Source organism: Triturus cristatus, chromosome 3_2, assembly GCF_964204655.1.
Source record: "Triturus cristatus chromosome 3_2, aTriCri1.1, whole genome shotgun sequence".
Classification (NCBI taxonomy): Eukaryota; Metazoa; Chordata; class Amphibia; order Caudata; family Salamandridae; genus Triturus; species Triturus cristatus.
The window spans coordinates 65,458,043-65,530,131 of record NC_140584.1 but is presented as its reverse complement, the minus strand read 5'-3'; positions in this window follow the sequence as shown (position 1 = coordinate 65,530,131).

Here is a 72,089-nt window from a genome sequence, read left to right as displayed (position 1 = left end):
TGAAGTTTGAAACTGCAGAAGTAACATCCTGAAACTTCCTGCCAAGCTGAATATTGTAACTTCATGAAACGACTGATTTCCTGACTGCTGGGGATCGACCAGGTGCTGGCGCTGTGTTTCCTGCGCTGCCAGACCTGACCTGTGACCCCCTGTGCAGATCTGCTGTCGAGCGCGGAGCTGGCCGAGCTCCCGCTTAATTTGTGACCCCCCCCCGGGTGCCAGGACCCGCAACGCGATCACCGCCGCGGCCCGTAGGCCTCAGGGAAGTGTCAGTGCCAAGTCGGAGCTTGCGGAGAAGCCCGGGGCCCCGCCGCTGCCGTCGCAGCGTCAGAAGGAAGAGCGAGTGTCCGGGAGTGTCCCGCGCCGTTTCGCGCATCGGAAGGAGGACCCGGAGTGGAACCGAGCGACGAGACCAAGGTAACCCCCCGGGGGCTGGGAGGTAGCGCGGCCGTGTGGTGGCCTGGGACTGGCCCCCCCCCCCCTGCTCCCCGGGAGTCGTGGGAAGGCCCGGTGTGCCCCCTGCCAAGCGGGAACGACACCGCATGCAGTGACTGTGACTTTCCCCCCTCCGTGGGATTTCCCGCCGTAATTGTGAGTCTCCCCTTCGTGGGATCACCCTCTCCTGGGGACTGCCGTTCGCAGGACTCAACAGTGCTCAATGCGCTCTATGTCCCAGTAGCGCTGATCATTCCATTGTATTTAACAGTGCTCACTGCGTTCTACGTTGGAGTAGCGCTGACCGTTCAATTGTATTCAACAGTGCTCAGTGCGTTCTATGTTAGAGTAGCGCTGATAGTTCAAGTGCATTTACCAGTGCTCAATGCGTTCTATGTTAGAGTAGCGCTGATCGTTCAATTGTATTCAACAGTGCTCAATGCGTTCTATGTCTCCGTAGCGCTAATCATTCCTGTGTATTCAACAGTCCTCAATGCGTTCTAAGTCTAAGGAGCGCTGACCCCATGTGTTACATCCACAAGCGCTCCATTCGCCAGTGAAGGTCCCAAGTGCAAGGCGCTTACTGTACCCACAACGGTTATGCTCAGGGTGCTAGGCAGGCATTATACGACCGCAAGTTATGCTCATGTGCCTTTGTTTCTTCGTAGACACCAGTAGCGCCACGTGTGCAGGCCCCGGCCCGCAGCACTAGGGAAGTTCATACTGCAGGGATTGCGGAGGTAACAGTACTGAGAGAACTGTAATGCACATGTTAAAATGTACAGGTAATGAGAAACTGTAATGCAAATGTGAATGTGTATAAGCTAAGATACATTGCCCTCCAAGATCACCGTGTGTGCTCCTTTGATTAGATAAAACCTGATTAATTTGCATTCACCTTATTGTGTGGCGTCCATTATTGTGTGCGTTTACTGCTTCAGAGGATGCGTGTGTTGTATGGTCGCTTAACACACAGGCCTTTGGGTGCCCAGCCGCTCGTGTCACGTTACCCCCTTAGGGCCTGGAGATCCCAGGTCTTACAATTTCCCTCCAGGGTATGGACTTTCGGGTGGAACACCGACCCAGAGTAGACCACGCCAACGGTCTCTCTCTGTTCTTCCGCTTTAGTGATGAGAACTCCCTAGAGGTTGGGTAGCTCTCCCCACTTTCGGCTGGGGGGGACGCGTATTAGACCTGTCAGCCCTAGGGTGGTCTTACCCCGCATTTATTCCCTTTCTGCCTCCATTTTTACCACCATCTTTTTTTGGACATAGGACTCTGGGCGCCTTACCGCTGCTGAACAGTGCTGAGGTGCTCTCTCCTAATAATATGGCTGCCCAAGGCCCCTGCTACTGCGGAGTGGCCACTGTCCTTCTACTTGGTAGTTGTTGGGATCAGGCTGGGACATTAGGATACTGTAACTCTGAGGGTCCCGCCCCTGTCACCAGAGAAGCCACCACAGAGTCCCTAGAGCCTTCTGAAATTTTCCAACCCCCAAGGTTGGCGCCAGCACTTGCCGCCTTTTTGCAGGGTCACCTGACCTAGGGGTATAAAGGTAAGGGAGGGAAAACCTAACAGTTAGTTGGAGCACTACTGGACCTGGGGACCCTCCGCTGAAGTATTTGCTGCTGGGCCTGGGGGAAGCTATACTACTGAGGCCCTGCTGTCCCCAAGATAGCTGACTGAACCTGCCAGCCTGCTGACCTTGCCCAGTGGGAGGGGAGCCCGGGGTGTCAACTCCAGTGTGCCTGCTCAAGACTTCCCTTCTCCCAACCACTGCTGCAAACCCCTGCAACTAATGCTTGCCATCTACTGCCAGCGCTGAGGGAAGAAGCGCTGGCTGCCTACCCCCTGGATCTCCCCAACTAGCACTGAGGAACCTGTAAGTGCTGCTGCTGCTGTGTTCCCCAAGCGCTGGATTGCCAAATTCTGTCACCTCCTGCTAGCTCTGCGTCATCCAAGCGCTGCCCTTCTGGACTCTGTCACCTGCAGCCTGAACTGTCCCCAAGGAACTGCTGCTGCCTGCTAGGGTGCTGCTGTGGGCCCAGGACTGGTTTGTGTCCTAGGAACAGGCGCTGTGTCTGGGAAGCGCTCTAGTGCTGAAGTTGCCACTTTCCTCAAGTGCTGTGCCCAATACGCGCTATATTGCCCGAATCTGTCACTCACCTTGCGTGCTCAGGCTGTGCCCCGCTACTGCGCTGTGCCATCTAAGCGCTACCTGCCCAAACTCGCCGCCGCCCATGGCGCGTAAGAAGAATCATTGCTGTGGGACCAGGATCACCACCGCCGGCCCAGGAGCCGTGGGTGGAGCTGCGTGGGCTTCCCCCGTGACGCTGGGGAGCCGCGCTGTCTTCGCTGTATCGAGGAAGGAAGCGCTGATGAGGAACTCCGCTGCGGCCCCCGAAGCCTAGGGAGGGCCGCGCGGTGTTGGGAAAGGCTGCGCTGGGACTGGGGCACGCGAGTTGCCCGGCAAACGGGGCGCCGGCCGCTTCATCGGCGGCGCCCCCCTTTGAGCCGCGCTGGGATTGGCTCCCGGGCCTCGAGGCCAGAAGAGGCCCAGAGCCGATCCAGAATTTTACTGAGGGGGCTCTGCTGCATGTGGGAGCCCCCAGGGCCGCTCCCCCGCCGAAGAGAGCCCACGGACATCGGGGGGAACTTGCCACCCCCACCTCCAGGTGAGAGAGGGAGACCCGAGGAGAGGACGCGCTACACCAGAAGGAACCTCGCCTCCCCCTCTCTACGCCAGTTAACACCCCAGGGAGGGAGGCTAGTCCACTGCCAGCAACGGGGCTTCCGGGGAGCACATTTAAAGCGGAGTGGCAGCCCCGTGATTACCCAAGGTTAGGAGAGAATTAGGCCAAGCGGTGGAGGCTGTAGTTAACCCCCTGCTGGCCAGAGCTGACTTTGTGTGCCCCGGACTGTCACCTCAAAAGGGGCGTGGTATTTGTATGGAATATAAGTCCATAGGGGATAAGTGGCTCATATTGATACCCCCTGCATAAGAAATGCTAACTGTATTGCCTCCTGTATCAGAAATGTCAATTATATTGATTCCCCACATGCATAAGAAATATTACCGGTCTGGAATCCGTGCACAAGAAAGGTTGCCCTGATTGAATATGTACAGAAGAGAGGTTGCCTTTATTGAATAAGCACATAAGAAATGTTGCTCATGTTGTTCGCTAGCTGCCTTAGAGTTGTGCCTCGTGCTGCATATGGAAGTGAGCTGTATTACATGCCCCTTCACAGGAACTGTTGCCTTTATTGACCATGTGCCAAAGAAATGTTACCTGTAGTGACCTGAGGTTATAGAAACCGTTTTTCCTGCCCCCTGTGAGAGCTTTGCATTTCTAGTCCTGACAAGACATAGATAAAGATACTTGCTTTTGTCAAAGAACTTGAAGTGGTGTCTACTTATTGCGTGTTCTTTATTGGGTCAGTGTGAGTGTGTGCTGCACAACTACTTAACATATAGCCTCGGAGTGCCTTCCCGCCTCGTGTCAAGCTACCGCGTTGGAGCCGGTGGTCCCTGGGACCTTCCGTTTCTAACAGTCCATGTGTTATGTTGGTTGCCATTTAGTACCATTCATTTGGCTCACAGTTTTATTATTTGTGATTTGGCTGATTTAAGGGTATAGTACCCAAATTGTATTTGTGCCTCTGCCAATCTCAATGCAGGTATAGATGTATATGTAATTCCTCATCTCCGGTCAGTCCAGACGGAGTCTTTGTTCTGAACTTGATGATCAAGCACGATTCCAATCTTCTTAGTTTAAGTGTCCGATTTCCTCCTCTCTCGTGAATCGGGACAGTGGCAATTCCAAAGTATCGTATGTTCTCCCAGTTCGATTTATGTTGAGTATGCAGATGTTTCGCTATCGCATAGTTCATGTCTTTGTTGTGAACTGCCCTTAGATGTTCCAATATTTGCTTGCGTAGGGAGCAAATATTGCTTCCAATGTAGCGTAATCCGCAGGTACATTCTATCATGTAGACAACATATGTTGTCTCACAGGTGATTATTTTATTTACTGTGAAAGTTTTCCCTTTGGGGTCTTTGATGTTTGTCACCGACTTCCCAATTTTGCAAGCTTTGCATTTGGTACAGTGAACAAATCCTTTTTGTTTCTCTGTCAGCCATGTTGAGAAACTTTATACTGGGTTTGGATCCGATTATTTTTCCAATAGCAGGATCCTTTTTTTAAACAATCCAATATTTTTGCAAAATTTTCAGAATTTTAAAGCTTTCTTTGCTGTATGTAAGAATTAATCTTGTTTTATCCTCTGTTGTATTTTTAGCTTTAACAATTAGAGTTTCTGCTCTCTGTATTGTTTTTGCTCGTTCCAAGCCTTCCTTTACATCAGTGTTTGTAACCTCTCTACATGAATCGTTTCTCAGTTTCTCAGAATCTTTGAATCTTTTTTCAGCCATTTCATCCACAGAGCAATTTCTCCTCATTCTTATAAATTCTCCATACGGGATGCTTTTGATCAGATTAGCTGGATGTAAGCTCTTCCCGTGGAGTATGCTGTTTGTTCCAGTAGGTTTGCGATAAATTTTGGTGTGAATCTGATTTTGCTCTATATATATTTGAACATCTTGGTATTAAATTGTTTTGGAGCTGATGTTGTAGGTGAATTTCAAGCCTATACTGTTGTTGTTCAAGATGTCAAAGTACTCTTTGAATTCGCTGCCATTCCAAATTAGGAAGAGATCATCGATATATCTCAACCATAATTCAATCTTGTTCATGTATACTTCATTTTCCTCTTTCCATGCAACAAACTTCTCCCACCACCCCATGTTGAGATTAGCATAGCTTGGTGAGAATGAAATTCCCATGGCAGTTCCGCATTTTTTGGAATATACCTTTTGATTGAAAAGAAATATATTGTTCTTTAGGCATAGTTCCACCAATTCAATTAGTATCTTTGTGTGCTTAAGTTCCTGAATGTTTCTTTGGCGTAAAAAGTAGCCTACTGCATTCAATCCGATTTCATGATCAATGGAGGTATACAACGCAACCACATCAAAAGTTACCAGAAAAAATACTTTTTGCCACCCCATGCTGGTCTATGTTCTTAAAACATCTCCAGTATCATTAATATAGGAGCTTAAGTTCATTACTATGAGCGCCAAGTAGTGATCCACATAGATGGAAATGTTCTCGTATAAGGAGTTGCAGCTAGACACAATGGGTCTTCCTGGCGGGTCTATGAGAGTCTTATGAACTTTAGGAAGGAAACATATGGTGGGCAATACTGGGCTGCCATTGAAGAGGAACTGAGCTTTATCATCATTGAGTAGACCTTCACTTTTCCAGCTTCTAATTTTCAATTCAACCTCCCCCGTCAGTGTGTTGATTGGGTTTGAGGACAGTTGGATGTAGCTCTTCTTGTCGCCAAGTTGTCTCATTGCCTCTTTTACGTAGTCAGTTGTGATCAGAATGACCACGTTTCCACCTATATCTGCAGGTTTTATGGTTATATTTTCATTTTTCAGAAGATTCTCTAGTGCCAGCCGTTCTTGTTTGGTTAAGTTTTCATGTTTTTTTGGATGTTGTATTTTCCATCTTTTCCAATTCAGTTGTCACAAGATCATGGAATTGATCTATTCTATTTCCTAGACTCAGAAGGGGACAGAATTTGGATTTCAACAAATCAACAAATCAACCGAATCACAAATAATAAAACTGTGAGCCAAATGAAATATAAACACTTATACCCATTAGCTGGACACAGGCTGTACAAAATTAGGTAGAAAAGTAGTATGGTACTTACACACCACTATGTAAACTATAAAACAACATAACACACTGATTGGATGACGTCATCGGTGATGTTATCAGTAATGTCAACAGTGATGTCATTTGAGGTGTCATCAGTGATGTCATAAATGATGTCATAGAACATGTCATGAGAGCTGTAATATGTGAGGTCATAAGCAGTGCATGGCAGGGGTGAAAGTTAGAGTTAGCTCTGCTAACTATATCAGGTGAATTTCTGTGTTGTTTTTTAGTTCAAAATCTTAAAGTTGTCACTGACATATTCACCTAGCTATACTGTTAGTTTAACCTTTGTTTTTTCAATGAAAATATGTATATGAAATAATACCATTTATTTTACATTATTTCCTTACGGGTGTTAGTGTTATATCTTGCCTCCATTCTTTTCTATTTGAGAGGGTTGCACTACCAGTGGTTGACTCTGTGTGCTGCTTGGCTTGCTTACTCCAAGATTGGGCTGTAAGATATTAAGCCAATTTTGTCACTATTAGGGCAGTAGTAAAATTAGAGGTTTATTTTGTGAATAGCAATGGTTTTATCCTGATGTGTGTTTTATATTACCTTGTCCACCTCTAGACCAGTCCATCACTTTTGCTTAACCCCAACAATTTTGTAATTATTATTTTTCATCATGCCCAAAAGCAAACTCAAAAGCAAAAGCACGTGTGTAACTGTTTCTTTGACAAACTAGTCCAAGAAAATCTGCAAACAAAAAATCTTTTGGCTGGACCATATTGGCAAAAGCAAGCTTCTGCACCCTAATATTTTCCTCTTAAAGGTGAAATGTGCTGTAAGTGAGCAGCTCCTGCTTCGAAACCCAGTGCTTAATTTGAGCTGGTGGTTTCCGGTGCTCAGAACCAGCACTTAATTGACAACACCAGCACTTGTGACAGTCTGCCACAAGGTGGCGCTGTCTGGGATGACATAGCATTTGTATTTGTAAAGTGCATGTTCACCCGGAGGCATCTTGGTGCTGAATAACAGATGTTTCTTGTTACCCAATCATTTTATTGACCTTAGATGGATGAAAAGCTGAGTGGACCCACCTGGATTTGAACCTGTGGCCATGAGGTCGAACACGGGTCCGTGCAGTGTACGCATTAGTCCACTGAGCCACCATACCCAGACAATTATTAATTCAATTTACATTAAAAATGACTATTACCTGCCTCCCATTCTTCTAGCTTCCGGGGTCTGGACTAGTTTGAAGTGTCACACTTGTAAGTGTGATGGTTATTCCTTCTGTTCGTATTGTCATTGGCAGCACTGTCAGGGATGGTGTAAGCTGCTGTAGCCTCCCGACGAGAGCCCTGACGCTTATTTGTTTTACAAATTAAACTCTGTCGAAACCAGAACATACCACGCCACCCAGTGCCCAGGAGACTGCACGGTAAGGCGCTGCGAGAACTCCCACGCTGCTTCCAAATCTGTGTTTTAAACACAATTATGACTCAGATTCTACAATTAATTGGAAGAGGAGGCATCTGAGCCCGGAGCACTCCCCGCTTTCCCCATCTCTCCCATAGATCACTTCTTGTTCGCCTTCCTTGCTAACTTGACTTTCTTTCGCAGACAGACAGCCACGGGCAGAAGACTAAGCTGCACCCTTGCATTCGTGTCAGCGCTGCCATAATTAAGCGAGGGCCTCAGGGCGCGAATGTCTGTTTGCTTCTTGCAAGGCTGCTTGTTTGGATGTAACTGTTAAACAGATTTATGATACCCGGCGAAACTTCGCTGAAGAACAAAGGCTGCGGAGAACGGTTCGCTCTTGGTGATCATTAAACATATCAAAACTAGCCTGCACTGCAGACACTTAAAGCTGTCTACGTCACCGCGAGACACGGTTTGGCTCGGGCCATCGAGGTGTGCTGCAGGCTGTGAAAACGCAGAAGGGGGGAGGTTCTGTAAGTCTGCACTTAAAAGGAACTCAGTTCAATTTAAGAGTCTGGCGATATGTCAATAAACAAGAACAATTAGTGGAACAGATATATTATTAAGGGTTGATAACATGAACTAACCACCAGTTTATGTGACAGAAAATAAGTTATGGGTGGTAAACCTCACAATAACAAACCAGCAGAGGAAGAAAAACTGTTGCTGCAATTCATACAGGGACAGATGTAGTAAGGCATTTTGGTATGTAAAAAACACAAATTGTGATTCGCTAACATGTCACAGATTCTCAATTTGGGTTTGCGACAACATATCAAATAGGTATTTGGAAGTTTTTTTTTTTAGGGTGTCCCTTTCATAGTGATTCGGAATGGCATGTAGTCATGTTTTGCGCCTGAAATCCAGTTGCAAAACAATAATATTCGACCGCCTACCAAAAAGTAAAGGTAAATCTTTTGCAAACGGGAGAGAGTACCCAAGGGACCGGTTCCACCTAATGAATGTTGACAAAAACATGTTTTAGTCCCATAGATGACTCACTGCCTAGCTGTAAAGAATGCTAGTAAAGCATTACATGTTTCAAGTGCATCCCATTTTCCTTTAGGGAGAATGGGATGCCTTTAAAAAAAGATTGCTTCATTTAAAAGCAATCTCAGACATGGTGGTTGATGACACCAGCAGACCACCATCCCTGTAATGGCAGCGACTCATAGTAGGTCACAATGTGTGGCCTACCTCATCAATATTCATGAGGTATGCAGTGCTTAATTTGTAAAATATTAAGTACGGGTGCTCGCAATTTTTAGGAGGCTACACCCATTTCCCTGGCTCCACCCGCTTCCTCCAGTGGCCCCACCTACTTCCTTTATTGGCTATACCCATATCCACAAATCTCAACACATCAGAGCCACCTCCCCACTTCCTGAGTTCCACAAGAAGCTAAAGACCTGGCTCTTCACATAAGTACCTCGGGTATCTCACACCTACACACCTGCCCAAGCACCTGGATACCCTCCTGGGTGATTAGTGCGCTATACAATTCAGAATAACATAATATAACATATGGGAAGCCTATAACAACAACTTAAAAGTGCACTTTATATTAGAGAATGTGTGTAAAGATCAAAATGCATCTTTAGGAAAGGTCATTTGAGGACTTGAGGCAGCTTTGCAAACTAAAGAGAATGTGCTTGTACTGTGCTGCTTAAAAGAAAGAAAGGGATGAAGGGAAAAATACATGAAAGAAGGTAGCAACAAATGCAGACAGGAAGGGCAGTACTGGAGTGAGGAAATAAATGAGCAATGCATAAAAGGAAGAAAAAGAAAAGAATGTGGAAGGAAGAAATGAAGGGATAGAGGGAGAAAGGAAGCAAATGATGTGTGATGAATGACTAGAAAGAATAAAGGAAGGAGGAAGAAAAGGAAGGGTTGAGGATAAGAAAGAAAGAAATTACAGAAGGGTTGAAAGGAGCAGGAAAACAAATAAGGTCGAAAGGAGGAAAAAGATAGAAGTGCCCCAAGGGAGAAAGGATTGAGAGTGAAGGAGGGTGTAAGGAAGCAAGAATGGAAAGAGGAAATGAGGCATGCCTGGAGGTGCTAAGGAAGAGGAAAAAGGAAAGGTAAAAGATGAGACGAAGGAAAGAAAGGAGGTCAGGTGAATGAATACAATTATGAAAGGTACTGGGTCAATGAGGGACAGAGGGAAAAATGACAGTTTAATATTAGAAAGAAATTGTAAAATAAAGGATTAAAAATACATTTCTGTACCCTTAACACACCATGAATGTTTGTAAAGCACTTACTGACCAGAGGGGACCTTGACACTGAATTAAAAATGTTGTTATCCAGCTCAATGGTACTAATTTTATTGACCTCAGAAAGATGAAAGACTGAGTGGCCACACCAAGATTTAAATTTATAACCCTGAGATCAAACACAGATTTCTGGAGTGGATATAACGATATGCGCAAGAAGGAAAAACATAAAAGGGAGAGTGAGGAAGGTGGAGAGGTCTGAAGGCAATGATATATACGGCAGACAAATAATGTGAAGATAAGTGGGGAAAGCAGAGATTGGGAGTGCAAGATTGGAGTGGAACATGATGAGAATGAAAAATGGAAAGAGGAGAAAGGCAAGGGAAGAAGAGCAGACAGCAGGGAGTGCGTGAAAAGCGAGTGGAAGGGAAAGATGAGAAGGTGAAAAATGCAAAGCAGTTAAGGAGGGAAGGCGACAATTAGGAGAAAATGCAGAAGTAGGGTAGAAAGTGAAGGAAGAATAAAGAGAAGGGAAGGAGAGAGGAGTGAACGAGAGGAAGAAAAGCAACTTCTGAGGAAGGGCAAGACAACAGTACACCTCTGCCTTTTTAAATATATAGTAATTAATTATGATAAGTTGAGGGGTGACAGAGCTGTACCATTCTTGGCCTGGGCCATTAATGCACAGCTGTGCAAGAAACACAGCAGCGATTCTTTCACTGTGTTAAAGTTTTATGCCATCAAAATATGTTTTGTGGCATCACAATAGGTATTCCTAATAAAAGATAATAAGGTGTCAGTTATACCATTGGGATTAAGCTTTTATTGTGAATCAGGCTCTCATGCTTCAAACAAATACTTTTATAACATGATCATGCTATAAGTCCCAAAATCCCACTGCCCCCTTTTTCAAAATAAAGTCAGGCATTCAACTCCATTCAGAGAGGCTTCCACATGCCTTTTTGAACTAATATAGCACACAATTGTACTGAGTCTGCCCTCTGTACTCTATTATGATTTATTAACAGATTAACAAAAGGATCTCTTTGAAGTCAGAAACCCACTGATGAGTAAACTTTATCTAATTATATGGCGGTTTCTTGGCGCGAGACGGAGCAAGAGAATTGGCTGATGGTGAATCTGAATATTCAATGACAAGAAACCTCGGGGAAAGAAACCCTAACAACCATAGTGACAATGGTGAGAGATGAAACTTGAGAAAAAAAAAGAATACAAAGATTTTTTAAGGCGCCAGAAATGTTTATATTTCCCAAAATGTTAAAATACAAACAGTCACTCAGTGTTAAAGTAATTTTATCAGAAATGTGACTGATTAACGCCAGATGAGCATTAATCTCTTGTGTAGTGATTGAATAGAAGAGATCTCAGTTCCCCTACAGTTAAGTTGTACTATCAACCTTAATATTATGCTTTGTGTACCCACACACCCTGGGCAGTGAGCCTGCCTTGCTTAAACAGGTCCCTCTGACATGGACATGCTAAAAGCGAGAATACTCGCACAGTGCAAGCCTGCTGATCCTGTACAAGACACCGGTATGTTGCTATATTGCATTACTAATATCCCCGCGAATAACATTCCCATGACAGGAATGCCTTTCCATTCCTTTGGAGTGCCCTACGAACTTCCATCCACAACACCAGCCTCTTCCTCCCAAGTCAAACGGAATCGTTTCTTTCATTAAACATGCTTTTTCAAGCACAGTCATCTCCTCTCCCTATTTTTTGAATAAATTGTATTCCAAGCAGATTCTCATATAATAGTGCCGTGACAATGCAAGCTACCACCGGGCTGACTCATTGTATAAGAACACCAACAGGGAAATGCTACTATCAGAAATAATTAGGATGCTCACACATCTACACTGTCTCAAATTTCAAGCTAGAACGCCAGTAATATAGCTCAGGGGGCTAGTGCCGGATAGCAAAGGTTTGAATACAACATGAGATTCTTTCATTCTATGCCTTAATTTTGAAGTCAATAAAATGAGCACCACTGAGTTAGCGTTTTTAAGTGCTATGAAGTCCCATGACTTGTCGATAAGTACTATCTTAAAAAAATAGGCTATTTCTTATGAGTTACAGAAAGAGTTACTGCCCCCAGAACGCATCTTACTGCCATGGCTTCCGCTTGACTGCAGCAGGGACCGGGCTGTCCCATATTAGTAGACTGAACCAACCGAACATAGTGAAACGAAACACAAGAACCACAGACTACCCATTACTGAGACTGCCTTTCAGTTTTTATTTACCTGAAGCCTGCTGAACAACACCCTGCTTGCTTCTTCTGTATTCGGCGGCTGATTGGTGCTGAGGCTGCACAGTATGCTGGGGCAGGCCACGGTTAAAAACAGTGATCATTGGTCCAAGTCGGGACACACACTTGAGTATTTGCCATGGAGGGACGGGGCCGGACTGATAAAATATTTTCCAAGCGGTCATTGGTAGCACTACTGTGATTGATTGGAGTGACCGGTAAGCTGTGGCAGAGACCCAAGCAGTTTCTGGCGGTGTGTGTGTCTCATAATAGGGCGGGCGTCCAATTTGAAAAGTTTTAAGCACAGCCACGTGCGATCTGAGCTCTTCACTGGGGAGACCAGTGTGAACTCAGTGAGCAGGCAGCAGCTGATATCGCGTGTAGACTCGGCCCTGACAATTAAGTGCTGGTGCTAAGCACCGGAAACCACCGGCACAAATTAAGCACTGGAGGTACCTCAATTTGCAGCCCCTTACAATTCAGTATTTTTTGACCCGACCTACTAGTACATAGGTCGGTTCGCAAAATACCACACTGGATCCAAAAATACAGATCGGGCATCAGCGAACTAAGTGGGAGTTGAAGTGATACCAACAGTCAATTATAGTGAGAGAGACAGACCCTTTTTGCCTGTCGCCTTTAGAGGGACACGTCCCTACTGGCCTCTCTTGGTAAAATGTCTGTCAGGCCTAAACAACAAATTTCTACGAGCCATTCATGTGAGATTTGGCTGTAGATTACATTTTTACTCTGCATAGGAAGTAGTATGAGTGTGGTGTGTGTGTCTGTGTGTTTGTTGTATTTCCTGCATTGAAAGAGGAATCCATTTTGGTACTCTTCTGTGTGCATGGATGACAAAATGGAGATTGGTGGTGATCCAGTTCATGTTCTTTGTTTACTGAGGGAAGGTCCTGGAACACTCCACATACTCCTCTTTGAAATGAGCCACATGCCATTACCTGGTGAGTGGGGAGTGATTCCATCTTCAAAAGTGCAAAGGCTGTCATGGCATCTTCCTGCTTCCCCCTCCCAAGAGTTACTGCTGCAAATACTTATGTAGTGGCTAGTGAGACTGCCTCGCCCTCTTTGGTGCCTTTGTTTCACATCTTCTATGACTTCACAGGTGTATGAAATTAGGTTATTCGTTGCGGGTCCTTCACCAGTACTAAGTCCGCAATTGTCTTTTTACTTGGAACCAGACACCCCTTTCATCACTTGACTCTTGCAGGATAGAGAAGCATAGCAATCCAAGGCCTACTCAGAGGAGATGGAGTGGACTAGTTACCCCAATTTGCTGTGATGCAATACTAACACTTAAAACATTATTTTGCATTCAGTGCCTTTTCTTATAAAAAGGAAAAGTATTTCTATTACACGCACACACTAAAAAATGTTATGCATTAAATTACAAATATGTACATCCGGTAGATATAACATCCTCTGGTGACAACCTCGTATCACATTACATCCCCTGTGGGTCCTAAAACCTGTAATCTCTATACCCCCATACTAGATGCAACATCACAAAATAAGGAGGTGTCATTTTAAATAATGACGTCCTACTGGCTTTGTCCGGGTGTCCATATGAAACAGCGAGCATGTTTGTTAACATGAAGAATAAAGATAAAACCTCCAGTGTAAAATCAAACACATCAAAAACCTGTTAGTTATTTGTTGCAAACGGATATTAGAAACAGTTCAATACAAGTCTTAAAAAAAAAAGCTCCACTAGCTTTCTCTAACTACCTGAGGAGTGCAAAAAATAAATAAGTTCTCTTAGAGCTGTTAGAGCAGCAGAAAGAAAATACATTTTCGTTTTGGGAGCTTTAAACAGCTGCTTCAATTATGCTCCATGACCTGTCCTGCCTTTCACTTCGGGTGCTGGCTCTGTCAGCAGGCATTGTGACGTCAGTGCTCGAATATAATAACTTATATTAGTCGAGTTCTACGTCTTTTCTTTACAATCGGCTACTGGATAGGTCACAAGTCATTCATTGTAAAAAAAAATTGAGACTGCCGTTATATTATAAATACAGCAATTTTCATATAATTCGAAGTCCAAGGCCCATGGAAAGTAAGTGGAGTGGAAGGTCCATTTCTTAAAGCCTTAAAGGGAACAGATAGCTGCTGTAGCAGCTACTCGTAGTACGAAGTGGCGGGGCAGAGGGAGAAAAACACAAAAAAGTATAAATTTAAAAAAGAAAAATTACCTGCCCCGACGTCCACCGCCTTGCTCCCGGTCCTTGCGTCCTTGCCAGGAACCTGCTGGACACTGCACAGCCTCCCAGCTCCCAATCCCAGTGCTGCTCACATGTTGGGAATAATGTGAGCAGCACTGGGATTGGTCTGAGCGCTGACATAGAGTGGGAGCCTGTGTTGGTTTCTCCACCCAGCTGTACAACGCAGCTAGGTGGAGAAAGGCTAATTGCAAATGACGGTTTGGGTGGATCCAGAGGGCCGGCCAAACCGTCATAAGCACTTGGCAGTGCCCACCACTCCCCCCTCCTCACTGGTGCTGCAGCGTCAGGATGGGAGGACATGGCTCTACCTCGCAGCCTGCAGGGCTAAAAATTAAATAATAATAAAAATGTTTTATTATCATTTTAGTTTTGTCCTTTGCCTCTGCTGGCTTTCAGCCGTGGGCGAAGCTCCTTCCCCATAATGGAGGAGCTGCCCCTGGATAGCTGGAAGCCTTTCTAATAAGCCCAATTGGAGGAAGGAGTGATTCAGGCTTCATTTTTTCATTCGAAGCCCTGAGTAGGCCGATTGCTGGAACAGCACCCAGATTTTCCCAAGTCCATGCATGAGTAACTCATTCCATCCATCTTTATTTTCTCTGCATTCAAACTTAATTAGTTCTGTTTATAACATGGCAAGTCAGGACTAGATGTCCCAGAATGCAAAGAAAAATACATATACTGGAAAAACTGCCTGGGACACTTAAGAGCTCTGTTGTAGGCTTTAGATCCATAGCCCAGGGGAGAGAATCAAGGTTTGGGGCCCCCCTTTTTTTTAACTTAAAGTCCCAGAAGGGTCAGTTTTCTGGGAACAGCTGTTCTATGGATGGGAAAGTGGATGAGGTGCATGGTTATGTCTATCTAATTAAATCCCTGCAAGGGAAATATTTCTGGGGATTCACCCATTTATAAGGTCCCTGTGTCTATAGATTATCCAGTCCTGATTTTTACTTTTTCTTTGTGGCGCTTAAAGTCTTGTTAATTGAATCATTAAATTAGGATTATGAGTCACATAATGCAGAAGAAGCACACCTGGATTTGATGTATGTACCTGAGAATCTGGATGCATGTACCTAAGAAAGTTGAAAAATCTTAAGGTGTCCAAGCAGCTGTCATAGCCCAGGGGAGGAAATCCAGGTGTGAGGTTCATTTATTTTTATTTTTAAACCCACTTGGGGCAGTACACTTTCAAGTTTCCTAAATTCCTGAGAAAGTCCAATTTTTCTTTGTATTCTATAATTTGTGGTTCTGCTTTACACTATCAAATCACAACTACAAGTCCCAGAATGCAAAGGAAATAAATCCTGGCGCCTATGATGCATGTACCTGGAAAGCCCGAGAGCTACCACATGGCACACTGCTAATAAGGGAGTTGTGGCTTCACACACTTCGCTACTTGAATCATGCAAGGAGGTCACGTCGGGTGTTACAAATTGCTGAATTGAATATACTTTTCCAACTGTTATACTTTTGGATGTGCAACAATGCTACCCACTGCTGCTGCTGTAATAGTCACCTGTTTTCATTGTTTCATTGTTTAAGGAACCCAGCCCAGTAGAAGCAAACAATGATCCTTTTGACACACTGGTGAAGGGTAAAAAACGGAGTTCATATCTTAAAGACCAAAAAGGCAAAAAGTAAAGACAAAGAAATATTTTGCAATCTTCCATTGTCTCTCCTGATACCAAGTTTAACTGTAACACCAAGAGGTTAGATAATCCACGCATGCCTGCATGATTCAATTCACAGTTAAATCTCACTGGTTTGGCACCACTAAAGACAAAGGAGTCATTAAATATAAAGAACCCAAGACTAGAATGCACATTAAGATGCGTAAACAATCTCCATTTGATTATGATGAATTTCTATTTAGTGTATTAAAGATCTACATGACATGCTGAAAGCTCCACTGACTCATACAGCTCTATGATTTAATGTGTAACTTGTGAATAATAACTCATGCAGCAGTTCAGAGCAGGAATTGGAATTCTAGTGGTAACAAATGACAGCGATGATGTCTTTACAAATTATATTTGTTGGCAATAGAAATGTGTTGTAATTTCATTGGTAAGAATACAGATGTTTTCAGTAATGAGTGGCTTTCTCTCACTTAGCAGGCTAGTGCATGCATCACTTGGTCATTTCACTGTCTTCTCCTGGCACCCAGGGTGTGGCCTGCACTTACTGCACCTTGGACCACAAGGAATGCATGCACAAAACGAAGAGGAGCTCAACTATCTTAAGGTCAGCATTCCTGCAGGAAGGAGACTGCAAATGACCTCTTGCACAACATCTCCAGGAAACCTATATTGGGTGAAAAAGTTGACTTCTAGCTCCCACAAAGTGTTTAGCCTGCATATCTCCTGTTACCTTCTGTTGTGGCAGAAGACCCTCCTGAACTTAATCCTGACACCACTCCTCTGTGTCAGGCATAAAAGGCAACATAACAGTGCTTCAATGAACTTTCGGCGGAGCTCAGGGTTTCATACCTTTCAGTTTCCGGAGTGATTGTGTGCCTCAGTACTGGTATTGCGGTATTCCTTATCCGTAATATATGCTCTTTGTGGTTATCTGCCACCAGTGACGTGTCTCTCCCTTCCATAGGAGTGAATAACAGCATTACGCTGTTACCAGTCTTAATTCCCTTGTGATCTGCTCAGCCCCCTTTCCCTTGCAGTGGAAAGTGTAGTCTGAGTTAAGCTCCCCAGAAGGAAGGGAGAAGGTGTTCCAGAATATAAGGGACTTTGGTTTTATGTCTGTTCTGTTGGGGAAAGGGCCTCTGTTGGGAACAGTACTCTGTTTACTTCCTCATCAATTACAAATCAAAAAGACAATATATGATTCTAAGGAGAGGTCATTGTTTCTGGTGATGCTTCTGAAGCAATATAGCTGAAAGTGTGATTTATGGTCAGTCATCTGTTTTCGGGATTCGTGATTTCATTTTTTGTGATTTAAAAAAAGTAAACTGGACAACAGCTCTAACTCACAGGATTTAACAATTAAATAAATTGTATCTCTCACCATTGGACCATCAACTACATCTAAACCAAACAAAACATTGCCACATTTTACATCATCTTGTGGGTGATCTGAGCTTATACAAGAACAATTCACTGAGGGCCAAAACCAACACAAGCCACATGTTTTAGGTTGCTTAAATAGGGTGCTTACAAGCAAGGTGTAAATAGACCACTTCTGACTAAATACATTAGCTTTAGACCGAGGCTGAGCCAAAGTACATGTCTCTCCCCCATCCTCACTCTCCAATCATTTCCACAGGTAGACATCAATAAACAAATATTAGTCTGCCTTGGGGCAGTTTTATTCTTTTGAATCCAATGGTCCATTAATTTGAAGCTTCATACTAGCACATCAAAGAGAGAGTACTACCAAATTGAGTTAAATATATAGTCAATGCTTTGAAGTATTATGGTGTTACTACAAAGACCCCAATAAAAGCTGGTTTCATATGAGCAGGCTTCAACAGTCAAAATGTACCTATACTGTAAGTTACACGATGCACCGCCCTCATCCAGCACCGCAGCCTTAGCCTATCGACCCTGGCGATATTGACTCCGGTTCGTCAGCTGACTACAGCACTTCCGCAATGATGACGCCACTGCTTGCTCAGTGACCTGCCACCACGGCGACGAGCACAGCATCACTTCGAACTGCAGCCCTGGTTACTCCGACGCCACTGGACGACCGTCACAGAGCAGCTGCCCGTAGCATGAACTGAGGGCACCGCTCGCCGCACCAATACACTTTGCAACACAGCCCCGATGCCTGACAGCGCTCCGGACTTCAACGGCGAGGAGTTCGATCTGCAACGCAACCTATACTAGGGTGAAGCTAGAGCCCTGTAACATGCAACATAGATGGGTGAAAGCTTGACGTGCTTTTACTCAATTAGTCGTGGTTTATACTCTGGCTTTTATGTCTGAAGTAGTACAATCATCAAATTTGATGAGAGGATTGTGTGTTGCTTCATTTCTTCTGCTTCCAGTATTTTACAGTATTCATGTCTTCAGGAGGGGTGCAATGTAGGCAGTACCTCCTCTCCTTCCTCTCTTTTGTTGATAATCTTCTTCAAATATGGGCTTCTAGAATTTGGGGATTTGGCTCTCAGCTTGCCTTTTGGCACTCCTGGCACCAATATGCTATTGCAGGTCTTAGGGATCAAAAAGACAGCAGCAGGAACAGACTAGGGCTAGTACAGCCCTGCTCATCTTCTGTAATGTTCACTCATGGCTCTGCATCTGGCATGTAGCAGCAAAGAAGCTAATGAGGGCTAAATAGAGGACAAGGGAACAATACTGTTGTGATATTCATGCCAAAGAGTGAAGAATCTCCATTCCACTACCCCAGGCATTTTGGTGAATCAGCAGCCATGTATTCCTACCACGTAGGGTAATCTCACTGTGCAGAATAACCTTTCATCTATAAGAGACTCCTCCACAATACATCCTTCTTTACACAATTCTGGGAAACAACATACTTGAAACTCTTAGTAGAGTGGTCCTATCTACACAGGCTCAATACTACTAGACCTGCTAAGTGAGGAGCCACAGGCTAAGGATGGACCAAGGTCTCCAACCAATCACTGGCTCCTTTTGCAGTCTGTTAGACGTGGCATATTTTGGCGTGTTTCCCCTGTCTTTTTGCTTTCCGACCTCCTGGTTTTGACTCTGTGTTTGCTGGTTGAGTGTCGCTGCTCACTTTCTCACTGCTGATCAGTGTTAAAGGGCAAGTGCTCCCATGGTAAATTATGTTTATGGATTGGTGTTTCCATGTTTGGCTTATTTGATGCACTGCTATGTCCCTAGTATAGTGCACTGTATGTGCTTAGGTCCTGTAATTCAAATGCTGCTAGTGGGCCTGCAGCACTGGTTGTGCCACCCACACAAATAGGCCTTCAAAGGGTTCTCAAACCTGCCACTGCAGCGTCTGCACACAGTTGTGACTGCCATTTTGACTCAGCAAGTGCACCCACTTGCCACGCACCAAACCTTCCCCTTTCTTACATGTAAGGCACCCCTAAGGTAGGCCCAAGGTACCCCCATGGCAGGGTACAGTGTAGGTGAAAGGTAGGACCTGTTCTGGTGTGTGTGACTTGTCCTGATAGTGAAATACAGCTTATTTTGTTTTTGAAAGGCTATTTGTCCCATAGGATAGAATGGGAGATACTTTGTAACATCTTACAAGCATAACTTCCCATTGGGACCAGATGGAGAAATGAAGTTTGGGCTTTATGAACTCAGAATTTATTCACACATCTTTTTAGTAAAGATGGTTCTTAAATTGTGTTTGAAAATGCCACTTTTAGAAAGAATGCATTTTTTTGCTTAACCATCTTGTGTTCCTCTGCTGGGTTGTGGATTGACTGTCTGGATTTGGTGACAGGGACTGGGGATGTGCATTTACTGTAGACAGCCATTGGTGGGGTTGAGGAGTTGTGTCATGCCTTCCTGGATGAGTCAGGGTAGGGCTGAATAGAACTGGGCTGCACTTAGAGTAGTGGGAGGAGATTTCCTTGTGCCTGAATAGGCCTGGTCTCGCTTAAACAATGCCGTCTCCACCTCCTGCCAGGAAGCTGGGCAAGAGAGTACAGAACTGGTTTGGACTAAGCACATAGACTCCCTGCCACAAGAGAACAAAGTGAAATGTGGTATAAATATTCGGGCCCTGACCACAGGGCTTTTGAACTCTTTTAGACTCAGAAACATGCCAAGAAGAAGAGCTGAAGAAATTGTGAGTTGTAACTAGCACTTTGCTGTTTGCTTTGCTGTGTTGGCCTGCAGTGGCTGCTTCTGTCTTGGGCAGAGAAAGGACTGGACTGAACCTTCTGCAACTTCTTTGTTTGAGTTTCTCCAAGGGCTTGAGGTAGAGCTTGCTCCCTGTTCAAGAAATCTCAGGAACAGCAGAGACTTCAAGTTCATCTGTTACCAGCACTGGGAACTGTGTGTTTGGTGCTGCAACAGAAGGAAAAGCAGCCCGATGCCATCACTGACACCGCTGCTAGCTCCATGTCCTGAAGGCACAGAAGAGGGCCCGGCCGCACTTCTCACTGTACCCCTAGCCTCACCGATGCCGCCGTTCGACGATGCCACAGAGCCGCTGCTTACACCGTGACCTATGGACATCGCACCTTGTACCACCTCGCTTTGCGCTGCCGCCCTAGTATCCCTGGCAACGCAGGTCTGTGCCAACATTGACGCCACTGCTTGCACCGTGGTTTGAGGGCACCGCTTGTAAATTACACGATGCACCACCCTCATCCAGCACCGCAGCCTTGGCCTACCGATGCTGGTGATATCGACTCCGGTTCGTCAGCCAATAACAGCGCTTCTGCAATGGCGGCGCCACTGCTTGCACCGTGACCTGCCACCACCGCGACAAGTACAGCATCACTTCGCACCACAGCCCTGGTCTCACCGACGCCACTGGACATCTGTCACAGAGCCGCTGCATGCAGCGTGACCAGAGAGCATCGCACACCGCACCACTACACTTTGCACTGGACCCCTGATGCCTGCCAGCGCTCCCAACTTCAACCCGCGAAGAGTTTAATCTGCAACACGTTTGACTTCAATGGCCCGATGGCTCCTGCATCGACCTCCGGAGCCGATGCCTGTGATGCCAGCTCTTCAGAGCTCATCGCGAGATCCTCGACACACTTCATTTCTAAAAGGTACTGTTTTTTGGGTCTTCCTGACACTGTAGCTTGCCTGCGACGCCACGGTCAGGCAGAACTATTTGGGTTTGTTGTTCCCAACGCCATGATAGCCCCGCACGGAGCTATCAACTTCAAGGAACTGTATTTTAAGGCTATTTTTGAGCATTGTTATTTCTGTGAACTGTATGGTGGATTTAATCATTTTTGGCATTTTTCACACAGATAAAATATTGTTTATTTTTCTAAAACTGGTGAGGTGTCCTTTTTGTAGTATTTTTACTGTATTACTGTTGGTTATGCGCAAGTGCTTCACACACTGCCTCTGAGATAAGCCTGACTGCTCGTGCCAAGCTACCAAGGGGGTGAGCAGGTCTTATTTTAGGAGTGTAACTCCCTTATCCAGACTAGGAAGAAGGGTCCCTACTTGGACAGGGTAACAACCTGTGAACTAGAGAATCCCATTTCTAACATTGGTTGTCAGCGGTGAGGATAGGACTTGCATTTGGACTTGACCTATGGTGATTGGTTGGCACTACTACCATATCGCAGCCATTATGTACCACATAGACTTTTTTTTAGGTCTAATTTTGATCTTGCCATTTGTTGGAAACTTTAACTTTCAATTGCATCATGCCTCAGTCAATAGCCTCATCACTTGTATCCCTGGAAGTAGCCTTTGAGGAGGAAAGGTTGAAAACCTACAAAGTAACGGAGATGAAGGCTTTTTGTAACAACCTTAGAATCCAAATCAGAGGCCTCACCAGAAATCAGGAGCTACTAAAGGCGCTAAGGGCCTGGGTAGCAGCCAGAGATGCCAGTAAGCAATCTGAAGATCTTGGTGTGGAGGCGGAGGTGCCTATTCCAAGGGTTGATGTGCTTTTGGGAGGAGTGGCACCCTCCATGTGAGGCAGCAGTGGCTTGTCCCCAGAGGACCTGGAGGGCAGGTGGGAGGCAAGGAGAGATGCAATGGAGGTGGAGAGGATCAGATTGAAAAGGATGATGCTAGCCAACACGCTTAGAGTATCAATATTACTTTATTTCGATTTAAGTTTATAAATCATAAAAAGCATACAATAAAAGACAATCAATAAGATACAATTCTTTAAAAGTTATTAAAAAAGGAGAAGTAAAAAAGAAAAAAAAAAGAAAAAATCTTTCCAGAATAAAAAGGAGTGCTTTAGAGTAATCGAGCATTCAGTGAACATAGCTAAAAAGAGTTTAAAATTTACACAATTATATCATTAGATAAAATCAATGATTCTTTAATCTAAAGTCTTTCGATGGTAAACAATAGACTTCAGGAAGCTGGCTACTGTAAATGTCAGTAAATCTCCTTCCAACATCTGCAGGAACAGAAATGCTGGGCGACATTGCCTGAGTCCCAGACTCCTCAAAATAGGAACAAGTAATTTTTTCCTGCTTTCAGCAAAGAATTTACAGAAAAGAATAGTATGCATAGTTGATTGTGCAGATGTAAGGTCACAGGGGCAAACCGGTAGATTTTTTACCCAATTATTCTGAACTGGAAAGGCTATTATTCGGTGAAAAATATTCATCCTGAGTCTTACCAATAAATAGCGTTCATGATTTGTCATATTTAGGGTCAGATATGGCTGCAGGGTTGGGACCAGTTGTGTGGAAATTTAGCTTGCAAACTGAACATTATCTGCGCCATCTTGCCTCTCCTCAGCGCCACGCACAGCGAGTACACGACCGCCATTTTAGGCACCCCACTCTCTCCCCGCTCATTCTCGATCGCCAGCGCTTTCCCCTGGCGCTGCGAGCATCCCCCGCGCGCCGGCCACCCCCGCTCTCTCATACACGGGCCATAAACCCTCTCCTTCTACGCGACCCTGCCATGGAACCACATCCCACACCTGACCGACATCCCATACATGGTCATGCCTCTCTTTGATAACCCCCTTCCTTTGCGCCCCATTGTCCGAACTGATCACAGGCCATCACCTAGCCCTGCGGATGCAGTTTATTGCCCCTACTGTAAGGAAAACACCCCACATCAAAGGGATTACAGTGGATCAAAGCCCCTACCCCCTGAGACCCGGCCGGTTGCACACATCCCCGGGAATTGGCGGAATGTCCAGCTGCGTGATAGCCATCTCCTACTGTGGGTGGGGTGGGGACTTCTACTGTAGATATGTGTGGGAGCGAGCTTGAAGTGGGGGTTCCAAGGATGTCTTTCCGTACATCAAGGTCTCAATAAGAATGTACCATGTGTAATAAAGCAATAAACCTGTGTATAAGAGGCCAGGCCTCAGAGATGCAGTTAGAGCACCTCGTGACGATACCTTGCTGTCTGATCTGATGTGTTCTGCTCCAACGGAATAAAACTTTGTTTCCTGCCTTCCAGTCTCCGGCGCCTGCCTCTTTCATTGGTAAATTATCGAGTGGTATGAGAGGCGATTACCGCCGGGCAATACTTGAAGGGTTATCGACTGAAATTGCCGCTACCATTTAACAATTGGCGTCCCAAGCGTGGGGCCCATCAGAGACACGTGGATCCAGTGGGAGAGGTCCTGACGACAGAGTGAACGACTGCAACGATCGGGAGAGCTCCTGCCCAATAGACCCTCGTCTGGCAGCCGATCATCCGAACTTCACTGGTTCCGAGCAGACCTCTCTCGAGTGATCTACGGTCCTGACTGGGAACCATCAGGAGTGCCGCAGCAATAACGGAGAGTAGAGGACGATCGGGCGCTGGAGGCGGAAGACGAGAAACTGTCCACGCGGTCCGGGTAAGGTCGTGATACACGACAAATTGCGAAATAATTGATAGATTGTTTGAAGTTTTGAAATACTAGTATTGCTCATTGATTGTTCTCTTTGAGATATTCGCTGTCTACAAACGGGGAGGAGTAGAAATACTCTCTCTCTCTCCCTTTGCAGATAGTGAAGGGTAGGTAACGCAGACTTTTGTCCCCGTTGTAACCCGTCGTGCCTATCTTTATCTCCCCACTGATTGATTGTCCGAACATTGATTGTTTTGAAGAATAGTGCTCTTTGAGATATTCTCTGTTTGCAAATAACGTAGAATAGAAATATTCTGTCTAGTCTTTGCAAATAGTGAAGGGTAGGTAACGCAGACTTTTGTCCCCGTTGTAACCCGTTGTGCCTATTTTTATCTCCCCATTGATTGATTGATTGATTGTCCGAACACTAGTTGTTCGATATTGGTTCTTTGGAGGTATTCTCTGCTTACAAATAACGAGGAATAGAGATATTCTGTCTAGTCTTTGCAAGCAGTGAAAAGATAGGTAGTGCTGACTTTTGTCCCCATTGAAACCCGTCATGCCTATCTTCTCCACACTGATTGGTAGTTGGTTCTGCCCGGACCGCTTATTAGAGGTGGACCATCCGGCTCCACTGGAAGGCACCCCTAATAAGGACATGTTCACTAAATATGGACTAGTCGCCGTAGCTTATAGCAAGCTATGGCATAAATATACAAGGAAGGACCCCGAGAGTCAGTGGCCACTGATGGGATCCTTCGACGACCATAAGATAGAAGTGCTAGAAATGGCTCTGCGTAGCAATAAGACGACGCCTACTATGCTTGACAGTATCGGCATGTGGCGCAAAGAAGCAACGCAACGGAAAAAGAGGGAAGAAGTAAAAGCAGAAAAGGAATTACGAAAGGCAGCTCACCTTGCCGCTAGAAAGTTAGAAGAAGAAATAAAGGAGAGAAGGGAAACTAAACTAAGACAGGAGCCCGAAACCTCAGGCCAGTACGCTGTTAGGACCCCTTCTTTGCTCTACCCTGAGTTGTCCTCTAAGCAACGAACGAATGACGAATTATTATTGGGTCCCCCAATCATTTACATGCCCCCCTCCATACGCACCCTCCCAATCGGTAGTGCAACACCCACAACCCCCAAACACGAGCGAAAGCAGTACAGGGGCCTCGGCCCTCACGGCCTCCGCGCCGGCCGAGCCTCTTGTACTGAACACAACGTCGGCAATGACGTTGGATGACCCTGAGATGAGAAAGAAAGAGTCCACCAGAATGAATCGACTAACGAAGGATGAACGAACAGGAATCGACAAAATAGTAAAGGCACTGGTGGGATCCTTTTTGACCTTACAAAAACTAAAGTAACGCTAGGAGATAGCCCTTTGTGGGAAATATGAAACCAAGGGAAGGAGCCAAGCTCACGGTCGAGACGGCCACGAGGTAGCCCGACTCCATTACTCTCGCTACCTAAACATGTCTGCCTCACTGCCCACCCCGCCCAATAAGCATGACAAAATCCTGCACAAACGGAAGCCTGCTGACACCCACCATCGACGTCACCAAACTAGGGCTAGATCGCGCACAATTGGGCTATGTTATTTTTCCGATTACGCAGTAACATCCTTGTGCTCGTCGCCAGATTGCAAATATGTACAAACGCTCCAACGAAGTAGTATAGTTATAACATTTTAATAACTTATAGATATAACAAACACACCAACAGGGTAAACAGGTTAAAACACATTTTTAAACAACTATTTACATGACAGTCTGCTGCAACCTCCATCCCAAAGCCTTAACGTCCACGTGACACCGCCCTCGCCTCTCCTTCCTCGAAATTGCAACATTGGCCTGTTTTGGGCGGTCCTTTTAGTCGACTTTGGGCTATAAAAGCCATGCAAAAATCCATTGACATCAGTGGCGGACGACTGTGCGAATAGGCCGAAGGCTACACGAAGCGCCGAAGTTCTGGCAGCGCCAAGGCGGAGTCTGCCACGCTGTGCGGACCTTCCCATTTTCTTCTTCTTTCTTCAATAACGGCGGGTGCCCTGGTGGGGGGGGAGGCGACGCGGACGGGCCTCCCCCGCCTCCCCAGGTGGAGGCTCACCAGCAGATGAGGGCACCCCAGCCGTAATTTTTCATCGGTCTGCCGAGTTGCACCCTGACACGCTGTGCGGATCTTCCCATTCTCTTCTTCCTTCAATAACGGAGGGTGCCCTGACAGGGGGAGGCGACGCGGACGGGCCTCCCCCACCTCCCCAGGTGGAGGCTCACCAGCAGATGAGGGCACCCCAACCGTCTCTTTACCCGACCAGCCGAGTTGGCGCCCCTGCACACGGCCGCCGGACAACCACCCAAGCACAGGGTTCACCAGGACTGCCGCTAGCACCCGACGCGAGGAGTGGGCCCCCGCAGCCAAGTAATCGGGGACCCACTCCGGTGGCGATACCATCCGAACTGCTGTCGTTGCTGCTACTGGACCCACTCCAGTGGCGATACCATCTGAACTGCTGTTGTTGCTGCTATTGGCTCCTCTCCGATGGCCGTACCGAAGAGCTGCTGCTACTGCTGCCCCTGGACTCCGGCGGTCGGCTCTCCGGATCCAGGCCTAGCCCACCGTGAGGTGATTCTGGACTCGAAAGCTTGTCTGCTCGGGCGTGGGCCCCACCCTTGACAAGGCGCCCCCTCAGCTATGCAGGGTCTGCGGGAGTCATTGGCACTCGACTCCCGCGGACTTCCGGTAAGAACAAACCGCTGCCATCGTCCTTTGCACCGGACAGCAGCCACCTTGACTCCGCTTGGTGCAGTTAGAAAGACTGATTCAAGACGTTGGCGGAAGAACCCGCCTGCTGCCCCGCCCCAAGAACGGGCCACGACATTGCTACAGGATCGCGGTGACGCCATGTTGACGCAAGCTGACGCTAACGAAAGTTCTCGAACTACCGAAAGGAATTCTGGTCCAACAGCTAATTCATGGAAAGACTTAGACTGTACACTGGCCCAACCTCGCCCCAAAATGGCGCCGATGTAGGAGAGGCCTACAACTCCTTGTGGCATTCCAGTCACGTGGCATTTGTGTTAAAAGGATATGTATGTGATATTTCCACACATGATGAGCGGAGGGACAGGAAGGGTACTGACCGAACGTACGTACAACCTTACTGATCGCTGACCTACCCATTTTTACTTAGCGTTCTTATTTTTAGATGCTAAAATAGTGTTGCTCATGATACTCGACGCCTCTCACGCCGTGGCCGGCCTGAACGATTGTAGGCCCGTATTTTGTATACTGACATTGTTTTAAATAAAGGGCCTCTTGAAAGAATTACGGAATCAGTGTCATGACTAATCACATAGGTTGATAAAGATTTCTTCTTTTAAATAAATGATTGTTACTCCCATGCAATAGAAAACAGATAATGCAGTCCCCATTTGCCTGAATCTTTTTGATTAACGGAATTTGTACCCATCACACCTATCTTTTTCCAAGAGTTGTCAAACAATGGTCAACCATAGCTTAAGGTATAAGCCGAACGCAAGGTATGGTACCTTGCACCATAATACACGACCTATTGAGAAATGCATGTACGACCAGGGAACCCGAATTTAGGAGATGAATGAAATAGAACGTCTTTGTCTCGGACAAAAGGAATAATAGGTCTGTGGTATTACCCACTCCTGCGGCTAGCCTGGTACGTGGTAAGTAGAACTTTTTCGTGTCTACACGCGCTAAGGTACTTTGAATACTGCACATCCCCTCCCCTCTTTTTCCCCTCTATAGGTCACGATGAAGCTCCGACTGAAGAATGAAGTGGACATGGACCGCACCGAGTTCAATATCAGGGAAAACATAGACAAACGTTGTGAGATAGTGCGTGAAGTGCAGACCACCATTGAGAACATGAGAAACTGTATGGCATGATTGTGCGTGTGTGCTATGATTATACGGTATGAATGTGTATGCATCTCATGCTTAGGTCACTTGAAGAGAGCGCCACTGTATGATTGAAGTGCTCGTCCATTGATCAAAGGGAGGAGAGTAGAAGGTCCGACACCCCCCCCCCAAGATAAACTACAAAATACTGAAAATATGCAGCATGCATAGGAAAGAACAGGAAAGGAGAGGTCCCCATACTCAACGTAGCCCTGAATCTCCGTCTTAAGTCTCTGCGCATGATGTATGTACTGTCACACCCTACCCGGCATTTGTGTGTACGTGATCACCGAATTTATGTCTTTTCCCCGCTTGTGTTTTCTTACATAGAACAGACCCATGCTACTCCATGTTGTATGTGCACCAAGTGGCCTATTATCCTACCCATGTCTCTCTCTCTCTCGTTTTGTATCGTACGTATGCCAAATAGCCTACTTGATGCACATCTCTCTCTCTCTCTCTCTCTCTCTCTCTCTCTCTCTCTCTCTCTCTCTCTCTCTCTCTCTCTCTCTCTCTCCCCTCCCCCACTAAAGGCTTTTCTTTCCCTCTTTCTTTTTGAATAAATTAACGACACATACCTCTCCGATAAGTATATAATTGGCCTGAAACACGGTGGTGTTCGAACAAATTGACAGAAACAAAACGACCATACTTTACCACGTTACTACCTCTCCTTTTTGCAAATGTTGAGCTTAATCGGCTGAGAAAGAAAGGACAGGTAAGACGACTGATGTCTCCCAATCTGGCCCTCAACACGGGGACTATATGTCAGTGGTTTTTGTTTTTAAAGACACCATCTCCACCACCCAGAATTACCCCCGACCAATTACCCCGGAATAGAATGTCTAAAGCACCCTGTTCTCCCAAAGATAACCCCAGCCCTATACTAGCCGTCTCAGGGTATTTTGAACAAAACAGCTGATGACCCTATTTTCTAATAATACATCGCCTAAACTGATAAAGGGTTACCTATTGTCCCCAGCAAAAATAATGCTTAGCTTATGTTCCTCCCCGAAAAGGATACTCGTGAACGCATGACAGTAGCACCTCGCACTTACTTTTTCATAAACTTAGTAGTCCTCGGAGGAAGATGTGTATTACCAAAACTTGTGTTGAGATGAACGAGTCTCTACCGGAGAAGCCGGTTTGAATTTTTAATAGACCAGAAGGTTGACAGATGTCAGGCTTCCTGCAACGATTATAGGGCACAGGAATAGTCACCTAGAAGGCCAGACGATGGACAGGGATACCCACAGAAACCTGCACCAAAGCAATAATTAATAGATTAGTAACACGCACACTAACATCAGAATTAATGGACACCAATCATACAGCAACCGATAAAAGCCTTTCCGCAACTGCTCGGTGTTTGGGAGAGAGGATGAAGTATGTGAATATCTTCCCTGCCAAACTCTCTAAGATTTTTGTTTCTTGTACCCATTCAAAGATAACCTGCGGCCATCGGAAGAGAGGGGTCGGACGTGACGCACAGCCTGGCTGCAGACCATGGAACATCTATGACATCGACCAAGGGGGAAGCTACGAAGCAAAAAGGGCGTGAGACGAGACACCATTATCAGGATGATAAGCGCGAAGGGCTACATCGAGGCCCCCTGCTCACTGACCAGCGTGCCTGAAGTCTCAACCCGTCGGGCCCGATTGATGGGCCCAGTGCTGGAAGATTCTGCTCCCCTTGGTCCGCATTTTTGATCCGATCCCACTCCACCCCCTCTTCCCTCGGCATCCCGAAGCACGTCACACCCTTCTCTCTCTCTCCCTCTTTTATATGGATTATGAATCTGACTTACCTACAGAAGAACAAAAAGCAGGTACCCTGTCTCAAAGTACCTATGGTGAACTGTGTTAAGGAACAGGACTGTGATCGGAGAACAGTGAATGGTCACACCCTGCCACGTGAGAAATTGGATTTGAGCTGGACCTTAGCTCCACCGCCGGTGCTCAACAGTGCCAACGAAAGAAGAACAACAATAAGAGCTTACCAGTGATGGCTCTTTATAAAAAAAGGACACTGGAAAGAAGAACCCATGTCAAGTTGAAAATCCTCTCCCAACCACCTTTTTATATTAACTATCTTCCTATCAAGTTTTCATGATGTTGCATCAATCACTTCCGACTGTACACTGAGAAGTTAAGAAAATGTAACTTTGTATAGTGACATTCATACAACACCAGCCATGTACACGACTATACTGACTATTTTCGATCCACACGAAGTCTGGGCCTTAAGTAATGTACGAAATATCCCTTGTTTTGCCAGAAACATCCTGTTTGCTTTACAGTATCCTATTTGTGCTCAAACAAACTCCCCTCCTCCTGTCCCTGGGCCTGACATGCGGCACAGCTGATGTAACTTTGTATGTACTACCTCCTCGCCTACTTTATCACCTGTATGTAACTATGTGCAAATGTGTCAGATTACTCCTGCCTGCCCTAAAAACTCTGTATCTTTAAGGAATGTACGAAAGACATTAACGATATTATAGCTGAAGGTTAACGATGGTAAATGTCGGCCAGGCAAGCTGGCGAGATATGTTAAAAGGGAGGACTGTGGAAATTTAGCTTGCAAACTGAACATTATCTGCGCCATCTTGCCTCTCCTCAGCGCCACGCACAGCGAGTACACGACCGCCATTTTAGGCACCCCACTCTCTCCCCGCTCATTCTCGATCGCCAGCGCTTTCCCCTGGCGCTGCGAGCATCCCCCGCGCGCCGGCCACCCCCGCTCTCTCATACACGGGCCATAAACCCTCTCCTTCTGCGCGACCCTGCCATGGAACCACATCCCACACCTGACCGACATCCCATACATGGTCATGCCTCTCTTTGATAACCCCCTTCCTTTGCGCCCCATTGTCCGAACTGATCACAGGCCATCACCTAGCCCTGCGGATGCAGTTTATTGCCCCTACTGTAAGGAAAACACCCCACATCAAAGGGATTACAGTGGATCAAAGCCCCTACCCCCTGAGACCCGGCCGGTTGCACACATCCCCGGGAATTGGCGGAATGTCCAGCTGCGTGATAGCCATCTCCTACTGTGGGTGGGGTGGGGACTTCTACTGTAGATATGTGTGGGAACGAGCTTGAAGTGGGGGTTCCAAGGATGTCTTTCCGTACATCAAGGTCTCAATAAGAATGTACCATGTGTAATAAAGCAATAAACCTGTGTATAAGAGGCCAGGCCTCAGAGATGCAGTTAGAGCACCTCGTGATGATACCTTGCTGTCTGATCTGATGTGTTCTGCTCCGACGGAATAAAACTTTGTTTCCTGCCTTCCAGTCTCCGGCGCCTGCCTCTTTCATTGGTAAATTATCGAGTGGTATGAGAGGCGATTACCGCCGGGCAATACTTGAAGGGTTATCGACTGAAATTGCCGCTACCATTTAACAGTTGCATCATTAGGCTATGGGTGACAGATGGTTTAGTAGCTTCACTCAATAGCCTCAACTCCTCCAGATGGGCGAGAGCTTTGGTTTTTAAAGTTTTTCTTGACACCTCACATATTGACGAGGGATCATAGAAATACTTGTCCCAGCCCAAATCATGGAGGAAAGTTGCAATGTACCTCAGCCACTTAGACCTATGAGCGTTATCCAGGTTTAAGCAGTCAGAGAGAAGTGATTGGGAGAGGGTCGCTTTATCTGAAGTCCATATTTTACGCCAAAGCAAGAGAGGCTCCACTTTTGCTAGGTCCACCAGATATACAAGTCCCAATTCTAGATGGCAAGCAAAAGTGCTCGTACTTCTCGGTACTGAGAGAAGAGACCTCAAAAAACAGTTTTTGACTTTCTGGATGATATCTAAGTTCACAAAGCCCCATAGGCCAGCCCCGTATAAGGCCACTGACAAGCATTTGGCTTTATAGATTTGGATGATTTCATTTGGGGCTCTATTGCCCAATTTCCTAATAAAGTTAAAAAGGGCTGTGACTGTTCTTAAAAAAAGTAATCTTCGAGTTTCCACTGCTGCTTTCCATGATAATTTGTTGTCTATTATTATGCCCAGGTAGGAATAAGTGTGGGTAGTAGCTATCTTTTGGTCGTTCAAATAAATACCCCTCATTTTATTAGCATTTGTACGGGAAGAGTTTGACCTCATGACAAAAGTTTTAGTTATGTTTATCCTGAGGTCAAGGCTTGCCATGAACGTGGAATATCTACTCAGATTTTTTTGTAGTTCGCAGGGAGTACGTGCCAATATAACCGAGTCATCTGCATAAAGTAATGCAGGTATTGGGCGTTTACATATCGTTGGGAGGTCCTGGGAACCCTTCAGCATTTCCTTCTCCAGTGCATTGGTATATAATGTGAAAAGAAGAGGGGCAAGGACGCATCCTTGTCTAACTCCTTTTTCTACTGGAAAAGGATCAGTCAGTTCCCCCCCCACCCCTTAACGAACACGTGCAGAAGCCTTTGCATAAAGTTCTCTAACATATGTGAGTAAGTTCAGGGGGACCCCCATGTCAGCCAATATTACCCATAATTTGGAATGGGAGACACAGTCAAACGCGGCTGTCAAGTCCACGTAAACCATTTATAGGTCACCCTTTTTAATGTGGACATATTTGTCGATCAAAAGCGAGAGATTAAGGGCCTGCTCAGTTGTGCCCATGCCCTGACAAAACCCATATTGTAAATCAGAGATGACCCTACCTTCGTCAGCCCAGTCTTATAGTTGTTCAAGAATGACTCTCCCTGCCATCTTGCCCAAGGAGTCTAACAAAGATATTGGGCGATAGCAGGATACAGAGTCCCGATCACCCTTTTTTTGAAGATTGGGACTAGTATAGATTTTGACCAGGATGGTAGTAAACCCACCTTACAGGTAGCGTTCAGAACTCTGGTTAAAATAGGGGTCCACAAGGCCATTTGATCTTTAAATAGATCGATAGGGACTCCGTCTGGGCCAGGTGCTTTCCCATTTTTGCTTGCGTTCAGGGCCGAAATGATTTGTTCCAAAGAGAAATGAAGGTCAATAGGGTAGATTAGAGATGATTCTTCTAATGTTTTAGAGTTCAGGCTGTGTGAATGCAACGCTTCAGGTAACTCTTTATCTACCGAAAAAATATTAGAAAAGTGCCGGACCCATTCCTTTTCCTCAATGGCTACATCTAGTTTAGCATGATGTGTGTTATCAAAAAAAGGAGACTTTACTATTTGCCAAAAAGCTGTCATATTTTTTTGGGAGCAAGATTCGTGTAATTGTTCCCAAAGCTGAGTTTTTAGTTCTTTTTTCCTGGTTTTTAGGGTTTGGTTATAGACTTTCCTGAGAATTACTATCTCTTGTGGGGACCTTGTTGTTTTTCTCAGTGCCGATTTTAAGTTGGAATATGCGGATGTGCAATCATGATTGAACCAGCCTTTTTGTTTATTTGAGGCGTGTGCTTCATTGATTGCCGCAACAATCAGTTCGAAGCTTGTAATTACCTCCAAATTGCTAGAATGTGGATTAAGACAGGTCATGATGGGTGAGTTAGCGTTTGTAATCACTTGTTTAGTCAACTCCATGGGCACTACATTTACCCATTTGAGGGCATAACCATTTAATCTAGAAAGTACTAGGTTATTTTGTGAAAGGATGGTTCCCATACCTCTTTTTGGCCTATGAGCCAGGGGGAGGGAAATGCTAAGGGGATAGTGGTCACTTAGCAAGACTAGGTGTCTAGTAAAGGCAACGTCTTCAGTCCTCTCCGCGTTTGAAACCAAGATGTAATCTATGGTTGTTGAACAACCTCTCCCAAAAAAAGTAGGAGCCAAGGTTTGATTCTTTTTGGTCCTAGAATTTGCCTGAACCAAATCTAGATCGAATAAAATTTCGTTTAAGTAGTTGCCCAGAGTTGAGTGTCTAAAATGGGAAATAGAATTGTCAAATTCGTCCACTATGCCACATATGTTCCCGTTTGGGGTATGATGGCATGGGCCTAAGTTAAAATCCCCCCCCCCCAAAAACAATCACCGCGTCACTTGTTTTTTTTGTTATTCTAGTTTTTAAAGTAGTCCGTATCTGAGATACCACAGAGATTGTTTCGGGCTCTGGGAGGTTGTTATAAAAATTCACTATAATAAATCTGTCCCCATCATATAAGGTCAATTCAAGAATCTGGGCTTGTAAATCGAGACTCATGGGGACTATTTTCTTTATGTTTAGGAGGTTTGAGATGTAAATTGATAAACCTCCTTTCGCTCTACCTGAGGCAGATGGTTGAGCTGAAGAGAAAAAGGTTTTATAGCCTACCATGTGTATTGGTTCAACAGTCCAGGTCTCCTGGAGTGCCAGAATGTCGAATGTAGGGGCAAAATTAATCCATATATCGTTATTGACCTTAGAACGTTGACCTGCTACGTTCCAATACAGGAACGTTATATGGGGACTTATCTCATCTCCTTGACCTGTCTTAGAAATAAAAGTATGGGAGTGTTTAGCATTATATTCTGTATTTGGAGTGGGATTAATTTTTTCCACGGATGCGTGGTTAAATGAAAAATCCGTGGATACTAAGGGAGTCTGGACGTGAGTTGAAATGGCATCCTGGGGCATAGGTATATCAGGATTAAAGATTATATTTTCCTCCACGATACTGGGGGAAACCTTTTGTAATCTATTAGTGTTAGTGATTTCTGCCCCATGTGACTTCAGTCAGTCCACTCCTTCCAGGTCTATGAATTCAGCATATCGATTGTGGAAGGGTAAAGTGTGGTCGCCCTGATTTAGGCGAGGAGGGTGAAAACAATGGTTCTGGGATTGGTGAGGGAATCTTGAGTGATCTAATGTTTGATGAAATGAAGTAACACAAGGATTTTTCTGTAAATGAAATGATGGAATGTGCTGATTATAGTTCTCTATGAGGGGCCTATTTGAGTTTGTCCTATATTGGTAATAAGAGTTAGAATAACCTCCTAGGTCTAATAAGAAGGGCCTTGGGCAGTAATCTGAGTATTGTAAGGTATGCATATCTTGATTGCTTTGTTGGTTATAGGGGGGCCTGAAATAGGGATCCTGGCGCTGGAACGAGGGGCTAGTGCACCTTTCCAAGCTTTGGGTTAGATGACTTATGTTGTTTTTAGCCGGAAAATGTGGTCTAGGATATAAATAGGTCAGGTCGTGTACCTTTATTAAATTGTAAGCATTGAAAGAAGAGTAAGTTAAAATATGTTTTACAGCTCTTTTGTCTCTAAAATTAATTGTTATGATGTCACCCTTGATATCTTTTCTCCTACTTCCTAGCCAAGAGAGACGCCTAACAAGAAGGATTTCCCCATTGATCTCTGGAGGTAGAGGGCATTTTTGGCCGAGCCAAAATATAACTTTATTTTTTAGTTGGGAGTGGCCTTCACTTTTCCCATCCTCTAAGGGAGGGACTCCAGTTAGGACCACTACCAGAGGAACAGCTTCTGGAGGAAGGTCAACATTACAGTGTGGTCGAATAGGTGACCTTGTCAAATCTTGATGGTCGGAATTTATTTCTGTGATTTGCTTCAATTTTTGTTGGGATTTGAGTTTCGAAGCCACCTCCGGCTCCAAGTCTTTGAGGGGTCCATCACTACGTGTCTTTCGAGAAGGCAACGTATGCTGGATGTTTAGTTTTGGTGGGCTAATCACTCTAGTAGTTGGACCCTCATGGTCAGTGTTGGTTGTTAGCGATGGGCTCATTGAAGGGACTACTTGAGGCTTAACTATGTCCTTGGTTCCCTCTTTAATCTCCTCAAGTTTTTTTTCTAAATTCCCCAGTTGAGACACTATAACTTTTAGTTTTTCTGTTAATGGTAAGATAAGGGATCTGATCATTATCCCAAAATTCTCCAATAATACGTGGTTTATTATTTCACTTTGTGAGTTATATGTATCGAGTGTAAGAACTTTATTTGCAGAGTTACGCTTAGAGTAAAGGAACTGGATCAGAGGCGTAGATCCAGCACAGATGGTGGCAGAAATTTGTTAGTGGACTCAGAGAGGATAGTACACATTCCTAAAAATGTAGGCAAGGTGTATAAGAAGGGTGATGATATCCAAAGGTGGTTTCAGGATTATGAGGCATCTATATACATTAATGAGGTTTCTGAAAAGAATCGGGGAGCAGGATTGTGGCATCTTTTCCCAGAAGACGGGAAGGGCACTTTAGTGACTTTGGGTAAGGGGTATACCCTAGGCCTGGGCGGTAAATTCCGTTCCGCTCGCGGAATTTGCGGAATTTCGGTAATTTCACGTTCCGTGGAGAACGCGAAATTGCCCAAAATTCTGCTTTCCGCGACTTCGCGAAATTTTTTCTTGTTCGCGTTCTCAAAATGCGTGTTCGCGAGATATTTCTCCCCGAGCACGCAAACAGCAACTGTGAACAGGAAAAAAGCATCGCGAACAAGCAGTTCCGCGTGTTCGTGGAATTTCTGCATGTTCGCGGAGATTTTTTACCGTTTCGCGGAGATTTGCGTAACGCGATTACGCAAATTCCGCCCACCCCTAGTATACCCTCACCTACACTGAGATGAAGGAGGCCCTTCTCACCAGTTATGGTCTCACTCCTGACAAGTACAGTGATCAGTTTAGGCGCAGTAGGAAAACTGATGCACACACTTGGTTAGAATGTGTAGATTCTTTTTGTAGGGCACTGGATGGTTGGGTGAAGGGCAGACATGTGACAGATTTTCAGGGGCTCTACAATTTGATTGCGTGGGAGCACTTGTGTAGTCTATATTTGGCAGAGCTGCACTTTCACTTGACTGATAGTAAGCTGACTGACCCCAGGAAGCTTGCTATGGAGGCAGACCACTGGGTGAGGACCAGGGTCCACAAGAAAGTGTTTGGCGGTGACTCCTCCAAAGGTAGGCAGGGTCCCCAGCAGAGGAATGGGGGGACAAGTGTAAAGCACAGGAGTTTTCTAAAGGGCCCTGAACTAGTACCCAGGGAAAGGTTTCCATCCCCCAGGAGATAAGAAACCAGGGGTCTCTTCAGGGAAGCCTGCAGAGACCGTTCCCCGCAAGTGCTAAGCCTATGAGCAGGTGGCTTACTTGAAGGGGGATCCCAAGTGCCCCAAGAAGGCACAGCCATCCACCGGTGGGCAGTTCAAGGTGTTGGCTGGTGTAGCGCTTGGGAAGGAGGGGTACCCAGAAGAGGGTGGGGATCCCGCAGAAATGACCCTTGTCTCACTGGGAGACAGTGAGATGGTCCCAGAAAACCAGGTGCCTGAAAAAACACTAAGAAGTACAGCACTGGGGTGACCATCACTGGTAGAAGGATAGAGGCTCTCAGTGATACTGGAGCCAGTGTGACATAAGTCCAGTGTCATCTGGTCTCTGCGGGGCAAGTAGTCCCTGGGGCATTACCCTAAGTAGTTGCTGTGGAAAACTCAGAGTGCCCGTGGAAGGTGTTATAGGTTCCCTTTCAATGTGGGGGTCTCAGGTCTCTTCAGGGTGGTTGTGAGCCCTACCCTACCTGTAGATTGTCTGCTAAGTAATGACCTGGAGCAGTCCTTGTGGAAGGATGTGGAGCTCAGGTCTCACTTGGAGATGCTTGGTTTGCCAGAGTGGGCATGTGTGACCACTCAATCCATGGCAGCCAGTAACGGTGATCAGAAGGACCTAAAGTCTGAAACAGTGGCCCAGGTGTCTGCCAAGGGAAAGGGCAGGGGGCACGGGAAACCCGTTCCTGAAGTTCCCACAGTCCAAGAAGAGTTTCACCTTGAGGGGGACGCCTGGCACCTACAGGGGAGCAAGTCACTAAACTGGGGGACTTATCTGAGTTGACCCTTTGGCAGCAAGAAGGTGTTCCCACCAGGGAAGAGTTCTGCAGGGACCATTCTCTTGAGAGTTTGCGGCAGTAGGTTGCATAGCAAGCAGCTGGTGATCAGTCTAGATCACACTGGATCTACTGGGAGAATGGTCTCCTGTACAGTGAGCCTAAGGTCGCTAAGCCTGGGTCAGCCCGTTTGCTGGTGGTACCACATTGTTCCAGGACCTTCCGACTGGGTCTGGCCAATGACGTGCCTTTGGCAGGACATTTGGGGCAGGACAAGACCTTTGACAGGATTGTCACCTGCTAATTTTGACCCCAGATGTGAAGGCAGTCAGATGCACATTACAGGGCTTGCCAAACTTGGCAGGCAATTTGGTAAGAGTGGACAGAAGTGTAAAGCTCCTCTCCAACCTTTTCAGATTCTTGGCACCCCTTCTGAAAGGGTTGGTATGGACATTGTGGGGCCACTGGACCCCAAGACAGGTACCGAGTGGCATGACCCCAACATGCCACTTGGTACACAGAGGCTATCACTCTCAGGACAATGATGGCACCAGTGGTGAGCCAGGCATTAATGGGGGTTGTTTCCCATGTGGGGTTCCCCAGAGAGGTGGTATCTGACCGGAGTACCAATTTCATATCGAAGTATATGACATCCCTGTGGGAGGAGTGGGGTGTAACCTACAAGTTCACCACTCCTTACCATCCCCAAGGTAATGGGTTGGTAGAATGGTTCAACCAAACCCTAAAAGGCATGATCAAGGGTCTAACAGAACACATGAGGTGTAAGTTGGATGTCCTCTTACCATGCCGTCTGTTTGCATACAGGGAGGTCCCACAGAAGTCTTTAGGGTTCAGTCTCTTTGAACGTCTGCATGGGCACCCTGTGAGAGGACCTCTCACTTTAGTCAAGGAAGGCTGGGAGACAGCTCCCAGAAAAACTCCCTAGGATGTATTTAGCTACATGCTGGCCTTTAGGAACCCAACTTCCCACTTCAGGAAACTCACTCAGGCGAAACTAGAAGCCAGCCAGGAGGAGATGAAACACTGGTATGACCAGAATGCAACTCTGGTAGAGTTTCAGCCTGAACAGAAAGTGAGAGTTGAGGCCCAAGTACAGCCTTGCGCTCCGCAGGACAAGTGGACTGGGCCTTTTGAGGTGGTGGAGAGCAAAAGTGATGTCATCTACCTGGTGAATTTGCAGTCTCCCAGGAACCCTTTGAGGATCCTCCATGGGATTGCCTCATACCGCACTTTGAGAGGTCCAAAGTGAGCATGCTCTTGGCGACAGATGATGGGGTCGAGGAGGAGAATGAGCCTCTTCCTGACCTCCTGTCTACTAAGGAGCATGATGGATCAGTTGAAGGTGTGATCCTCTCCCCTACACTGAATCCATAACAGCAGAGTGATTGTTACCAGTTATTGGGGCAGCTTGCCACCCTGTTCTCCCTGACCCCAGGTGTCACCCATTGGTGTACCCATGACATGGACACTGGGGACAGTCCTCCTGTGAAGCCCAAGATTTGCAGGCTGACTGACATGGTCAGAGCTAGCATCAAATAGGAGGTCTCTAAGATGCTGGCCACTCCTGAACTCCATGCTACTTTACCCTTGGCTAGAGTTTCTTCTATTGAAGACTCTGACAGCTGACACCTTTCTAATGTTCATCCTTATTCAAAACTTTTATTCTAGGGTTGTCCCTTTTCAAGGCAGTTTAGGGAGAGACAGCTTGCTCATGCTTATCTTTGAGAATCATTTGATAAAATGTAATGCTAAAATTATTTTCCTAATTACTGGCATTGTCATAATGGAACTAGTTGTCGGCTTTTTGTTATATACGTTAAATCCCATTAGGAGATTTGGACGCATTTTATTTGTTCTGTATTTCTATACCATTATGCTAAGAGTGGTTTAAGTAAACCTATTTTTTAACTTATAATTAAACTTTACTAATCTCGTATTCAGTTGTGGACTGGATTATTGAGTGACGAAATTGGTTAACCTATATTGAAAACATAAATTGTGAATGAGTTCTCACTCTCACCTCTCATGCAGCAACAAAGACCATCTGTTTGAGGATAAATGTTTAAGTGGGCCCAAGCTTTCCCAGTTGGTAGCAGAGCGGGAATGTTTGCTTGTGAAGTAGAGGGAGTGAGAACCTGACCTAGAATAGTCTAGACCAAAATTTAGTGGCCCTAGTCCAGACTCCGGAATAGAGAAGCAGGGGATAGATGGAGTTCCAGTGGTGTATGTCGAAGCAGCTAAGGAGTCAGTATTTAGTGGGGTGTGTGAGGACTATGTCTAGTTTGCAGTGAAGCATCGATTCTATGGTGTCTGGCAGAGATGTTGTGAGAGTTGTGTGAATGTGGTGTTAAGTTGCTGAAGTTGAAGTTGTTATCGGGTCTTACGAGACCTAAGATCCAGGGGTACATAAAGAAGTGCAGAAGACACCATGTTGCATTTGTTTGCCAAAGTTCTATGGGGTTTGTCATGAGGCGTCGTTACGGACCAAATTGAGATAGGGAACTTTGTGTGCAAGATAGAGTTGTAATTAGTGTGGTGGACCTTTTGCGCAGAAGGAAAACTGTACTGATTTAAGTGATTCCCCACTGGTTGAGGTTTCATTTGTGAGTGCGTGTTCTTTGGGTGATAAAATTCTATTGAATTTTTTAGTGGAGCAGACAATTGTTATTTATTGTGGTTTTCGTATAATCAAAGTGAGCGAGAGAGACAATGTTGGGAAAATTTTGAAAAAGGATGAACTGCTGCAAGGAGTGAGAGTGACGTCAGAGTGTGCAATGCTGGGATAGGTCAGTTGGTGTAAAGGCGAAGTGGGATTGGTTGTATTCGCATCTGGTGTTGCATTATTATTGTCTGTGCATTATCACGGCATTTGAAATTTATTGGCTCTGAAATTGACTGCAATTGACCGGGTACACAATAAAAGAAATTAGATGTATTAAAGCAATAAGGGACATGATACGAGGAGATGTTGATGTACCTACTAGAGTTGGCGAGGAAGCGCCACCAGAGGGTATGCCGGCTAATTATATGGCGAAGAATGTAGGGCTTCACACTATTATCTAGCTTAAAAATTGGCTCAGGGTTACAGAGAAAGAGTGCGCATTAACGTTTCCACTCTATGGTGCTTTTAATTTGAGAATAATTGACCATTTGAGAGGAATATTGTTAGCAATAAAACAATTACCTAGACCTACACAATTTGAAGTGCTTAATGCATGGGAACGTGCAGCACATGTAAAACAAAGAGATAAATATCAAGGGAGGATGAAGAAAGCGATGTGTGCATATTTAAACACAAGAAAGGATGAACAACAAAGGAGATGGAGAGTAGACATGATTGAGGGAGCGAGATTATACCCTTCCATAACAAGCGAGGGAATTAATGCTGAGAGGAGAAAGTAAAAGTAAAATTTGGGAAATGGGCATGAGGACAGTGATAGTGATGCAAGTGACAGCCTTTCGGATGGACTGTTAGCCAAACATCCACCCCCATGTAATCAACACACTTTGGAAGTGGGGGAAATACGAATGTTACTGGAAGTTCTGGAAGTGCTTCAGCACTGGTTGCTTCTAGCCCTGGTGTTGTCAAGGTCATAATAACTGGCACGACACAAACTATAGCAGAAGGAAATATTGGAGTGTGTGTCCTATGCTATTCAGGAAATTGTAACCCCAATTTGCGTTCAAATCTTCTGGTTGCTCTTACAGTGCCGGTTACTATTGGTCCTGTACTTCCTATTTGTGATCCTAGTCCGGCTAGGAGCGAAAGTCAGAGAGTCCCTTCTTCCCAGAAGCGAAGATAGCAGAAAGAGGACCAGACAGCCAGAGAATACAGTTTGTCCCATTGATTCCAATGAATGCAAGCTCACCATGTGCAGCGAGTGCATATCCTTCTGTGGTACACAATATATTTAGACCTATAAGGTACTTTCCTGGACCGGTAGGTATGAATTCACCTGTATGGGAAACTCTTCTGAAAGTACGTAATAGCACGCCTCAAGAAAGCACTACACAAAAATAGGCTTATGGGGCCAACATTTATTTGATGTCCAAGATTTAGAGCAATAGTTGAAGGTGCATAATAATAATTCAAATGAAAATTAGAGTGCAGAGGTGAGTCATGGAATTAATATAATCAGCTATAACGGTGGATTTGATTGACGTGGTCAAGTTAAAAAACAAATTAGATGAAATGATAAGTGGGAGTCTGGTGCTCACTCGAGTAGAAACCTACCAGCAAAGTGAACTGTTATGTATGAGTAAAGATGTCACTCGGAGAGCAAGACAGGCACATGAGAAATTATCTGAATTGGGTCAGAGCTTTGATGTTGATATGGAACGAATAATGGCTTTGCAGTAAAATCATAGATTTGCATTTAGTGACCAGGCCTTAAAGAAGTTACCAGGATTGAACACCCAAATCCAAAAATGAATTCTAAATGTTTGGATTTGGAGCACAATGGATAAGTGGGAAGACAGATGGGCAAAGAGAAAGGGTTCTAAAAGAACACTGGGAGAACCTCCTCCTTTGGGGGAAAACAGAAATGGGTTTCAAGGCTTTCCCTTGCGGGAAGTATTGAGTGGAGGTTATGTGCATGTACCCTGGAGTAGAGGTGACCTTTCTGGCATTTACCAATGATTTATTGAGAATGAGAGAGAGGCCTGTAGAGTGGTACAAACAGGTTGATCGATTTGTGAAAATCTCGAAATTGCTGTGGATAGATCTGAATACGCTGTTCATGATCATAGTACCCAGTGATTTGTGGTCACCATGTAAAATAGCTATAGAATGGCCCGAAGGTGAGCCTGCGAGAGATCCAGTGATGCATTGTCCATCACCTATAGTGATGAAGAAATATGAACAGGTGATTACTTGGTTGAAAGCTAAAGTGCCACTGCAGGATATTGATTGGGTAAAGATTAATAGGATGACTCAAAAACCTAAGGAGATGATTTATGCATTTTATGAAAGATTGTTGCAGGCTTTCAAACAGGATAGTGGGATGGACACCCTTGAGCCCAAAGATATGAGACAGTTTGTGTTCAGGTTTGTGACAGGACTGAGACCTGAAATTAGCATGATGATGCAACAACATTTGGTTTTATGGCAGAATAAGTCAGTTGACAAAATTCTTTGTTATGCTGAATATTGTTGTGATGAGACTAAGATAAAATCCAAGAAGTTGAAGGAAAAGTTGATGATGGTGCAGATGAAGGCTGCTCAAAGGGGTCAGGGACAGCCTTATGAAGGGAATATTGATCCTATTCAAGGAGTCTACCAGTCTGGGGATCCGATGCAACAAGGTAGAGGATTTCAGGGACAATGAGTTGTTCCTATAGATCCTGAGACTGGAATTGATGTTGCCACTTTAAAGAAGTCAAACCTATGTCATTTTTCTAACAGGTTGGGGCATTGGAAGCACAAATGTTGCTTTAATCCTGCAAAACAAGAGCAGAATGGAGGGTTTAATCAACCCCAGGGTAATGTTATGCAAACCCAGAATGTACCCAGATTGAGATTCCAAAATTCAGCTGGTTCCCAAGGACCTGTGATGCATGTGTCACAACCCCTGATGCCACAGCAAGCTGTAAAGAGCGCCCAATTTAATCAGAACGCACACATGAATAGGAATCAGAATCTGTCCCATCATAGTGGCCCGTACCAAGAATTTCCCATATTTTACAAATATAATGGGTACGGCTCATATCAGTCAATATAATGGTGACTGAAGGAGGAGGAAGACTGTGCATTTGGCACATCCTTAGAAGTAGACCAGAGTATGCCATATTGTAATGCCGATGTAGATGGCCACAATGTCACTTCCTTGATTGACACTGGTACTACCCTCTCTACTGGGAGAATGGCAGAGGTTCTAAACCTACCCATCTGTAGAAAAAGAATCCAAATTGTAAAAGTTGCAAATAAAATATTGTCAAACACCCTTACTGAAGAAATGCATGTGAAGATAGGGACATTTGAAGATAATCATCAATTTGTGGTGTGTGATTCTAGTCCTGTGTGGCTGTTAGGACATGATTTGCTGTGCAAGTTAAATTGCACTATCTATTGTACACCAAAGGTTATTTAGCTGCAGCTGAACAATGAGGACATTGCCTTCAAACTGGCAAACTGGAACTTGTGTGTTTCATTGTTCCCCGTATTGCTAGTAGAATACTTACCATTGGATCTCTGAGAGACAGAGAGAGACATAGTTTGGGATTTTTCTGCAAAAGACAATGGCTGGAATTATATCTGTCATTGTGACTATGTTTGAACAAGGAATTTTTAAAGAGACCCTGGGGGTTTCATGTAATTCACCATTTATGGGCGTGCAGAAGCAGAGCGGTAAGTATCGCACAGTACAGGATCTCCGTAAAAATTAACAACATAGGGGCCAGATGTAGGTGACTAAATACCGGTCGGTAACACCAAAATTCAGTAAATTTCAGCATTACCGACCGGTATTTAGCCAGTCCTAATGTAGGTAAGAAATCGGTAAATAAGGAATCGGTAAATACCGATTCCTTATTGCTCTTGCATTTAAGGAATCGGTAATACCGATTCCTTAAATGCAATGTAGGAAGAACATTAAAGAGTGCTTTTGAGCCTTAAGAAATCGGTAATTACCACCAACTTCAAGTTGGTGGTAATTACCGATTTCCTTTAAAACATCACTTTTTTGTTTTTTGCTAAGTGCCATGTGGCACACATTCATGCCCTTTGGGCATGTATGTGCGCCACATGTGCACACATGCACATTTCAGGGGTGCAACAGGGTGTCATTTTGACACCCTGGCACCCTCGAAAGTGCTCCCGCTATTAGCGATTCGGTAATACCGAATCGCTAATAGTGAATGTCTTCACATTCATTCCTATGGGCCTCCAAGCCCATAGAAATTAATGGGTAGGTATTCCTTATTACCGAATCTCAATTACCGATTCGGTAATAAGGAATATTAAGGATTCAGTATTTTTTACCGACTCTTTACCTACATAGGAAATACCGATTTCTTAATAACGAATCGGTAAAATTCGCTATTAAGAATTTGCTATTTCAGATTTACCTACATCTGGCCCATAGTGGTTCCTTGTTGTCCCGTGGTACTCAATCCATCTGTGATATTTCATTCATTTTTGCCAGGCCTTTATCTCCGTTCACCTCCATGAGGAAAGCCAATTCTTTTTCACTTTCTGGCTGGGGAATCATGTTTTAACATGATGTTGTCTACCACAAGAGTATACAGAGAATCCTTCCATCTTTAAACAGATCTTGAAGAAGAATCTCGAGTCTCTGATCGTGCCCTGTAATTCTGTCCTAGTCCAGTATATTGATGATTGTTTAGTTGCATCGAATACTCAAGAAGCATCAAAAACTTATACAATCGCCCTGCTGAACCCTTTGGCTGAGAATGGACATAAAGTGTCCCCAAATACTTAGGACATCACATTGTGAAAGGTGCAAGAAAGGTGTCACAGGAAAGAATCTCTGTGATCAGGAAAATGAAATTGCCTGGCACGCAGAAAGAAGTCAGGATGTTTCTGGGAATGGAGGCCTACTGTTGCCAGTGGATACCCAGCTTTTCCCTAATGGCCAAATCTCTGCAGAGGTTGACACACAAGGATTTGTCTGATCCAGTGCCCTGGGACAATGCTTGTTTGAATGCATTCCTAGAGCTGAGAAAAAGCCTTTGTTGCACTCCTGCATTAGGAAACTCAGATTACAAAATAGCGTTATCACTCTTTTGTAGTGAAAGAGAAGGTTGTGCTCTCTCAGTATTGACTCAGAATCATGGAGGTGCCAGTAGACCAGTTGCCTGCTTCTCAGCTGCTCTGGATCCAGTAGCATCTGCGTTGCCTGGATGGCTCAAATCCATCGATGCAATAGGTGTCAGCATAGATAGATTGTAATTGGTCATCCTTCCATTGTCTATGTGCCCCACTCAGTTGAAATATTGTTGACTCAAACTCATACTCTGCACCTAACCAATAGTAGGCTCACAAGGAATGAGCAGCCTTTTTGGCTGCTGAGAACTTCACCTTGAAAAGATGTTCAGTTCTGAACCCTGCTACTTTACTCCTTTTACCTGATTGTGATGCAAATGAGATCGAAGTAGAGCATGACTGTCTCAATGGAACTGAACTATGCACCAAGCCCCATCCTGAAATTACTGATGAGCCATTGTCTGAATCTGATTACACTCTATTTGTCAATATCTTTTGCCTCAGAGACAATGAGGAAATCCTCAGGGCTGCTTATGCTGTCTGTACTGTTACTGAATTGGTGGAAGCTACCTGGCTTCAAGGAGTATTCTCCATGTAGGTGACAGAACTGATTGATCTTACTAGAGCATGCTGCATTTCAGACCAGCTGAAAGTGAGTATATCAACCGATAGCCAGTATGGATTCGGTGTTGTTCAGGACTTCAGACAGTTATGGTGTCAAAGGGGATTTATGAACTCATCCGGGTCCCTGATCTGCAATGGAGAAAATGTGAGAAAACTGTGAGAGGCCCTACAAAGGCCAGCCCAAGTTGCTGTTGCTAAATGTTCTGCCCATTGTAAAGAAAACAATTTTGTGACAGCTGGAAATCGCTATGGGGACGAAGTTGCACGCTTTTGTGCATTAAACGTTTGCACTTTCAATGGCGAATATACAAATGAGGGAGCTGTCAAAACCAATTTCAACCTCTTGGGGACAATTGCTGATACATGTGAGGAAATAAAGAGATTGCAAGAGGAAGTTACTGAGGAGGAACAGCAAGGTTGGATCAGAGCAGGATGTTGAAGAACCAGAAACCTTATGGGCCTGGCGGCGCAGGGTATGCCTTAATCTCCTGGGTTCTCCTGCTTCAGCTAACAGAGACACGGGGACACTCTGTCGGCGTAAAAGATCAGATTTTATTAGCTGCAGCTAGTACAGTTGTCCTAGAAGTACACACGGTATGTTCTCAGGAGACTGCCACTTCACTCCGTGGCGCACAATCTTTTATAGTACATAGGTGACATATACATTAACGAAGGACACACCTAAAACATACATGAAAAACCAATAAGAATAGTCAGAAAATAAGTCAGAGCCAATAGAAAGAGTTCGAAAACAAAGTATCTAGTAACCCGAAGAAGCCTCTCCTCCAACTGTGTTTGCCACCCCTCTCCACAGGTTAAGGTATTAACGTGTCTGTAACTGACTTGCAGGTGGCGAGATACGTTTGTGTGCTTTGGAGGACAGTTGTGAAACGAGAGAATACGAGCAGAGGACAGCGAAGGCCAGAAGATAAGATAGAGTCAGAAGAGAATAGTGTGAACCAACAGATAGTTGAGACAGGGATTAGTAAAACCAGACAGGGATTAGTGTACTTGGCCAGTCTCTAACACCAGCTTTGTAAACAGAGGCAGAAGGCTATTTTGACACGATACTGCAGGAAAAGCAGAAAAGACTTCGTTCGTCGTGCTGCCTGAGTGAGGGCAACACAAAATGGCGGCGGAGCACAAAATGGAGGCTCAATACGATCGTGATCGAAAATCGAATTTCCTCAGACCCTCCTTTTGCCAGAACTCAGGCAAGATACACAGACTCACGTTAATCTGAGTCGATGTCGATGGCCATGAGGTCATCAAGCTGTTGCTGTAACATCATTCTAATATTCTCTGTTCATGTGTCTTAGGTTTTGGAATGCACACAGTAACAAAAAGGTCGCAGATGGCGGGACCACAGTGCATACAAAGACAACAAGAGAAAACGATGGCTAAAACCATACCAAGGAATGTTAGCACTTTCCAACCCCATTTGGACAGTAGTCCCCAAAACCATCCCAATAACGACCAATCTCATTCGTCTTGATGAATCGACTCGGAGATTATATGTAATTTAGAGATGGCCTGGTATACTGTCGGAGCATCATCAGGCATATAAATACAGCAACTTGATTTGATCAATTTACGGACTCCACCACGATCTGCAAGAATAACATCTAAGGCAACTCGGTTCTGTAATGTCATAAGACGATCCGCCTGTATTTCCGCTGTAATATTACTCAAAGCTCCTACAGTGATGTCTATGGTAGTCTCTACAACACGAACCAGTTGTCTCATATTCCTGCTGTTTGCCATAGGACTCCAAAAAGGAAGAAATCCTTTTAGGAAGTCTCCTCCCTCTTGTCCTGCTGTGTCTTTAGAATCAATAATTCCTCTGCCATATCTGTTTTTATGAAAATTTGAAGAAGCAGTGTATGTAGGGGAAAGAAGAAAAGCTATATAGCAAGTTCCAGAAAAATCAGTTGGCAACCGCGTATAGGCTCTATCGTGACAGATAAAATACGTGCCCTGAGATGGCACTAACGGCGGCGAATTCTGAGATGAGTGAATGTACGTATGGGAACGAAAGCTTTTTCTCTGTACGGTGTCAGTAGTCTGGCCATTTATTTGCAAACAGAAATTGCCTTGATGAGGTATAGTCCAAATTGGTGGAGATTTTCCCTGTTTAACCTTATCACTAAGGCTAGTGATATAATGAGTGACGTTCCAATTAGTATATGCTTTTCTCTCATCAACAGAAACTTTACTATTTTCCATGATTTTAGCCATAGCTACCATTCCCTTTATCAATTAACTATGACCGAAATCTGGTCCACCAATATAAGAACTGACAGGTCATTTAAATCGGCTTTGATAGGCGTTAGAGAAAATTACAAAATAAGCCCAAGCAGAACCTTCATAAGAGAACGGAAGGACTAAATATGGCATCCCTTTTTCTGTGGTATGAGGCATTAGTCCACACACCCAACAATCAGTTGTATTAATTACTAATTGGTGTTGGTGTAATAACTGGATAAATGAATTATTGTAATATTTGGTTCTTCTAACGAGTACATGTTGAGGAAGTGTATGAAATAGATGCGGAGGGATAGTAGAATAAGAAGGCACAGTAATAGTAGAAGAGTGACAACTTTTTGCTGCATAGCATGAACAATCCAACCTATACACGCCAACAAAATACACAATAATATAAAAACACATAATGTTATACTAAAACGACTGTACATTATTTTACAATGATTGTCTTTCATTTTGTTCTTTCTCTCTCTTTCGCCTAATGTAGTTTCCATCTTCTAAATGGATGCTCACGGCAATCTTCCTCAATCCCTTGGTCACGATTGTCTGCCATCCTATGACACTGCAAGTCCTGTAGGCCTATTGCCACTACTCAGGTCACAACCAAGACTCCTACCGTGACCCTGCAACCGGGATAGAAACTACATAGAAGAGAGAATCTTAACTTTTTGTCTTTAATCTAGATTGTAATTATCTTTACTAGGAACGGTTTGGTCTTGGAACAGTGTTCGTGGATTTGTGGTATTTAAGCGACGATGTGGTGGTATTGCTTCTTGGAGAATGTCATCGTCCTCTTTTTCCGACAATGTTCCATTCAGACGTGCATCACTAAAAGGTATGAATCGTGGAACCTTTTAGTTTTCAGAGTCACTTATACCCTTACGGACCCACTGTTCAAAGGGTAAAGGCAAAGGAACCTTCTTGCAGTGCACGCCGTGAATCCAGTTCTTCTTTCCTTCAACCTTCACTGCTGTACGGGTAGTCAAGAGAACCTGACGGGGTTCTTTCCAGTGAGGCTCCAAATTCTTCGTCCTTTGGAAATTCTTCACACAAACCCAGTCAACTGGTTGGATGGAATAACCTGAGTCTGTGGAGGCCTCTGGCAAAGCGCTCTGAACCTGTTGATGGAGAACACGCAATTTAGTTGTGAGGTCGTGCAAATAATCAATCAACATCGGGTATGGTATATCAGAGTACTTTTTAGGGCGAGGGACTCCCCATATATTAGCTGGGCGTCCGAAAACTACCTCATAAGGGCTAAGTCCCAAACGAGAATGCACAGCCGTTCTGGTGGATAGAAGAGCCAAAGGTAGGGCATCTGGCCTGTACTAGCTTGTATTTTAGCAAGCTTGAGTTTTAGAGTGCCATTATAGCACTCCACTAGACCCGCTGACTGTGGATGGTTTGCCGCATGGAACTTCTGTTTTATACCAAGACCTGCACAAACTTTTTGCATGACTTGGCCCACAAATTCGCTCCCATTGTCACTCCAGACAATGGGCGGCAATCCAAATCTAGGAAAAAACTCTTTTAGAAGTACTTTGGCTGTAGATAAAGCAGTATTGTCTTTCAGGGGGTAAGCCTCTATCCATCTAGAAAAGGCACATACCACCACTAGAACATATTTGAGATTGTTGCATCGTTCCATGTGAATGTAATCGATTTGCAACACCTCAAATGGATAGGTCGGAGGAGCAAAATGACCTGCTGGAGTTGGGGTTCCTTTTCCTGGATTGTACATTAAGCAAATAATGCAATGTTTCACTACATTTTCTGCACACTTCGGGATTCCTTCGTTTTGCCACACTGGAGCCAGAAGCTTACATATTCCCTTCGCACTTAGGTGGGCTGGACCATGCGCCATAGTAACTACAGGTAGTACATAAGCGTCTGGTAACAGCCAACGTTGGTGCTCGGACAATTCCACCCAACATCCCATCTCATCTATCATTCCTATACTTTCTTTCCACCTACTCAATTCTTTCTCTGTAGCCTCTTCTTGAATTGATTTCACACTTTCTACTGTGTCCTCATACATTCCTCTTTCTCTGACCCAATTTGCAGGGCCCGCAACATACATGCGACCTGTAGCATCTCTGGCTGTCTTTTTCGCTACCTCATCCGCAAATGCATTCCCGCGACCAACATCGTCAGTAATCTTCTTATGTGCGCTACACTTCACAATTGCTATCTGGGTGGGTAAAGCAAGTGACTCAAGAAGGTCAGTCACCAACTGACCATGTTGTATCTTAGTGCCGTGGGAAGTAAGGAATCCCCTTTCTTTCCACAAACGTCCAAAATTGAACGCCACACCAAAAGCGTACTGACTATCGGTATACACGTTCACTCTTTTTCCTTTGGATAACACACACGCTCTGGTTAAGGCTATCAGTTCAGCTGCCTGAGCTGAATTATGTCTGATGCGTGCTGTTTCCACGACTGTATGCAAGGTAGTAACAGCATAGGCTGAAGTTGTCTCTCCATTAGGAAGCTTAAAACAAGAACCATCTACCCATAGCGTTCCATCCGGATTCACTAATGGCGTATCTGTTAAGTCAATTCTACCTTTTGTCTCTTCCTCAGTACGGAAGAAACAATCATGTTGTTCTTGAACACCTTTCTCTTCTGGAAGAGGCAACAAATTAGCTGGATTTAAAGTGTTACATCGTATGTAGGCTGTCCGGTTTTAGGTTTAAACCTATAATAACTGATAAAACCCCACTGAAAGAGAAATAGCCCTCACCAGTGAAAACATATAAACACTGAAAAAACACCTGCACAACCACAAACTAAATACCATTCAAAGAAAGGAAAAAGGGAGTGAAAGAGTCATTTTTTTCCTTCCTGAAGGGGCCAATTCAATGTAACTTTGTTATACAAGCTAGCAGTAAGAAAGTCTGGGCTAACATTATTCTGCTTGAGTTTTGTTGTTTAGGGATGCCACTAAAATATTGTTTCTTCTTCCTCTTGTTTTTTCCAGTTCTGTGGTCTTTGGTCTCAAGATGCAGAGTTTAGAAGCATGTTTTAGGTGTTGTTTAATTATTTTAAAAACTGTAGAGAATCAGAAAATATCTAAATCATATTTGATTCTTTCACTGATAGGTAAAATGGCTGGTTTCATAAGAATCTTTTCCAATATGTGTTATCACATTTACCCACAGAGAATGGGTAAAAATCCTTAATACATCAGCCCCCAGTTTCTAGTGAGTCAGTATTGATAGTAGGCAAATTGCCAACACCTCAGGCTTTAAACATTCAATGCAAGGTAGAGTGACAAGTATATGTGAAAAGATCGCTATCACCAAGCATCTGGGATAGTGGTTAAAACATGACACAAGACTTTTGGAAACATGGAATGCAGTGTCACTTAGAATGCGCTGCAAAAAAGGTTCTTTCCAAGTTCAACAAAGATTGGAGTGATATTGTTTGTATTTGCAGTGATTCAGCTATGTATATGAAAAAGTTGTGTGATGACCTGTTAAAATTGATGCCTGAGCTGAAGTGCTTCCCTGTAAGAGATCCGTGCCACTTGTTCGATGGTATGCTGAAAGCATCTTAACAATCTTCAGAGTTAATGAGGAATTCTAATGACTTTTTATTCCATTCTGGTGCACTGTTTTCTTATGCACAGGAACTAAAACGCAAATATTTATCATTTCGTGCTTTGTGTGGCATCAACGAAAGAGTCATCCCATCTGTCTCCCTTAGCTGATGGTTCTCAGTCCAAGGGGCTATGAAATCTACATTATCCATGTGGCAACCGTTTACAGAATTGTTGCTGAGTGATGATGCCAAAGGCAAGAAATGTGAGGATTTTTGGTCACGTCACATATTGATACTGATGTGAAAAAAACTACACTCTACTGCATTCTTAGATTTTTACAGGAAAACATAACTGCTGTAGTGGACATAATACAAACTAGAGTCTGAAAACACCCTTGTCTGCCAAGTGTTCAGCATAATTGGTGTAGATGTGAAACATCTCCTTGAGAGTAGGCTGGGCGACACCTTTAGGGACTTTGGCACTGCAACATGTTCCGTGTTAGAGTGCTTGCCACTTGGTAAGCAAAGCAATGATGAAGAGCAATTCAGGAACTTTTATTTTGCAATGTATGAGAAATGGCTTGCAATGATGCATAGAAATGTTCCTCACCACCAATGGCATTTGAAGTCAATGAAACCTCACTGTGGTACTCTGTTCTAGATCCCTTCTGTAAAGGAATTTCCTCAGTAGTTTCAAAAGTGCTGCTTCATTTTTGACCCCTTCATTAACTCTGAGAGCATAAGCGCCCAGATCAGCGAAATGCTGCAGAACCTGCCCTGAGAATTGCAATCTTCAAGTGAACCAGTATTGGCATGGAAAGCTATGTCAGTGGCCAGAGTTAACAAATTGTGTACTGGCTGTTTTGCCGTTGCCCATCTCAAGTGCCAATATTGAGAGGGCCTTTTCACAGAAGTTTACATGGGAAGGAAAGAGCGCGCACACATGACCAAAGTCTCACTGAAGAAGTATTGTATGGTGTACTACAATAAGTTTAATTTGCAAAAATCTATTTGGACCTCATATACACTATACTTACACTGTTTATATACTATGTGCTATCAGTGCAGAAAGCAAGCAATAATAAAGGCAACATTTTCCATAAACACTGGAAAAACACTGTTTCTGTAGTTTTTAATGGCGCGAAAATGTGTAACCACTGATAACCACTGTTTTTTAAAGGTATTGAAATCACTTGAAAACACTGAAAAAACCCCACCAGAATTACCAAAAATAGAAACTGAAAACAGGAAAGCCTAATCGTATGATATGCACGTGACTAGCCAAGAGCGTCAGCTCATATCCAGACAAACGAGCACTCGTAAGATGCTGTGTTTTTGTTCTGTTTAGCAATGTATCCACTGCATGTGGCACCATAACAATGAGAGTGTTATCTAGCACCACTCCAGCCGACTGTTGAATGGAAATTGCTGCTGCAGCTGTCGCTTTAAGACAACTAGGCAATGCTTTAGCTACTGGATCTAACGTAGCCGAAAAATAGGCACATGGTCGCTGTTTATCTCCAAATCGCTGTGTTAAGACTGACAACGCACAACCTTCTCTTTCATGAACGTAGAGCGTAAAAGGCTTACTGTAATCAGGAGTACCTTGTACAGGAGCGGAACACAAAGCAGCACGTAAGTCAGTAAAACTCCTCTGACATTCGTCGTCCATGGAAGGGGCTGAGGCGTATCTTTCAAAGTGAGTGCCAACAAAGGTTTGGCCAACAGAGAGAAGTTAGGGATCCACTGCCTACAATAGGAAGTAATGCCCAAAAAGGCACGTACCTCTCTTTGTGTGGATGGCAAAGACATTTGCGCAATTGCTTGGATACGTTCTGGGGTTAATCGTCTTCCCTCCTTTGATAAGAGATGACCCAAGTAGGTAACCTCTCGGCGAACATATTGTAGCTTAGAATGTGAAACCTTATGATTAAGATTGGATAAGTGTCGCAACAATGCAACCGTCACATTCTTACATATATCCTCTGAATCAGCAGCGATTAACAAGTCGCCCATGTATTGAAGGAGAGCAGCACCAGACGGCAAGGAAAAAGCATCAAGATGACATTTCAGAGCTTGACTATAAATAGAGGGACTTTCACAATAGCCTTGAGGTGCGCGCTTGAACCGGAAGCTTCGGCCTCCAAGAGAGAAGCCAAAAATATCCCTACTCTCTTCGGCAATGGGAATACTAAAGAAAGCATTTTTCAGATCGATAACAGAAAACCAAACCGCTGTAGCAGGTATTATCGTCAACAGCGCTGTGATATCTGGGACAACAGGAAACTGTGGTACAACAATTTTGTTTACCTCCCGAAGATCAATTACAAAGCGATAAACAGGAGGCTGAGAAGGATCAGTGCGTTTCAGAACAGGAAGAATAGGGCTATTACATATGTTACCTCTCGTTTCCTCAACCACATCTTTCTGAATCAAATCATGAATGATTTCCAAAAGCGCTCTTTCAACTTCAGTGGAAATTCTATATTGAGGAACGCGTGGCAATTCATCATTGGGCTTGAGAGTAACAACATAAGGTGGAATTTCAAGACAAACAACATCATTTGGACCGGTAGCCCAAAGCGTTGTAGGAAGAGAGAGCAATTCAGGTGGGAATTGATCTTTAGACAAATACATTGGAGAAGTCAGTTTCTGTCCTAAAGTAAGATATACACCAGAAGGAGAACAAGATATTGTGGCATATATTCTTTTCAATAGATCCAAGCCCAATTGATTCTCGCCGCAACCATTCGTTAAGAGAAGCGGAACTTCTAAATCATAAGGGCCAATTGAAATAGGCAAAGGGCAAGAAACCGGATTACGATCTGGGGCGCCAGAAAAACCTACAGATACATTCGTTAAGCCAGACAAAGGTTCCCCAGGGAGTTTTGAATGAATGATAGAACTTCTCATCGCACCAGTATCTAAAAGAAATGGCTCTGAAACACCTATTTTTAGTGACATTAACATAAGGTCCATTCTGATCTACTGGAATCGACACAACTCCCTTACTTTGTCCATGGCTGTCCTAGTTAGCATGAAGACTTTCATTCTCGCCTTCAACATAACAATCCTCATTGTAATACTGTGTAGACCGAGCGTTTTGCTGATCAAAGTAGTTCACGGAATTAGGAGGAAGGGAACGCTGTTCTTGGGTCAAAATACCTCGACCTCTACCTCGGTTTGCTGACTGGAGGCCACCACGACCTCGTGGAGCAGATAGTGTTCCATTGCGCTGTAATAAAACCGGACAACTATTCTTGAAATGGCCTTCCTCCCTACAATAGGCACATTGATTAGGACCTAACAAAGGTTGCGGAATATATGGCTCAGGCTTTTGATACACCCTCTGAAACTGTGGAGGCTGTTGAAACTGGGGTTGAGCATAACGAGGTGGATAAGCCTGCTGCAAGAGAACCTTAGTTTTCAATTCTTTAGTCTTTTTCTCTTGCTTATCTTTTTCTTCTTTATCTCTATTTTCATAATATTGAGCAGTAGCCAATATCTGGGCTGAAGAAGAAACAGCCCATGAACTCTCGGAGTCTTTCAACTTATGTGACAGCTCGGGTAGCAAATTAAATACGAACTTATCTACAAATAATCGCTGTCCACCCTCCGTAGTCATGTCCTGACCACTGTGATCAATGAATGTCTCCTCGAAACGAGTGAAGAAATCGGAGACACTCTCATCTTTCTTCTGTTTACACGCGGCTAGTTTATCCCAGTTAACTCTCAAGGCAGGCATCATCGTTTTCATTAATGTAATAATCCTACCAGGGAGTTCTGAAATCAAAGCATCAGGCTTCGCACCACCCACTTGGGCTCTATCTGCGGTAATTATAGCATCCCAGTCTCCACCTAATTCTTGGGCATGATTCTCTTTACGAATCCTAGCCCATAACGCTTGTGGGACTACATTCCTCATCAACATATCAATATCTGCTAAATTCATGATGCAGGCATCAACAGTCTGTGACAACTCTTTATAATAACCTGCAGGGTTCTTACGAGGATCCGGTAGAGACTGTTTAAGAGCCAAAACTTCAGATCTTTTCCAGGGGACATGTACCCATATTTGCTGGAAGTGAGCAAGAATAGCTGGATTACCACCTGCTGCTGGAACCTCTTCTCTCCATACTGGAGGAACCTCTCTCATTGGGTAATTTTTCAGTGTCAACCTAACTGAGGGATCGGAGTCAAGAAAAGTCTGTGAGGTAAATAAGGTTCTAAAGGTAACAAGTGTCTTTACAGCGTCCTCAACCTTAGAACCCACAATGAGTACCTTATCAAAATTAGCCTGAATATCTAACAGACCCTGAGGAACCGAACCCAAGTCCATATCCTCCCATCCTTTAACGATAGTATCACACATAACATTGAAAACATATCTCTGCGTAGGCGCATTCCACTGTGAGAAGGTAGGCATAATGTCGGGTACACTATACTGGGGACCCTTCTCAATCCATTTGCGAGCGAGAGAGTCCAACCTTTCTCGTTCTTCGGAAGCTGGGAACTGACTACGAGACTGTCTTCGACAAAAAGCCGGAGACACATTTAAAGCCTCAAAGAAAGGAGATAAAAGACCAGAGACCATATCTGTGAGTCGTTTACGCATAGACGGGGAATTGGACATAAGGATAGGGGACAAGGTATTAGGCGAACTAACTAAAGAGGAATCAGTAATTACCGGGGAAGCAGAGGGCAAAGAAGATGAAGGTAAAGGAGTCGAAGGCAAAGCTGGCAGAGGCGGCAATACTTGAGGGGGCAAATGTGGAAGAGCCGGAGCAAGCGGAGGCGCAACTGGCGGCTGAACAGGCTGTAACAACGGGGGTGCATTAGCCCCTTGTACACAGGGCGGAGGCAATCTCAATAAGTAAGACATCAAGGGATCTTCCTCTAAATCCTTTCTTCTATCAGAAGGGGAAGCTGGCAACATCGGATAGCATTTATCTATCGCCATACGATGCTGTCTCTGAAATTTCCATCGCATTGTTAACTTCATCATCTTTAAGTTGCTGAGCAGCCTGTATAATTGTCATACCCTGTGCTTTCCTATCTCGTTTTTCTTGCTTAATTTTTCTCTGTTTGGCTTCCTTACGCCACAGGCGGAAAGAGTCAAACATTGCCAGCCAGGCTTTTCTTTTACATAAAATAGTTTCCAAATTATCTAGTATGTCAGGCTCAAAACTACCATTTTCTGGCCATTTTAAAACACCATCATTCTTCGTGTATCGGATCCATGTCACGTTAAAGGCAATGGGGCCAACACCATGTTTAGAATAGAGCTCATAAGTGGGAGTTCCAACCAAAGGAATCGGACAAGAGTCCTCCAGCCGGGAATCCCTATTACAACCAAAGCAGCAAAGTTTCCTAAACTTAGTCAGACCAGGCATCGTTTTTTCACTGGATTGTTCACAAACATCAAGGGGGTTAAATCAATTATTACAGCACAAATGTACTTACCCCTCGGCTTCGGTTATTGCAATACCTGAATCAAAGACCCAAAGAACCTAAGAACCAAAGAACCAAAGAACCAAAGAGTGGGAGCGACCCACCAATACTTAACTAAGATGTCTTCTTACACCAACAGAGGCTTGTTTATCGTCTCGCTTTACCATACATCACCAAAAAAGAGGGCCAAGGCAGGGCGGCAGTCATGGCAGCAGTCGTCAGTAGCCGTCAGGAAGGAGTAACCACGCTGCAAAAGACCTTCGGACCACTTTCGACATACAGGGGTCGCTTGACGTGGTTCGCGATTCCTCCAGAATTTTCTTGCGGGGTTCCTCACGACCTTCAGGCAGAACTACTACCTCTGAAGCCGCCCCGCGTTGGGCGCCATTTGAAGAACCAGAAACCTTATGCGGCGCAGGGTATGCCTTAATCTCCTGGGTTCTCCTGCTTCAGCTAACAGAGACACGGGGACACTCTGTCAGCGTAAAAGATCAGATTTTATTAGCTGCAGCTAGTACAGTTGTCCTAGAAGTACACACGGTATGTTCTCAGGAGACTGCCACTTCACTCCGTGGCGCACAATCTTTTATAGTACATAGGTGACATATACATTAACGAAGGACACACCTAAAACATACATGAAAAACCAATAAGAATAGTCTGAAGATAAGTCAGAGCCAATAGAAAGAGTTGGAAAACAAAGTATCAAGTAACCCGAAGAAGCCTCTCCTCCAACTGTGTTTGCCACCCCTCCCCACAGGTTAAGGTATTAACGTGTCTGTAACTGACTTGCAGGTGGCGAGATACGTTTGTGTGTTTTGGAGGACAGTTGTGAAACAAGAGAATATGAGCAGAGGACAGCGAAGGCCAGAAGATAAGATAGAGTCAGAAGAGAATAGTGTGAACCAACAGATAGTTGAGACAGGGATTAGAAAAACCAGACAGGGATTAGTGTACTTGGCCAGTCTCTAACACCAGCTTTGTAAACAGAGGCAGAAGGCTATTTTGACACGATACTGCAGGAAAAGCAGAAAAGACTTCGTTCGTCGTGCTGCCTGAGTGAGGGCAACACAAAATGGCGGCGAAGCACAAAATGGAGGCTCAATACGATAGTGATCGAAAATCGAATTTCCTCAATGTGTGAATCAATATGATGTATTCGGGTTTCAGGAGATGGAAGACTAGTACTGCCAAATAATTTGTTGCCACAGATGGCGAGATTTTATTATGGGTTGATGCATGTAGAAAGGGATGCCATGGGGAGGTTGTTTAGGCAGATTCAGTATAACCTGCATTTTTGAGTGATGGCTGAGACATTATGTTACAGATGTGTGATTTGCCAACAAATGAATGTGGGAAAACGAACTGCTGTTACACTGAGTCACATAGGAAGATCTGGAGGTCCTTTCAACAGGATACTGCTGGATTTCATTAAAATGCCAGTATGCAATGGATTGAAGTACATTCTTGTAGTGGTGTGCATCTTTTCACATTGGGTGGAAGCCCACCCTACTAAGAGATGTGAGAGCCTCACTGTGGCTAAGCTGTTGTTAAGGGAACTCATTGCGAGATTCGGATTTCCATCCTCTTTGGAATCATACAGAGAAACTCATTTTAAGAATTCTATGTGCGGTGTTGCTGGTGTAGCAGAGATTACATTGCAGTTATCGGTCAGAAGCTTCAGGTGTCATGAAACAGGTCAACGCCACTTTGAAATCCAGGTTGTCTAAAGTGTTCTCTGAAATGGCCTGATGCTTTGCCCCTTGTGTGGAGTGAGTTTTCGCAGTTTCCCAGATCAAAGGACAGGATAATCATCCCATGAGATAATCATGGAAATGGCAATGCGGTTGCCTGCTGTGCCTGTGAATATGCTTGCAAATATCACAGATGATTTGGTGCTTGATTACTGTAAAGAATTGGCTAACTTGGTTTGTTTTGTGCCTTGCCAGGTTGAAGCGGTGACAGCACTGCCACATCAGGAGCAGTGCCATGACCTTACTCCTGGTGAATGGGTCATGGTGATGAAACATGTGAGAAAGAACTGTCTTGAGCCCTAGTGGGATGGTCCGTACCAGGTGATTTTGATCACTATGACTACTGTGAAGTGTGGTGGCTTCCTAATTGGGTGCACGCATCCCACACTCATAGAGTCCTTTGTCCCATTCAATGAATAACACCACCTCTCCCAGACAAGACGTCAGCAGTGGTTGAAAGACCACAGGAAGAGGTCAGTCACACTGTAGGGGACCAGACAGAGCCCGAGACAGCACCTGAGCGATCTGAGGGGGGTCTCAATGAACCTGAAGCTGTTTCTGAATTAAAAGAAGCTGATGCTGTAATGGAGAACAAATCAGGTTCTGACCCCAATGAAGGAACTAGTGCTGTGGGACCACAAGTAGTGGCGGAAGTAACCTGGTCAAAGAGTAAAGAAAGTACAAGGTTGAAGTTATCATCTGAAAGAACTCTTGCCTTCATATCTGAGGCATCTGGTGAATATGAGCTGAGAGGAAACGAACATGAAGGATCAGATCTCAGAAGGTCTAAAAGATCTAGGGTGCCTTGTTGGAGGTACTCTTCTTCTGAGTGTACTTATCTCACAAATAATGACAACAAGACCCACCCCTCTGGAAGTTCTCTTCACATTTGCACTTCCTTACCCGACAAGACTGCTTTGAGAACCTTACTGCTGAATGAGACTCAATTTCCCTATCTAAGTTCAAAAGAGTCTCCTGGCCTTGTTGATGGATTGAGAGTAATGATATTGGAGATGCTTATTAATGAACTTGGCCCTCATATTATTAGAGAATACAAATGAACTTTGTTGAGTTGCTTAAAGAAGAATACCTAGGCCAAAGTGGAAGAAGAATAAAATTAGGGTTGACATCCAGAACACAAAGTAGGGTTAGGGAAGCCTCTCCAAGATTTTACATATTTTTGTGAATACATTTGAGCACAAATAAAGATTGTTTTGCTATTTGCACAGTTGGAGACCGACAGAATGATTCTGTTGCTGCTATTTCTTTACCCACTTGGTCTGAGTCTAAATAGTAGGTACACAATAGGTACAGTATTAATATTTGTAGTGTTAGGCTTGATAGTGTTAATTGTAGGATTACATTCAGGTTTGACTTATGTTAAAGAAGAGAAACATATATCTGAGCAGTAACCTCCACACAATGTAGATGGAGGTTTATATTCATTAGGAGGGCAGAATTTACATGAAGATTTATCCAGAGGAGAATATACATTAAATGCTTACACTAATATGCTTTATAACTATGTTAACACAATGGAAGCAACAGATTGTTATGTTTGCATGCAGTTAACTGCTTCAGTAGCTGAGGGTATCACATGTCATCATATACCATTGACATATGGCATTACATGGTTTCTATGGAAAGGGTCATATTCAGTATTATTATTTTAATTATGATTTGGTTTTTGTTAAAGTCTCACTGTTCAAACATTCAAATAATCATTCATATGCTCAAATTGCTGAAACTGCTAGTAGGTATTATGCTCCGATTAAAACATTAGATACTGCTTATGCACATAGACATATTTTGACCTGCATTATTACTGACATCGAAAAGAAATTCTTAAATCAAGTAGAAGATAGATATAGAGCACTAAAGACAAATGCAGCTAAAGGAACTCATGTTGTGAGTTGGTCACAGGAAGAGCTAGATCATCAAACAGCAGGGAATATTGGAGCATTGACAACAGATTGGCAACACCATGGGAAATTGTACATACACAATGATAAGAATGAATATGATACTATGTCTGTAGGGAAGGTGAGTGTGATCATACCATTGAGTTTCGAAGCACTTGGAAACATTTCTTGGATGGAATTGATCTTGTGATTCCTGGGGTTTATTTTATTTGTGACAAGAATGCTTACTTTAAGTTGCCAAACAAATGGTATGGAACATGTTATTTAGGAGTAGTGTTTCCAAAGATTTATCATGTGGAGAATTTTGATGATCCTGGTCGGAGGAGAAATCTAGGTCCAAACGAGGTAACAGTGCTGGAGAGATTGTGAGAGGTATTTTTGGCACTATAATTTCAAATGTAGGGGTGATATTGATTGCCATTGAGATCAGGAAACATTCCACTGTAGTTGATAAGTTGCCTACGAGCACATAGTGCTGTAGGTAGGTGGTATGCGAATTTTGGAAGTGGTACAGTTGGTTCCATTTTGAGACCACTGTTGATCATTGTCCTTTGAGCAATAGTCTTGATTATGGGTGTGAAGGTGTACAGGAAATACAAGGTAAACAAAGGAGTACCACGAAAAAGGGAATACATAGAATTATAAAGGAAGCAGAATGAAAACTACAATGAAATGAAGTGTTTGGAGGAGTTCAAGCGAAAAGCAATAGCTACAACAAAGGTTTAGCAATGAGAGAAAATCAAAAGAGAAAATTAAGAGATTATGGGAGGGCTTGATACGCCATCAGAGGGGGGATTGGAACATGGTAATTTTGATTCCATCCGAATATACTGTAGGAGTGTCATAATCATGAGTATTCTGCACTTCAAAAATATTCTGGGGCAAATTATGATGTCAGTAGGAGTAGCCGCCGACAGGCATCAATGCAGTTTCGGAACTGACCGACCTCGGATCGACAGTGTGAAACCGCAATTACAATGTGACCGCACATGGTGCAGTCGCAAACTCCCATTTCCCTATGGTTGCTTGTGGTATGGGCGGAAACTGCCCACAGCACAAGCTCCCATTGAGAAATGGGAGTTTGTGTAAATCCCGGTGCATACTACATGGTGAAGGGATTTTCAGGGGGGGCACCTATGGTGCCCTCTCGGCCCCCAACCGGAGGCTGCGGAAGAAGGGAGCCTCAAAGTCGCTTTTCGGCAGGCTTTTCATGGTGGAAAGGCTGACATGGAAAGCCTGCCAGAAACCGACATCATAAACCCGATGGCGGAAATGCCATCGGTACAGGATCATGTGGTGGTTCCGACTGGCCGACGGGTTTTAAATCCGACCGCCGTATTACAATAATGGCGGTCGGATTTGAAACCTTGGTGTCGGTTGGAGGCTTACCGACCGACATCCAAATTAGACCCTCTGTGCGATTACCTTAACTAAAAGAAGATGGACTACCGTATATTTAAAGGGCTTCACGTGTAACAGATATGATATTATTGATTGTGTGTTTAAGAAATGTGACTAATGGTGAAGTTTGAAGTACTCATTTATTAATACTATGGGGTCGATTATGATCTCGTTCTGAAAGCATTCTGACCGAATGATTTCTGAACTAATTGGATCTGAGGAGACCAACCGACCGATTACAATGCATCCGAATGCGATTCGGTTGGAATCCCATTGACTTCAATGGGAGCCTGTAATCCGAACAGATACACAGGCTCCCATTGAAGAAAGGGGTAGCTGGGGAAAATTGTGCACCCTGTGGTGGGCAAGCCTTGGTGCCTGCCACAGTGTGCATGGTTGGAAAGGGGGGTCCCATGGGTCCCCCATGTGTCCAATTCAGAAGGCCCCAGTTGAAGGGGGCCTGTTATGGGCACCCCACGTCAGATCCCGACAGCTGATCCAAGTCGGAACAACTGATTTGGAAGGGCTGTCCAAATCTGTCATCGTAATTGCTCGGTCGGAAAGCTTCCGAGTCGTTCGGAAACGTGGCCTGTAGACACACACAATACGGCTCCGACTGACTCTGACTTTCTGAATGCCGTCTGGTTTGGATTCGGAAGCAATTCGGAAAGTCCTAACATCGTAATTGCTTGTTTGGAAAGTTTTCCGATTCGGTCAGAACCAAGCCTTCTGAATCCGATTCGGAAGACCCAAATCTGATTCGAAGCCCTTCCAAATGACATAGTAATCGACACCTATAAAGGATAATCTATTTATTTATTTATTTAAAGAGTTTTATATAGCGCTGGCTAGACCCGAAGGTATCAGAGCACTTTACATTAGGTTCCACAATGTAATAGAAAATTATCACAATTACAAATTAAGTCAAAAAAATAAGCAATACATTGAGAGAGGAGAGAAAGGAAAGAAAAAATAGTGGCTGGGGAAAGGGGAGATGAGAAGAGGGAGGATCAGGGAAGAGACGACAGGAGAGACGAAAGGAAGTCTGCCTAAAGACCGACTGGGTAGGTGACGTCCAAGGAGGGAATCCACGGCCCGTCTCCCCTTTAGCTAAACAAGGTAACTCAATCTGGCATCAGTTAAAACAGCTAGGTCTCAGTTCCTGTAGTGATTTATTTTAGGCTAATGAGACAAAAGGTATGTGCAATTAATGTTTAGAGGTTCATGTGTAACATCACACTATATTCACTTGAGTGTAATTAAATTAATATTTCTTACTAGCCTTTTGCATTAATCATGTGTTAAAAAACTTTTCTTTACAATTGTGCACATATTTGAAACCCAGTGCACTGTTAAGTTGATTTAATTGTGAGGTCTGTGTAATTTCAGTGTAAGCTCACTTTGCAGTTAACATTTGAATTGTGTTCAACCTTCAATATGGAATTGTTATATTCCCAAATTTGGCCCATGTAGCGAAGCAGCTGATTTCTTACATTGTCTTCACAAATAACATTTTTAGTTACGAACTTTTGCACATATTTGCGTACATGACAATGTTGGATTATTTTCCTGAAACTAAAGTTGTTTACACATCCAGCTTTGCACAACATTATCACAACGCTCTGAACATCATGTACAGGGTCTTGTTTTGCACTTTGTACAAATGTCATCATCATCTTCATCCACAGGGCAACACGACTATCTACATATACATAACATCACTAATCTATACGCACATCGCAAGGCTGCTTTCTATTATAAAAGATGAGCATCCCGGGGCGTGGCCAACGAGCCAACATGGCAGACGCAATCTACTGGAGCCCTGCCGTGAATCCCTCTGTTCTCCTGTCATATATCCTGTATCCGTCCCATCCACACTAATTAACGGTGTGGATCCGCTGGTGCTGATCTGTGGTCCCTGCCGATGTCTTTTCATCGCTCTGAGTGCGACCGCGGGCTGTGAAGGCAGCAGGCGTTGATATGCGGTCTGCCCAGCGGTGAGGTGAGCGCGTAGAGATGGCCCTGACTGCTGTGAGACTGTGGTGAGTGTGGCAGATCTGAGTGAGCCGTTGCAGCTGTACCCGCAACACCGAGACTGCTGGTCAGTGTCTGCCATGGTGCACTGCTTGCCGGCCCCCCGTCCCTGCTTTGAGTGCACTGTGCCCTGAGATTCCTGCCTGCACATATCGCCGTTTGTGCTGGGACCATCAAACTTAACACTAAGCCTGTGATCGCATGCTGGACTCACCGAGAGGCCCAGCAGACGCCCCTGCAGGGGTTTGATACACGCTCCATTCTGCGAGGAGATCGTAGGGCTGCTGCGGTCTATGACCCTGCTGCCCTGACTGTGACACTCGACTTGGAGGTGGTGGTGGCTCCGGCCTGATCTGCCAGGGCGCCCAGAAGACAGATGCGGCCTATACTCGACCTTCTGCAGACCCATTCCCTGTAATAGATGTGCAGGCCCAGTGCTCATCGCCCTGCGACACGAAGGTGGTCCAGATGCTGCCGAAGCCACGACCTCGCTGGCTGAGACATATCCCTGGAGGGGCATCGGAAGGCCCCCCTCCCCTTGCCTGTGTACTGCTCTTTCTGACAGTGGGTCTGTATGCCGAGTATGACACAGCAGACGATCTGCCAGTGACGCACTTCTTTCAGCCTGTGGCCACGTTACTGGAGGTGGCGCTGGGGCAGCAGTGATCCAACGCAGGAGCCCTGAACCCCAAAAATCTGAAGTGGGACATCAATAATGACGCACTACACTGCAGCATCGGGTATGCTTTCACTGTAACGAGCACAGCTTACAGGAACATCTCTACGTCATTAACCTGCCTAGATACCTGTTGCTGCACACTCACTCGGAGCCCGGAGTCAATGCCGCACAAAAACTAGCAATGGGCAGCCTCCACACCAACACTCAGCAAAATGCAACGCACGCCGCTACCCTAGACCTACTGAATGCGGATGATGATGCGGCTAAGGAAATCCCAAATGCGACACTGGTGGCAAAACTGGATTCAGTGCTGGCAGCTGTCGAGAAAATTGGAACTACTTTGGAGCAAACACGAACATCACTTGAAGCCAGGATTGATAAGGTGGAGTCTGATTTTACTCTCCTAAAGGCGGATCATCATAATCTGGCATAGAAGGTGCAATCGCAATCCCAGTCACTATCTGAACTGAAGCCTGTCATCCACAATCATGCTGCGGACCTACAAGATGTTCTAGATCGCGGACATGTCTTGGAAGATAGAGTCGAAGATGCAGAAGGACGCTCTCGCCGAAAAAATATCCATGTGGTAGGCCTTCCAGTGGGAGCGGAGGTTTGAGCCCCGGAACAATACGTAGAGAACTGGCTGCAGGACATTCTGCCACCGGGAACACTGTCACCGGACTTTGTTGTGGAGCGAGCGCACCGGGTTCCGACCCAAAAGCACTCCCCAGGGGCTCGGCCGCGTCTGTTCCTCTTCAAGCTCCTGAATTACAGGGGCACAATTTTACGGGAAACTCGCAAGCTACCTAATCTCAGAGTTGGTGACATCCAATCATGATGTTCCCGGATTACACATCACAGGTGCAGAGGAGGCGGAGCACTTTCACAGCTGTGAAACGCAAATTATGTGAACTGGAACTTTCCTACTCCCTACTGTTCGCTGCCAGACTGAGGGTGATAGCCAAGGGTACTACCCGCTTCTTTGATTCACCTGATGAGGCGTGGGCCTGGCTGGAGGAGTCGGGCCTGTGGACGTGGACCCGCCTCACAAGCGAAGAAGTGGGAAAAAAGAAAAGTAGGAGACATGTCTTTGAAGGCAGCGGCGCCTCATTCGAGCAGAGAGAAATAGAACGTCGCAAGGCCCTGGAAGCAGTAACGACACTGGGAACCCAGAAGTATCGCAAAGCACAAGTACTCAGTTCCTCTGAATCAGCGACTGCCAGTGGCTCGTCAACCCCTAGACCTGAAGACTCCAATAGGGGTAGACCGCCTGATGTTACCCCACAGACTGCGGATGACATTGTGTGAGGGACTTCCATCGCAAAGTGTAATAAAGCGGGATTTGCCCGCAAGTATAGTCTAATATTGCGTTGCCTGATATTGATTTTACATGTTATAAGTCTGCTATATACATGAATGACACCTCTCTTATGTCACTTCTATGTATCACTGTTCACCTTATGCAGTAACGCCATCGCTGCTAATGTTGTATTTCGTCACACGCATACCGGCTATAGTATGACCATGTCCGACGTCACACATGCATAACACATGCTCACACCACCGAACAGGATGGGGACGTAGATGCCAGCTTAGCATCATATAGGGAAAGCCAATACATCTAGCTAGGCACATGCCGCCTGCCCCATACCAATACCTTGTGGTACTGTAAATTTCGGGAACCATGTTGGTAGCATGGTCCTACCCTGCCGATCTTGGTATCAGCGAACCGTAAATGACTAATGCGGTATGTATGAGTGTTTTCGTCATGTTTCACCGATGAATTCACCGCGTACACGATACTACATGTCGAACCCTCGGGTTCCATTTTAAAAGGGTAACCATTTTGTAGTTGCCCTCACACAGGCTGCGCATTGAGGCCATGCCTAGGCCTAAAGGACACGCAATCTTTTTTTGACTTCTTTGTGACCTATGCAAACTGACTCCGCTGCCCGAGGTCAGTCCTGCCCGGCCGGTTCCTTTTACTGCGGCCTTATGGGATTAGCATCAGGGCCCAACACATCATAAAGTCGTGCATCCCACACGACTTTGACTAATCTCTTTTACACCTGACTCTGTTTCCTACTTTATGGCTTGTTTTACGAGGAGGAGTTGTCCGTTTTATTGGGGTCTGCTGATATCTGATGAGGGTTCTGAGCCTCGCTGGGTAAATAATTATGCGCTGACCGAGCTGAAATGTGGGATTATCATCATGACTGTGCTCTTTCTTTGAAGCGAAAATATGTGAACGACCACTTGTAAAATAGGGGCGGTGTTGCCCAGAGCGTAATATTCTGTATATAAGAAAAGACTGGTTTTTGGTTGAGGGCAGTCTCCTGAGAACATACACCGTGCTGTACTTCTCGGATACCTGTGATTGGTCTGCAGCCAATAAATACGATCTTTGACTTCATCTAGAAGACTCTGTGTTTCTGTGTGGTCTGAAACAGGAAGAACTCGAAGCCTTCGGGTGTGTCCTCTGGCACCGCTGGGTTGGTTCTAAAAACCCAGTACTTCAGTTGGCGCCCAACTCGGGGCGATTTCAGCGGTACCGGTCCAAGCCAGAGGTTCGTGAGGAGCTTCGTGTGAAACTTCTGGAGGAAGGCCGCTACTTCATCGACCCCTGCATGTCGACGTGGTCCGAAAGTCTTTACTGCGAGGTTCTCCGCGTCCCGACGGCTACAAAGGACTGCTGCCCTGACTATCGCCCTGTTTTGGACCCTTGATGATTTGGTAGAGCGAAACGATTTAACGAGTCTTCTGGTGACGTAATCGATACCTCAGTTAAGTATAAGTGGAGCGTCTCCCAGTTCTTAGTTTGGTTCTTAGTTTGGTATCCCTTCGGGATCGCTTTGATTTGGAACTTGCAAGTGCCAAAGCCGAAGGACTCGTGTATTCACGAGACTATCGTATTCGATAATCCTTTGACGTTTGAAACTAGACTAGTGAGCGACAATGCCTGGTTCTAGTATATTTGGAAATTTGTTTTGTTTGGGTTGTAATAGGGACTCCCGATTAGAGGATTCGTGTCCAGTTCCTCCAATTGGAACTCCAACGTATGAGCTTTATGTGAAACATGGCGTGGGCCCCATTGCGTATAATGAAGTATGGATCCGATACACCAGGAAGGATGGTGTTTTAAAATGGCCCCAAAATGGTAGTTTCGACACAGAAATCCTGGATAACTTAGAAGTTAAATTATTTAAAGAGAAAGCCCGGCCGGCCATGTTTGATTCTTTCCGCCTATGGCGAAAGGAAGCCAAGCAGAAAGAAATCAAATTAGCCAAGAAAAATAAAAGAGAGAAAGGTATGTCGATAATGCAAGCAGCCTTGCAGTTTAAAGATAATGAAGAAGAACAAATGAATGAGCAGCTGCACAGGCAACATAAATTAGTGATTGATAAATGCTACCCAGTTTTGCCGCCCCTTCAGCAAGATGCGTCAGAAGAAAAGGAGAAAGATCCCCTAATGTCACATTTGCTGAGTTCGCCACCCCCATATGCGCAGAGTGCTACAGCGCCTCCGCAGCCTTTATATGTACGGCCTCTAGTTAATTTGCCGCAAGCTTTCCCGCAGCCGCCAGCTCCTCCTCATCCGGCTCTGATGCCTACGGCGCAGCCCTCTCAAGGGCCGCCGGTTGCGCTGCCTATCTCTTCCGCGCTTCCTGCGACTTTACCTAGTACATCAGCTGCCTCCCTCGGCGCTCTTCCTGATATGACCCCTGTACCTGTATCTGCACCCGTTTTTCTTCCCTCTGTCTTTCCCCCTGTTCTTGCCTCAACTTCTCCTTCTACACGACAACGAATAGCTAGTGCGGTCACTAGTTTATTATCGCCTCTCTTTGGGTCATTTAGTACGACCCCTGGTTCACAACGTACGCAGTTGCGTAGTCAGCTGCCAGGTTCTGAAGAGAAAAAAGTATTAGACCGCATGGCATATAAATGGATTGTTTTTCCTTCAAGATATGATGTAGAGTCTGTTGTAAATGTTTTTCATCAATGGGAAGCACCAAAACAGAGATACGTTTTCGAGAAAATGTGTGAATTCCTCTGTGAGGAATTGGAAGATCATGGTTTGGACTTAAGCCCGCAGGAATTGTGCCATGTACGGTTTGAATTTGGAAAAGGTACGATTGTGGGTCCCGATGTTGAGAAAGCAGTTGCGACATTATTGTCTTTTAGGATAGGGGGTCCTTCTCAGCATCTGTTTGAACATGACTCCTCTGATAGGAATGTTAGACAATACCCTATGAGAGAAGTCCCTCCGGTATGGAAGGACGCGGTTGCGGCTGATGCCGCTAACGGTATTGCTGCTATGCCAGCTCATTTCCAGCGTGTTTGGGTACATGTTCCTTCGAAGCGATCAGAAGTTTTAGCCCTTAAGTAGACATTGCCTGACCCTCGTAAAAACCCCGCAGGATATTATAAGGAGTTATCACAGACTGCAGAATCGTGTGTCATGAACCTAGCTGACATAGATATGTTGTTCGGGAATGTCGTTCCGCACCCTTTATGGGGGTTGATTCGTAATGCAGATCATGCTGCAGAATTAGGTGGCACATGGGCTAATATCACTGCTACAGACACTAGACAAGTTGGTGGTGCGAAACCTGAGCCCTTAGTAGCAGAACTCCCTGGTAGAATTATTACCTACATGAAGACTTTAATGCCAGCGATGCGTGTGAATTGGGATAAATTATCTGCATGCAAACAAAAGAAAGACGACACAGTGTCTGATTTCTTCACCGGGTTTGAAGAAACATTTATCGACCACAGTGGTCAAGACATCAGTACGGAAGGTGGTCAACGGTTATTTGTTGATAAATTTGTGCATAATTTGCTTCCCGAGTTGTGTAGGAAATTAAAAGATTCAGAGAGTTCTTGGGCTGTTTCCTCATCAGCGCAAATACTGGCTACTACACAGTATTAGAAAAATAGGGATAAAGATGAGAAGGATAGAGCAGACAAGAAAACAAAAGAATTAAAGACGAAGGTTCTTTTACAGCAGGCTTACCCGCCACGTGGAGATCAGAATAACTATAAGCAAGGTCAGAGTAACTATCAACAACCCCAACAGTTTCAGAGTAACTCGCAAAGGTTCGGGTATTCCCAACCGCGTGTTCCTGTGGGTCCCAATCAGTGTTCGTATTGCAAACAAGAAGGTCATTTTAAGTATAGTTGTCCTATATTGTTGCAGCGCACGAATAATGCTTATGGCGCGAGAGGCAGAGGTGGTCAGCAAGCTCCTAGAGGTAGAGGGCGTGGGAATGTTCCCCAGAACGCGCGTCCTCTTCCGCCTCAAAATACGATGAACAGTTTTGATCAGCAGGCCAATGTAACTGGTGGGACAGCTCAGTACTATAATAACGACTATTATGCAGAAGATGGAAATGCGGAAGGTGATGATTACTAGGACAGCCATAGACAGAGAGAGGGAGTTGTTTTAGTGCCAGTGGACCAGAGTGGACCGTATGTCAAGGTGACTACAGCGGGTGTATCAGAGCCTTTTCTATTGGATACTGGTGCTGCAAAGAGTTCAATTATGCACTCAAAACTCCCTGGCGCGCCTTTGTCTGGCGAAATGAATGTTTCAGTGGGTTTTTCTGGCGCCCCGGTTAGGAACCCGATCTCTAGTCCTATGCCCCTTTCTGTTGGACCTTGTAAGCTGAAAGCACCCCTTATCCTAACGACAGGTTGTGGTGAAAATCTGTTAGGATTGGATTTGTTAAAGAGATTACATGCGACATTATATTGTTCCCCCTCGGGAGTACAACTTACACTGGGTAGGGAGGTGATTTTTCCAATGTATTTGTCGAAGAATAAACTGCCAGCTGAATTGTCGTCTCTTCCGGATGTCCTTTGGGCTACTGGTCCTAACGATGTGGGTCTCTTGGAAATACCGCCATATGTGGTCACTTTGAAAGCCAATGTTAAATTGCCACGCATTCCCCAGTACAAGATCTCTAATGAAGGTGAGAAAGCGTTGTTAGCAATCATCTATGACTTGATTGAAAAGGAGGTAATTGAAGAGACAAGAGGCAACGTTTGCAATAGTCCGGTTCTGCCTGTTTTAAAACGTACTGACCCTTCTCAGCCACCTGTTTACAGATTTGTGATCGATCTTAGAGAGGTCAATAAGATAGTTGTGCCACAGTTTCCAGTTGTCCCTGATATAACTGCCTTGTTAACTATGATCCCAGCTTCCGCTGCTTGGTTCTCAGTGATTGATTTAAAGAATGCTTTCTTTAGCATTCCGATTGCAGAGGAAAGCAGGGATATTTTTGGTTTTAGTTTAGGAGGTCGCAGCTTCCGCTTTAAAAGCGCTCCGCAGGGCTACTGTGAAAGTCCATCAATATACAGTCAGGCTTTAAAGGCGCAGCTTGATATAATTGTCTTACCTAGTGGTGCTACCCTTATTCAGTATGTTGACGATTTACTAATCGCCGCGGATACTGAGGAGATTTGTAAGGAAGCTACATTGTCATTGTTGCGTCATTTGTCTGCCTTTCATCACAAAGTGTCTCTCTCAAAACTGCAATATTGTTGACAAGAAGTGACCTACTTAGGTCATCTCTTGTCGAAGGAGGGAAGGAAACTGACCCCAGAAAGAATTCAGGCCATTGCACAATTGAGCGTGCCAAGAACACAGAGAGAAGTGCGTGCTTTCTTGGGTATTACTTCATACTGTAGGCAGTGGATCCCGAGTTTTTTTTTGCTGGCAAAACCTTTGATAGCATTAACATGCAAAGATACACCGAATCCCGTCCCATGGTCTGAAGAGTGTCAGAAAAGTTTTTCGGAATTACGTAAGGCATTATGTTCGGCTCCTGTATTGGGTACCCCCGACTACAGTAAACCTTTTACATTGTATGTTCACGAGAAAGAAGGTTGTGCGTTGTCAGTGCTGACACAGTCTTTTGGAGACAGACAGCGTCCATGCGCGTATTTTCCGTCGACTTTGGATCCGGTAGCCAAGGCTTTGCCAAGTTGTTTGAGAGCCACAGCGGCAGCAGCTGTTTCTATTCGACAGTCTGCTGGGTTAGTAATGAACAACACGTTGATTGTGATGGTGCCACACGCAGTGGACACATTATTAAACAGGACCAAGACACAGCATTTAACTAGTGATCGATTGTCAGGGTACGAGTTGACACTGCTAGCGAGTCATGTGCACATAAAGAGG